Source organism: Malania oleifera, chromosome 2 (genome assembly GCF_029873635.1).
Source record: "Malania oleifera isolate guangnan ecotype guangnan chromosome 2, ASM2987363v1, whole genome shotgun sequence".
Classification (NCBI taxonomy): Eukaryota; Viridiplantae; Streptophyta; class Magnoliopsida; order Santalales; family Ximeniaceae; genus Malania; species Malania oleifera.
The window spans coordinates 73,668,261-73,740,349 of NC_080418.1; the positions used below are offsets into that span (position 1 = coordinate 73,668,261).

A 72,089-nucleotide genomic window follows, 5' to 3' on the forward strand; every position below is an offset into this window, starting at 1 on the left:
AGGAATAATGGTGTTTTAAATAATAAAGAAAAGGGTAAAATGGAAATCGAACAGAAGGAGACAGCAGCCTTCATCGATGACATGGCAGTATAGGCTCGTCGATGAAGGTGTGCCTCATCGACAAGAAGATACTGAGAGATTGTTTTAGGCGACTCTGAATTTCATCGACAAAAGAGAGAGTTCATCGACGAATTCCCTCTTGACCTCGTCGATGAGGTGACGTTGCTCGTCGACGAAGCCCCTTATATAAAAAGCCTAAAACTCGAATTTAAATGCAGGAAAATCTCTCTCTCTCTCTCTCTCTCTCTCTCCTCCCTATGGTTTCTCTCTCCTCTCTCTTCGATTTCGGCTCCGTCGTTCGCCGGATCAACAATCTGAGGTCACCACGACACTCTTGGGGAAGTTCTCTCCAAATTTGCCGGAGCGGATCATTGGTGGAAGCAAATTGAAATTCATCCCTGAGTTGAGGTAAAGATTTTTATGTCAAATTTGGTCTTTTTGTAGTTATAGGAAATGATATTCACATGAAAATACTGAAATTTAGTTTTAGGAGTTGTTGAATTCAGGGTGTTGAACGGGGAGCCCTGCGGGTGCAGGACGAGTGGACTTTAGGGGGGTTTCTTTCCAGTGTCAGTTAAGGGAATAAATTAAAGCAGTTATTTTCCATGCAAACTATTATTATTTATCAGCAATTAATTTTCATGAAAGCATGTATTACATTTGAATATTATTGAGAAAAATGCATATTTGGAAAATACTGCTATTATACATAAAATGTGATTTTAGAAAGAAATGTACGAATTTACTCAGCTTTGTGTGGCATGAATATTATTTTTCATAAAAAGTATTATGATATGGCAATTTTTTGAGTAAAGCATGTTTTTAGGGATTATGAAATAATACAGTACATTATGATTTTGAAAAATACATGATAATTGATTTATTTATTCAAAATGATATGTATGAGATATTCGGTACAAGGTCGTGATTCATAGCCAGCGCAAGGCCGTGTATGATATATGATTTTGGTGCAAGGCTGTATTTATGAAATGTTCGGCGCAAGGTCGTATTTATGAAATTATAGAAAATGCTATCAATCCATTTATGTTAAACGTCATATTATCATGTATTATATGTTATCAAAACCCGGATGTTAGCTTAGTTCAGTTTTAGGAGCACGGTACTATAACTATATAGATCAGATATCTATGTTCAGATTGGTGCTAACCACCCCACGAGGGGGTCGGAGATGGATAGTCGATGTGGCTTTCAGTGTAGAGTTGTAGACGTCCAACTAGCAGTCCGAAGTAGGGTGTGGCGGGCCCATCGTACTTATAAATATTTTTGACTCTGCAGTGGTCGGCCAGCCATTGTTGGGTTCCGCCTTCAGGCTGTAAAACCCATCATGGGGGGTAATACATGACATCAGCTAGCTATTCATCCTGGGTATGTTTTCAGTATTATTAGCTATACCAGATAGTTATGATTAGTATTATTATTAAAATATGAAGGTATACGTTTATGCAATTATTAAATGATTAATGTTTTCTGGTATGGAAAATGTATTGTATATCTATATTATCATTAAATATTCATGTTGTCACGCAACTGTATTTAGTTTATTTTCCCTTACTGAGAAGTGTCTCACCCCCGAACATTAAATGATTTTCAGGAAACCCAGAAAGACCGGTGGAGCGTGATCACCATTGAGTCGATTGTACTACCCTGTTAGGAGGGTAAGTTTGGGCTAGGGTTAGGAGATTTTTGTTGTGCGATCCTAGTTGTATTTTTGATATTTTGAGGTTGTATATGAATACAGCATTACTGTGGATTGTAGTTAGCTCTAATATTTTATATTTTATGGTTATGAGAATGTGATTTACATTTACTGCTGCCTAGGTTTCCGTTGTGTATGACAAGTGTCCCCGCTACTTTTGGGTTCGGGTTGACTATTTTATTTATCATGTTTTATTATATGATAATATAAGCAGGTCATTACAAATTCAACCCAAAATCTTAGAGAGAAGGGGGAAAGGACGAACATGAGAGAGAGAGAGAGAGAGAAGGGTTTTTGCATGAAAATTCTATAAAAAATTTGGGTTTAGGCTATTTATGCACTGGCCTTCGTCAACAAGACACGTCACTTCGTCGACGAGGTCAAGAAAAAAGTTTGTCGACGAACGCTTATTCCTCGTCATCGAAATTTAGAGTTGAGAAACAACCTCTCGGTATCTTCTCATCGACGAGACACGTGTCCTCGTCGACGGTCCCCTCAAGCGTGTTAGTCGATGAACATCTTGTATTCGTCGACAAGACCATGTATAAATTCCAACTTTAATTCCTTTTCTCTCCTCCTCCTATTATTAAATTATGATAATTTTTCGAGTCTCTACACTCTCTTTAGCCTATACTTTGCTTTCAAAGATTAGCTTGTTAGAACCCTCTGCACATATTTGAGATTATACATCATTGAGTGTTGATTGCACACGTAGAGCACCAAGCTTATAGTTCTTACATCATTGAGGTGGATTGATTATATTGTGCGCAGTGGTACATATCTGCTTATGTAAGAAGTGTTTGTTTATATGTAAAATTTTACATCTGTTGTATTCCAAGCACGAGCCTAAAGAGGGAGACTAACCCTATTGAATAGTCTCAGATTGGCTTAGACTCGGTTAGGAAAGTTAGGTGCACCATCCTGGTAAGGTGTAGGTTGAGGTCAGTCCCGCTAATTGACCTGATTGTACGGTGCCGCTCCACCCGTTAAGTGAGTCGTAGGAATCCTTGTGCTAGTGTAGCCAAGGCGGGGACGTAGGTACAATTGGCCAAATCCTGATAACATATTGTGCGTGCTCTTTACATTTCCTTAATTTATTTACTGCATGTGTATGTTTTATTGTGAATGATTGGGTTTATTTTTGCATAGACAGACCCTAGGTTGCGTAATACTGTTAATCCAGTTTAACCTAGGCAAAATTTTTTAAATACCCAATTCACCCCCCACCCCCCTCTATTGGGAATACACCAAAGCTAACAGTGTCAGCATCAGCCCAATCAATGGTAAATTCCTTAAGCACAACTATGCCTAAGGTTCAACCCTTATGCCCAAAATACTTCTGGCCCGCAAAAGTATAAACTATGATTTTTTTTCAACCCTTATGCCCAAAATACTCCTGGCCTGCAAAAGTATAAACTATGAACGGCTAATAATAATAATAATAATAATAAATAATAAATAATAAATATTTAAAAAATCAAAAAGAAAAAAAAATACCATCATCAAAGGGGCAAGAAGATAAGTCACAGAGGTTCGCTCTTCCCAACTTTCCTCTTTGGTTGTTTCCTTGCTCGCTTCATTTGACTGAACATGATGCCAACTCACCCAACTCCCCAAGTTGCTGAAAGCAACGCTAGATCACCAAGCCACAGGTGGACGCCTAGAGAGGAGTAGCTGGAAATTCTAGAGGATGCCTTTCGCAGCAATGAAGGGGAACTCCCTTCTATGAAGCTAGACTCCTTACTCGTAGAACGACCCTGACAGTATGATTTGATCGAGCCAAAGAATGTAAGCTTCTGGTTCGAAAATCGTAGGTGTAAGCGGGGATCGGTTGAGAAGGTTGTCACTTCAACTATTACCCCACCAATCATTGATCTTACCTCTTCTACCACTGCCAACTCGAGTCGTGCACCTACTACTACCTCTACTTCTTGTGCCAGTACTGTCATCCCCATAAGCCATGCTTCGACTATAAATCTTACCACTGTTATCACTTTAATAGGTCATAGCCCTTGTAGTATCAGCATCGCAGTCACCACAGGGAAGATATCCGAAGATGCTAGTCCATTCACCCACTTCCAGTAGCTCCACTACGCGTTGAGACACACGTACTGGAACCCGATGGTCTGTTACGAGCATCCTCAACAGAGGCCACAAGGAGAAGAGGGCAGCCCTTCCTCATTGTCGAAGAAATGGGTGTTCTTCCCCTTTTTTTTGACCCATGTCGGTGACATTGCAAGAGTCCAATGCCGCCAAAAAAGATTCCGGACAGATAGCAGTGACATCACTAGCACTTCAATAAGTGTTAATGTTAACCTATGAATCTAACTTAAGCCACACATGTCCATTAAAATGGGAGAAGAAGGGCCGAATTTTTCCTGTAATTTACTCCTATAGGATATATACAAATATATTCATACATATATAAGAGGTACTGTAGCATTAAAAAACAGCCTCATAGGTGGAAATCATCGGTTGCAGCTCACTTACCCATAAAACAAGTCCAGGGCATGAGGCTACTTGGGCGAAGTGAGGGTGCTGAGACTCGAACCCGCGACCTCATGGATGCATGGTCGGCTCCTTACCACTAGGCCACCAACCCAAGTGGTGACCTAAGGGTGGGGTTAATTACAATTAAAGCATTGATGAAGCGGTAGGAGCATGAAGAGAGCCCCGACTCCCTCTTACGGTTCTATTTACGATAGAAGTTTTGTCACAGCCGTTACAGTTCTTAACATTGATTCTCCTACACAAGTGTAAAATAATGAAGCATGTTTAGCAGAAAAAATGCAAGTGTTGGCGCCTAACAGAAGTCCAGGTGCGAATTATAAACGAGATGTTTGCAAAAAATGGAGAACGGGTTCCTAGTTTGGCAGACGCCTTACAGGTTGTTGCTCATCTTTGGAAATTTGGTGAGATCAAGTCTTCAAATGTCTACTACTGGTTTAGGAACTATAAGGTTAGGCATAGGCATAACGTTGTTTGTGCTCCTCGTGACACTTGTCAAACTACTCGGCCTGACTCCAAGACCACTTGTTAGAAAGCTTCACACCAGGAGAGGGAGAAGAAAGCTCTTTCTCTCACCAATTGGTTAAGGAAACTCTTCCCTTTTTTTTGTTGCAAGGTGGCTACTTTGCCAAAGCTTGACATGCCAACTATGACAGTCATCCTATTGACGTTAGTGGAGGTACAGGATCTCCCACCATCTAACACCAAAAGCGAGGGAATCTTATCCCCATCGAAAATTGTATGTGGGGTATAAGGTCAACTTCAACTATTCGAAAGAGGCACTTCGTGTCGACTGAAAAGGGCGGAAGTCACCGTGCAGGCAACGACTTCTGAGACACATGTCCCTTTCTTGACTTCTGCGACATGCGTCACTTTCTTAACTTCTGCGACACGCGTCACTCTTTTGACTTTCGCTGAACATTCTCTCGACTTCTGCAACACGTGGTAGCCACCTACCATCATAACTCAGGTAGCAACAAGAGGCCCCTTCCCTATAAAAAAAGTTTGCCCTCCTCAAACTCTAGGTATCACGCCTTCACTTCTCAGCCTCCTTCCATCTTTGATCAACCGCATCTTGGTTAAAAAAAAATGGCTATTCAACCAAAATCTTTAAACTCAAAGTCCAGGCGTGTCTGTACCATGGGCAGAAGAAGCAGCTACAAGGATGTCGTCGTTGAGCTGGGAAAGGAGCGAGCCTCAAAAGGGCTTGACCTCGTCTACGGTGGAGAGAGTACCAAACTTCTTATTCTGGTAGCTCGGATCATCGGTAATGGTGGTGGCTATGTGCTCGGCTTTACCCTCAAAGCACTTTGAGGGAAAGAGATGATCGGGGAGTTAAGGATTGTACCCTACCTACATTAGAGGAAGGTTGAAATAGCCCGGTATGCTGATTGCTTCATCGCCTTGCCTGGAGGATGTGAAGCCATGGATGCTTTATTCGAAGCCCTAAGTCGGGCACAGTTAGGCATTCATGACAAGCCTATAGGTCTATTGAATTTCAATGGCTACTTCGATAACTTCCTTGCATTCATCAACAATGCCATCGAGTACGATTTCCTCAAATCATCCCAGAGGGCCTTAATTGTTCAAGGAACGAGCACAAATATGAAGCTTGAAGAGTACAAGACGATCCATGAAGGTGTCCTCCCTAAGAGCTTGTGGGAAGCTAGAGGGCCATCATCACATCAAAAGGATCTTCCATAAGGGAATAAGCCATAAGGCTCCGAAATCTAGAGAAGGAATGCAATACTACCACATCTCGAGCACCAAACTCTCTGCCAACAACACGAGAAATTCCACGCTGCCCAATCCAAAAGAGGTTACTTGCAAGGGTCTCTATGAACTTCAAGACTTGGCCAGGATCGCATCTTAAATCACGCATCACACCAAGCACTCAAACTAGATTAAGGAATTTCGCAAGAGGATGCCACCACCTAATTTTGAATGTTCTACATCAACCAGATTTCAAGACTTTCTTGCCGAAAGCCACTACTGGAGGAGGGAAAGTCATCAGATTTGTGCACCTTTGTCAAAAAGATGGCCGCCAAAGTTTTTGGCATAAACAGGACAACACCTCCGTCCATGGCAAATTGTCTCCATGAGTGTGTGTGTGTGTGTGTGTGTGTGTGTGTGTGTGTGTGTGTATGTGTGTGTGATAGTGATGTGTTAATAATAAACAAATAATAAAGGGAAGAAAAAGTAAAATATGATGTGAACAGTACCCCCAATTCAAAATTGTTGTTTATGGTGTCGCTTTTATACTTGGAGTTTCATAAACAAGGGAAGAAAGAAGAACATGGAGGGGTAGGCACTCGTTAACGAGTGCCCTGAGCTCGTCGATGAGTAGATATTGAGAGTCAAAATTTCTCAGAATTGAAGACTCGTCGACAAGAGTATGGACACGTCGATGAGTGGTCTTCTTCGTATCGTCGACGAATCCTTGTACTCTTCAATGAGCGTCGCCTGGGTCGTGAAGAGAAATTCAAAATTTGAATTTGGAAGTTATGGTAGTTGGGTATTTGGAGGGAAACCTCCGAGAAACTTCTATTTATGTATTTCTGAATGTATTTTGTTTATAGAGAACTTTGTAAGACTAATGTATTGTTGTTCTTCACATTATAGTGAATATTGAATGTCATTTGCTTTATTCTTATGTGATAAATTAGTGTTTCTCATCCACATTGGTTGTGTGTTGTTGAGGATTGGTGATTTGTTGCAAGTTTACATCTTCCATTGAGTGAGTGTGTATCCTATACTCAATTAAAATCATAACAAATTGGTATGAGAGCGATTGTTGTTATGGCATCGGGATCGTCTTCTGCAAGATTTGACGTTGTCAAATTTGATGGAATCAGAAACTTTTGTTTGAGGCAGAGGAGAGTAAAGGATATGCTTGTGCAACAGGGAATGACTAAGGCTCTACTTGGGGTTCAACTGGTTAGAATGGATGAGGCAACATGGAAAGAATTGGAAGTAAAGGTTATTTCTACAATACGCTTGTGTTTGGCCGATGAAATTCTCTATCATGTGATGGAAGAGGATTCTCCAGCGGCTGTGTGGCGAAAGCTTGAAAGCTGGTATATGTCTAAATCTTTGTAGAACAAACTTTTTCTTAAGCAAATATTTTATTGGCTTAAGATGGTTAAGGGTTCTGATTTGAACCAACATATCAACATTTTTAATCAAATTGTGAGTGATTTGGCACGTGTTGATGTAACATTAGAGGAGGAAGATAAAGCATTGATGCTATTAAATTCCCTTCCTATATCTCAAACTTATGAAAATTTGGTTACAACTTTTACATGGGCAAAGATAATCTGAATTTGGAAGAAGTGACAAGTGCATTGCTTGGTTTTCATCAAAGAATGGTGAATAGCAATGAAGTTTCACATGGTGAAGGACTTGTTGTAAAAGGTAATCAAGAACATAGGATATGTAAGTCCCAAAGTAAATCTCGGTTGCAGCCCGAGAAGAAGAACAAGGATGTGAAATGCTTTAAGTGCGATGAAATCAGGCACATAAGGTCGGAATGTTCGGAGTGGAAGAAAGGGAATTCTAAAAATCAGCAACGTTCATCAAAATCTACGTGTGTAGTGGAAGGAGATTCAGAATGCAGTGATGGAGATGTTGACTTTACGAGTCCAATCTTGTTTTGATAATGAAAAATCACTTGGTATTTGATCTGTGCATTGAGTTTGTGTACAGGACCTATATTAACCATGCACGGAAAGATAACAAGTTATGGATGCCTTCAAGTAAAGCCTACAAATCATGGAAAGCATCTTGGAACTTAAAGAGTACTTGAATCAAGATGTAAGCGACAAAGTTCAAGAAACTCTTGGGAATGGGTATTTAGAGCTTATGTATTTACATTGGCATATGATTTATTTTGAAGCTCATTATAACTTAGAATGGTTTTAGGATTCATGCATTTCATGTACATCATTAGGAAACTCTCATGGACCTTGAAATGCTTTCAAAATCATGAAAAATATATTTTATGAAAGATCCAGGAAAAGAAGTCAAGCAGATTTTTAGTTAGAAATAAAAATTTGAGAGAATGGGTAGTTCGGTCGCCTGAACTCAAATCTCAGTAGCATGAAGAATTTCTTCAGTTGCCTGAAGATTAAGTTCAGTCGCCTGAAGAATTAAATGAAGAAGATAAACCTGGCCGAGGCTCTTTAATCGCCTGACCTTGGAACCTCAGGCGGCCGAAGTTGACACTTCAGGAGCTTGAAGTCGAGTTCGGTTGCCTGAACTCGCGAGAAAGCCTAAAAATCAGCTCTTTATTAAAAAGACACGCGAAGTATCTTATTGATCCAACGGCTGAGATTAATTCTAAGGGTAATATAATATATATTATGAACATCTAAACCCGAGAATACATGCACAAGGACAAACCAAGAAAGATATACTTCTCATTGCAAGATTTGAACCCTAGAGCCGGTTTTTCTACACTTCAATCTTCTTCCATCTTCGTTTGGGAAAATCTCTACTGAAATCAAAAGAGCATTCATTCATCCAACTAAACTTTGATCTAATATTAAGGTTTGATCTGTCAAATTATCATTTTTCAAGAATCTCTCATCTCTTTACTTGTTTATCCTTAGAAAGAGGATTTGATCTTGAGTGTGTATTCACATATAAAAACTGAATTTCGGGAAGATCATGTTTTGAGAAAAACTTGTTAGCTTGGTTGATTGATTTGAACTTCAAGAAGTAGATAAACACATATTCATATATATTGTTCATTGGGCTTCTTATTGAAAAACCTACTTTGATTAAAATATTAGAACTTGAAGGAAAACTTTGTGATTTTTGATTTAGTTGTATTCAAGTCAAATTTTAATTAAATAACTCACTTCAAATATACTTAATCATCTTTACAAAGTAAATCAAGAACCCTAGTGGACTCCAAAGCATTCCAAATATATTTTCACTTGGAAATTTTTGATTAAATATGAATTTGTGTGTTGACATATATCATACATCAAACGATTGTATCATTTTTCATACATTCTTGAGCTTCAAGTTATATCATATGATAATGTACTAGGAAATTGAATTATATTCACAAGCTTTTTTTGGAAGCATTGTTTTGAGTGTTATTTCTCAAATTTCATTATAAACACGGTTCGGGTTGTGAACCGGGTGTGAGAAGGAAGTTGTACCTCTTGTGAGCAGCGGATAAGGAGGATGCTGTACCTCTTATAAGTAGTGGTTTGTAAGGGAAGCTCCGTCCCACTTTAAGGAGTAGGGTTATTAGTGAATCCTTGAGTGGTTGCTCAAGGCAAGGACATAGGCCAAGTCGACTGAATCTCATAAAATCGCGTTTGTCATCTCTCTTCCTTTTACTCTTTATTTTCCACGTTGTATTTAAATTGAGTATATTGCATGCATCGATAGGATTGCCACACTCACAGATAATTGAGCAACTAGAAGTAGTTGGTAAACTTATAAGAAGTGTGTAAAAGAAAATTAAGTGAATTAATTTTTTAATTTCCAATTCACCCCCCTTCTTGGGATTACACCTTAATCAACAGGAGATATGCTATGTATTTCATCAGGTTCGGAGTGCCTCAAAGAAGACTCTTGGATTCTAGATAGCAGATGCTCTTATCATATGACAGTAAATAGAAAATGGTTTGACACCTTCCAGTCAGTTAATACTAGTTGTGTTTTGATGGGAAATAATATTTCATGTAAAATACTTGGTATTGGAAATATAAAAACAAAAATGTATGATAGTGTTGTAAGAACTATATATGATGTAAGGCATGTGGAGGGTCTAGGAAAGAGTGTTATTTCGTTGGGTATTTTAGACTACAACGAGTATAGTTACAAGTCTGAAAAAGGAGAAATGAAGGTGTGTAAAGGCGATTCAATAGTGATGAAAGGTAAAAAGATAGAGGGAAATATCTATGCACTGCAGGGTGTTACGGTTGTAGGTGGAGATGCAGTCGTTGAATCTGAATCAGTTACTTCGTGGTATATGCAGTTGAAGCATTTGGGTGACTACATATATTCAGATGTTTGGGAATCGATAATGATAACATCAAAGGAGAAACATATATATTTTATGAATTTATCATGAAGGGTCTTGGTGTACTTCATGCAGTGGCTGAGGTGGAGAACCAGATCGGGAGAGAAATTCTTATGTTAGACATAGGGGACTAAGTACGTTGGTTTCGTTCAAGAAGTTTTGTGAGTAGGACAAGTTATAACAACGCTTGCAGGGTACTTCTTGGTGAAGTCAGTGAGTATGATGTGTTTCTCGAGTAATCAATCGCTAAAGGTATAGCTAGATGGGAAAGTTGCAAGTGAATTGTGGGCATGTTTTTGCGGTAGACTACTCGGTTGTTAGTGAATGTCCACTGGTGCACCATACTAGTGATGGAGGATCTAGGTTTGGTGTTTTGTCTGGACAGTACCTTTTTTTTTTCACTAAGAAATGAGGATGCAAGCTGGGTGATCCTGTGGCAAATAAAGGGGTGTTCGAGGACATGGCTTTTTGTTGATAAAGTCATGGAGAAGCGTACTCAGGTAAAGGAAGAGAAACAAAAATGCCAGAAAACTGCGGCAACAACAATCATGTTATTTAGGTAGAGTTAAAGACTCAGGGTAAAAATGCGGGGAGTTCTAACTCAGGTCAACAATATCACGGATCAAATGGGCTTGTGATGCAGGTGGAGTAACAGACTCACGGTAGAGATGGTATTGGTCATATTGCAGGGAGTTTCAGATCGAGAGATCTGTAGAATCATGGTAAGCTTATGTGCACTATCAAACCACCACTCAGGTGTGTGAGGTGGTGAGGCTTCCAATATGGAAGAGGGTGATAAGATGCAGTGGAGTGATATGTTTGGTATGTATGAATGACATGTTATTGGCTGGAAATGCTTTAACTAAGGCTTTAATTAGTTGGAAACTCTGTTGAAAGGTTTTGACATGAATGTGTTGGGTAAGGCCAAGATGGGTCTTGGTTTGTTGATTCACATGAACAAAGATGTAGGAAGATTGGTATTATCTCAAGGTGGCTTTGTGGACGGAACCGTAGGGAGACTTCTTTTGTCATCTCAAGGGGGTTCTGTGGAGAATCATTGTGAAATGTCTACCGCTCGGTATCCAAGGACGGGCTGTGATGTCGAAATATGTCAAAGGTCCTCCATGCTTGTGTAAATGGGGTGTTTCAGCAGGCAATAGAGTGGACCGTCAGTTGTGAGATTTGTTGAAAACTATGTCGGGGGTTTTGGTGATATAAGGCTTGCAGCAGTGTTTTTTTACTGTTGTTGGAAGGTTTTGTTGGAAGCCTAGGGTAAAGTCTTCGGGTGATGAATTTACAATTACATCAAGGTTGATGGTAGAAGATGAAGTTATCATCGGTAAGTTCAAGCAATGCACCTTGAACTTGATGATTTGTTATAAGTTTACATCTTTCGCTGTATGTGTATACTCAATTAAAATCACAACAAAAAACTACTCTTGTGATGATGTGGGGTAGTCGAAAATGACAAAAGACCTACTAAACATGCAAGTCAACAATGCCACGTGGACCACCAAAACACTCTAACATAGAGAACAATTAAAATCAGAAGCCACCTACGTGATGATGTGGGGTAGCCAAATTCCCACCTATCCAACAGTAGGAAGCTGTCAGACATGAAATTCTTCAAGTCGAATTTGAAATTTCAAACTGGTTGGAGGAATACCGATGACACGAAGCATACACCGAACAATTTTAACAACAGCTTAGAAAAGAACACACGGGCCACCGAAAGCATGCACAAAAGTGCCACGCGGACATCCCAATGCATGCAATAGATAAAAAATCACCAATTCCAATTAGACCACTGGAATTGATGCCCAGAACTTTGAAATTTTTTTTTAAAAAAAAAAACACCACACGGACCACCGAAGCACCCTCAAGCTTGAACATGTGACCGTATCCCGACAAAAAAATTCACATCAAGGGATGGAAACGGCGAGCTCCGAACTTGCCTATAAAAGCCCCATCCCCTTGTAGAACAAAAGGCAGGGAGCGATAGAGCCAAAGAGAAAAAAGAAAAAAAAAAATTCTCTCAAGCTAAAAACCAAACCTCCCACCAAATTACCCCTTTCAAATCAAATCTCCTCCCAAATTCATTCTCCAAGCTAAACACCTTCCTTGGCAGTCAAATCAAGCTTTGCCCAGGGTTGAGAAGTGATCATCTGGACAGACCGACACCGAGGTACCAGCTAGTTAGACAAGGAGGATTAATCAGAGTGTACACAAAGGTCATACCACAATTTGTTTTTTTTTCTTCCTTACTATAAATTTGTAGTTTGTTTCATTTGTTTAGAATTTTTTTGGCTTCCCTGCTAAGTCCTAGGGTGCGAAATTTGTTGTAAACATTCTATACGTAAACAATTCCCATATTTTAAAATTTATTGGATACAACATTTCAATTGTTTTTGGATGTGCAAATTTTCTAACAATCCTCTATATTAATTGGAATCATTCATTTGCATATTGGTTGGAAGGGATAGATTGCAGAATATCAAACCATGCATGCCATTACATACAAGAACAAACAACAGCCTTGATTTTCACACGCAAGCAACATCGAGTCTCTCAAGGCTCAGGTTTGCTGGAAAATGGTGAAGGCTGAAGGTGAGACAAGCAAAACCATGTAGACCCACAAACCGTACGAGGAGTGTAGTCAATTATTAGCACGTGCCCATCGGTTGGCAGATGACTTCTTTCAGAGCTGACACATGAAATTGATGTGATCTCATCCACCCACTCAAAGAGAAAAATAGTAGGACAGACGTCTTAAAAAACATTTCTTTGTAGATCCATTAGTTCAGGATCCACCACTTCAACTTCTTTTTTGGCTTCAGTCGTTCCGAAGAGAGGAGCATCAAGCTGAGGGGGGTTCTGCACATTGGGCTGCATGTGTTAGTCATTGATATAGCAATACGTAAAATGGTAAATAGAGAAGAAAAACTGAGGTATTCATTAATGCTAGGAGTTTAGGAATATCTATATTTCTATCTATATTTCTAAGAAACAAATTTGCACTTTTAAGTAGAGTTTAATCAATTTCAAGGGTACGAGAATTTTTAATTTTTATTGCTTGTTTGGTCACTTTTAAACTATATGATGTTTATAAAGTCCTCCGGTATACTAGGACGAAAACTCTCTCATAGTATATTGATGGGTTTAAAATCAAAATTAATGGTGGAACAACAATTATTGCAGCTACAAACTCGATGCGAAGCTGCAGCAGAACATATGTGCTGCGCAGGAGCTGATATAGGATAGGGCTACATATTCCCAAAAATTAGGTCACGAGTGTATGATTCTTTATCACAGAACATATGTACTGGAGCAGAAGCTGCCCCTTGCAAGTGCTGTGTGTACGGAGCAGGTAAATCCAATTAAATTCATTCTAGGTCCAATTTGAGAATTTATCTACGACGTTCAACAGAGTGAATTTGAGTTGCAGATATCGCACAGCGCTTACACGTCAAACAGTGCATAGATCTATAACTCACCATGCAGCGCACCAGAGCCCAATTGATACCCCGGAAGAATGGATGTTGCTTAACTTCATTTGCCCCTTCCCGTGCACACAATCTATTTTTGGGATCTCTATGCAACAACTGGTACATCAACTGTTTTGCATGGAGACTTACCTGCACCACCGGATATACAAATAAACATATGTATGCATACATGCATGCTTGTCTAGTATTTAGTAGTACAATCAACAATATCAATTTTCTTTTACTCCATGTTTTGGGTTACAAGAGATTGAAGTGGTAATTATTATCACTAGTATTATTATCAATGTTATCCAGTTCCCATTCCACAGTATTCAGGAGTATTTATTTTCATACATCTCTCTCAAATACTGACCAAGAACCGAAGTGTAATAAGAACTATTTTTGTTTCAGCCTGCCCACCTTGAGAAATTGCCTACTGCCAATGTTAAGCCAGAGGAAACGAATTTTTCATACAAAAGGAGCCACAGCTTCACTAATGGAATAGTGGTTCAGTGATAACCACAAGCACTACCTATGAGGCACTTTCCATTTCGGCTTGTGAGACCTAGTAACAGTGTTTACCTTTGCCCATTTGAAGTCTCGACTAGCTAGTACTACCCAAACTAAAAAGGGCTGCAGCATTAAGACATTCTGTCTATATTGCATGAAGGATTTTAATATAGCTTCAAGTTAAACTGGTATGCATATTTTGCAATAGACCTCTGAGACTTGAATAAGATTGCTAGGCAAGATAACTTTATGAGGACTAAGTATGACCCTTAAACATTCATGGCCAATATACTGAAGTTATGAATGTTTAAAATATATATAGAAACAATTATAATTTTTCACTTTTTCTTTAAAGACTTCATGATTATAAAAGGGAACAACTATATAAAAAAAAAATCTCTTTAGTGAGGGTTGTAGCTTGTGATCATTTCAGTGCTCTGCTCATATATCTTATGTACTACCTGTGTACCTTTGATTTAATTGTTCTCGTGACCCTTTTTCTGTCCTATTTTATAAATTATTTATATCACTTTTAGATGCAAGGGAGTATATAGGATTCGTAGAAAGAGTCTCCAGGACAGTTGAAAAGGTGTACAGCAGAAAAGGTGCATTTTATTGCCAAACCAGACCAAACTGAAAACTTATACAGAAACTGAACTACTGATCTAATACAGAAACTGAACTGAATCAAGCAAGAATATTTCGGTTCAATTTGGTTTACTTTTCAGTTTAGCTAAAAATCTAAAATAATAATATCATTATTAATAAGGTGTAGTTTATGAACCATTTCTGTATAATTCAGTTTTCAGTCAGGTTCTGTTTAATGAGTAATCAAATTGTGCTTTTCTGCTGGCTGCTGTAATCTCACAGTGCAAAAATCAAAAACAATAATAATAATAATAACAACAACAACAACTTAATCCCAAATATCTGGTTGGCCACATGAATGCTTTAATTGATTCATCTTGAATTGGTTTCTTCTGTTGAATTTACTTCAGAAAGGAAAACATTTCCATGTTTATTTCATTTAATATGTTGGAGGTATTTTTCTTCCTAAAAAGAATCTTACAGCGCCTTTCTTCTGCTACTCCAACAAGAAGTATTCAAGTAGCATGCCATTAGTGCTTTCAATGATTCATATGCCGAGCTTCAACTGCTTATATACTTATAAATCACTTCCAAACCACATTAAAAGGAAAGATCAAAATTCAATGATGTTCACATGAGAATTTTTATGTAAGAGAAAAAGTTGCAGGATAGAAAATCTCACTGGTCTGTTTCCTGGGAATTTAAGATCCTTATGTAGAATATTGGCAAATGTCTTTTGCCTCGTCTTTCCCCTAAATGGTGTATATCCATAAAGCATTTCATACAGGAGAATGCCTATCAGGAAAACCAAGCAATCAGTAAGAAAATGTATAGGCAAAGAGTTCCTACATATTATGAGCAAATAAATACTGAAACTTTGCAGTCCATTTGATAGTTTGATGCATAAACATCCGATATCAAGATTAATTTCTCAATAGCTAAAAGTGCCCCCAAGACTAAAATATCAATATGGCTCTTTCATATTTTTATGCACATTATGTGCACAAGTTAAAATATTAAGTTTTCTACCTCCCATGGATCAATGAAAACAAATTTAATATAAAAAAAAAAAAAAAGCAAGTTTTCAATTTCTTGTAACAGGTTGTTCATAATTAGAAAAGTTCTTTATTATTTATTATTTTGGAAGAAAGGTGGGGGGAGTGTCTAAGGTTCATTGAATTCCCCTCATCAAACACTAAAGTGCAATGTCACTTCAGCAATGAGTCCTAGAAAGCCAGACATAGATTCACAGTAAGCAAAACTAAAATCATCCAACAGTAAACCTGTTTTGTACTAATCAAGGTGTCAGTAAACTGGACAAATCAGCCAAACAGCATAAGGAGTTTATATGTTATCATGAAAGGATTCATCTTCCATGACAAAAGACTAATTTTTTTCATTATTTATTCTCATAATTTTCTTTTATGCAGGCAAAATTTTGAACATACCAATTTGAGTATGAAAAAATGCTTTTCAAAGAAAGTATATACACTTATGGTGCTTGATTTGATTAATAGAATACAAAATTACCAAGAGCCCACCAGTCCACTGCACTAGAATGGCCTGCCCCAGTAATAATTTCCTGCCAAGATGGGAGATGAAGAAACCAATCAATTTCTGGTAACTACAAAAGATGAGAGAAGACAGTAAGAAATTCTAAATCTCAATTCTTCCACTATTTACCCAGCATTTAAGGTTCTAAATGAAATCCAACTTTAAAACTTCCCACGCCTATGCTCTTCTAGTGGGGCTCAGAAATTGACAGATAAAGACCTTTAGCAAGTTTGTGTAAATATCATTGGTGGTGTATGTTAACTTAATATCATTGACGATAGTCAGTGTCCATTATTTTGTCCGACCTCATGGCCACTTTATTTACTCTGCCAACATGAAAGGCTTTTGCATGCCTTCTAGCCTTGGGATGCGCTTGGACGACCTTAGTGAATTCTCACCCCACCCCCCCAAAAAGAAGTACTGTGAGGACACACCTCAACTACCATCATTAGTCACAGTCATTAGGGTTTCACATTTTCTGAATCTTCTCAAGAAGAGCATGTAAGAATGCTTAATGCCCTAATCTGAGTTGGATGCCTAGGGAAGAAAAAGAGTAGTGCATACATGAAGGAACGAGAGCAATACCTCTAAACATAGTAAGAGGGCGTTATAACAATCCACCCATCTTTAGTAATTTCATTTTGGAGGTTTTTTCCTAGTCAGTTAGATGTGTTGCTTCAATTGAATGCTCATTTTTTTTTTCCTCCTGTTGGTTATGTGAGTGCCATATTATTGGAATGACTGCTCCTTGTTATTTGATTATTAAGTGAGTGCACTATGCTTTGATTTTAATTACGTTTTTTTTTTTTCTAATGTACTTAACTCACATGGGGGGGGGGGTGCCATGAAGGAAGTCTTTACTGTAGAGTCATAGACTATAATCATGGGATTTGCATCACTACATTACAAAAGAAAATATATTATCTGTGAGAAGTTGACTACTTTGATTTGTGTAGCACTGACCGTATGTCCCTTTTGGTTATAGATGGCATGGTAGAGGGTTTGTCCCATGGTGGTTTCGGTACCTACTTGGACCTTGTTTGGGAGAGGTTTTAAACAAATGGACTTGGATAAGGATGTAATGGAACCAATGCAACACATTCCCATGGATAGGGTACTAAGGATATACTTGTATCATAGAACCACTGAGGATGTGACAGAATATTTTAGGTTCATTTAATAGTATAAATAGTGAAAGGGAGCTTAGGCACAACAGTAAGGTTGTTGCCGTGTGACCTGAAAGGTTACGGGTTCAAGGCATGAAAATAGCCTCTTACAAAAATGCAAGGTAAGGCTACGTACTATAGACTCATTGTGGTCCGCCCCTTTCTCAAATCCCGCATACGCGGGAGCTTTGTTTTTTGGGAGGCCTTTAAATTTTGTCTGTTGTTTCTCTCATTGATTGTCTTGTAACCACGGTATTCCTCCGTCAAAAGTGAGGGCTTATCAATAAATAATTGGTGGTGCCGCCCTTCTTTAATAAAAAAAAAAAAATGTGTCAAGTTGCTTATTGAATTCTTGGGTAATGAAAAAGATAGGAGGTTGGGTTCACTAACACTAAGAATGCCAGCAATAGTGGGTGGATTGATCAATGGAGTTGTACAATTGTGTTGGTATGGATGAGAGAAATGAGGGACCAGATCATATAGTTGAAGATGTAAGAGTAATAGGAAGAGGATGGCATGGGTATCAGTGAGGAGGATGATGTAGTTGAAGGGGAGAAACATCAGCATCATAATGATTTTTATCATGAGGAATATGATCTTGAAGAGGATGGTTTGTTTTATATACCTGTGGACCCTTTCATTAAGAGGGATACTAATGAAAAGGCTTGGGAGAGCATTGGGGCAGAAATTTTCTTTTTCCTTTGGGCAGATGGCGGGGAGAGGAAGTGGCTTGGTTAAGGGAGAGGACTCTGATTGTACCCCCATCAGGACACTTGAGTTTGACTTTAGACATGAAGTAAGGTTAGGTACCTTACCCACACTCCTATCATCCCTTTGGCTTCCAAACTATTATCAGCCTTCCATGAGTCCCCATCATCCCCTTTCATTATTCTTACATTTTTCAACTACATGAATTGGAATCTCATTTCTCTCATCCATACCAACACCATCATGCCACTTCATGTATCTAAGTATCCCCACAGCTATTGGTATTTATAGTCTTAATGAGCCCAAGATCCTTCTCTCTTATCATTTTTTCCATCATCATCCTTCTCTTCATCATCCAAGGGTTTAATAACTACACTAAACCCATGATATCTATCAACAATAAACCCAAGTTCTGCTTCAACGTTCTCAGTGGTCCTATTATGCAGATAAATAACTATTGCACTATTTGTGGAAATGTGTTTCACCATCCCCATTACATCCTTGTTCAAATCAATTTGTTTTAATCCTTCATTTTAACGCCTCAAGAAAGAGTCCAAGTAGGTAATAAAACAACCATGGCCCAAACACTTTACCATTTCTTTTGTACTCAAAAGGGGCATACAATATATGATCAGCACAACAACAAAGTGGTCAATCTAATTATAACATATCGTGTTGTTTCGTAATACAATGATGCAACCTCCATACCATATTCTATATTAAATAATTATTCATTGTTCACCCCGTGAATCAAGTACATTAAAAAAACAGTCAAAGAACACTCAATAATAAAATAACAAAAATAGTCACTTAATAAACAAATAACACAAAGCATTCACTCAAATAACACGGCCTTGATTTTTTATTTTAATAAGAATTGAGTTCTCAATCGAAGCAGTATATCTAAAGCACAAAGAACAATCCCTAACACAAAACTGCCATAGATAGGTTGATTTTCAATATGCTCAAAGGCATCACTCTTGTTCCTTCAGGGTTACACAACTCTTTTTCAACAAATGCCTAACTGTTATGACTGCAGTAAACCCTTCTTCCTTTTGTTCCATTGTCAACTAACTAAAATTGGGTCATGAACCCTCCTCCCTCTTCTTAGATATGATTAGGAAAATGAGAAACCCTAGCAAGGTTAGTTAATGGTCCTATTTAAGGCACGTCCTTTGCATGTGGTTGTTTTTTAGGGGGTGGGGGGAATGCACCAAGATATGCATAGGTGGGTCCCAGGGTTCCTTCTACATCATAAAGGATAATGACATAGCAGGTTGGATAAAAAAGGGATGAAAATTGACACAGTTTTTGAAGTATAGTGACCACAATAAAACATTTTAAAGTTGTCATTTCAATGAAATTATGTAAAAAGTTGAGTAATTGCCAGTGAAATTCAGCTTGAAGGAATTGGGAATGTGAAAGGGAGAAGACAAGAGTCCCCCTCTCACAATCCTCAGCATGTGCCTTTATTCGGAAGGAAGGCACCAAGGTGGGTCCTAGGGCTGCCACATGCACAAAAAGTCATTTCATGCTGGGAAGGTTAACAAAGTTGCCTTGGGGTTGAGCGGAATTGTGAACATTGACACACCTTTTAAAGTATAGTGTGCGAAATGACATTTTAAAGTTGAATGATTTCAATGAAATAAGTTAAACTTTGAGTGACAACTGGTGAAATTTACCCAGTAAGTCCTAAAGCTTTTCTAAAACATTTTAATATCCAAGAATAGAACTACAATGGAGACGAAAGACGTCATGGATAATTCAATAAACATACTTTAGCTTCCTTGTCTTTGAGCCACATAAACATGAAATTAAAATATTTACTAATTTGCATACAAGAATACAAGAGTACAACTACTTTGTTTTACATAAGCATTTTTGTTCCATGACCATGAGTGCTCCACTTGAAGATAGACAAAAGGCAACATGCTTAACAAGCAATCCAACATCAATTTGACACTTGTAAAATTGTTGAGAAGTGCACATACCGGAGCTATATACTCTTCAGTCCCAACAAAAGAGTTGGATGCTCGCATAGGTTCAGCCATAAATATTGGTGACAGTTGACCTTTCTGTGACTTCTTCTTTTCATTTATGTTCAGAATCAAAAGCTGCAAAGAGCATAACCATGGCATAATATACAAAAGAGAAATTTAAGCTTGTATAAAGTTAAGAATGTTAGATCAATGAAAAACCTGTGGTTTGCAAGGTGTCAAACATGATAAATCAAAATCCGTCAAGGACACATGCCCACTTCTCTGGAGCAAAATATTTTCCGGCTTTAAATCCCTGTAAATTATGCCTACAAGGAAAATAACAGAAAGTTTAATATGCAGTAAACTTCAGTGCCCGCTAAGAAGGTGTGCCTAGGGTCATATTCACTTGTGCAGATTCCAAGCAAAAGATTTACATATAGAAGTTTCTTTTCTTCTTTTTCAGTGCTCCAAATCATTACATTACTATGGCAATATTACAAGTTGTTAGTTTTATGCTTGATCATTATGAGTCATTAGTTTTATGCTTTGATAGTGCAACAAAATGAAGAGTTACTACTAAAGCTAAATACCAAGCATTGCAAACAACCAGCAGTAACACTATGAGCGTACAAGTAGAGAAAAAATAGTTCAGAAGAGATAAGAGTGAGAATCAACTCACATGATGCTTACTGGATGTCACACAGAAGCTAGAATGATTTTACCAAAAGCAAAAGATAGCAGAACAATAAAACCTTGGAAGTTGGCATAAATTTGGGAGAATAGTATAATACAAGTCATCTTGTGTAGGAAAAGACTTCCCCAATTGATTAATTGTTCATGAATATATGAATATAGATTTGCATTATCAATGAGAACAAAACACACATGCTAACATGCGTGATGACATGAGTTCTACCTTGACAGTGAAGGTACTCCAAAGCAACAACTACCTCTGCAGCATAGAACCTACATTTTTGAACAAAAAATTGTCATTCTACTTTAGTCTTTAGTCAGCACCTATCAAGGTTGCAAGAATAATTAGGTTCACATAGTTTGCACTTTGCCAAAAAATTTTGAAATGCTAATGACAGAATTAGAGATCCCCACAAGTAGAGCGTACCATTTATATTTTGCAACGAAATTTAAAGGTGTTGAGAATTATGTAATGCATCAGAACAATCACTGACAGCTCACTACAAAACCATGGATGATCAAAATGCTTTTAAGTTTTTATCAACAAGAACCAAAAACAGTCAAACTTGAAGGTCACATTATCAAAATAAAACCATGTTTCATATATGTTCTCCATGCTAAAAAAGAAAGCATAAAAAATTCACTTAGAAACAATGCCCTCGCATAATGGATAAAAATGAGGTTCAATTGGATAAAACTGTAAATTGATTATAGAGGTAGGATATGATTGTAAAATTGATTATAGAGGTAAGATATGCTGGCAGATGCTTGACCCCTGAATACAGAAAGTAATTTGATGAAATTTGTGAGATGAATAAAATAAATCCTAATGTCCATGGTCAAAATAATTGTCAGCCATCTACAAGTTATGCATTGCTTTTTCTTCCAACATAATATTTATATGATAAACCTCACCTTACAGCATCTTCCTTGAGGACCTTCATGGGTTGTTTGTCCAAAAGCAAGAACAACTCTCCACCAGGGCAGTAATCAGTTATTAGACAAATATGCGTTCTGGTCTGCAAAGTATTTCAATATAAGAAGTCTAAAATATCTAGAAAAAAAGTAATGGCACACAATTAAGCATGCATATCTTCATTAACATCAGCTACCAACTCGAGTAGAATTTGAAACATGGAAATGAAGGCAGACATCAAAGAAGTAAAAGAGATGTATATAATGAATTTTCATAAAAAGAAAAAAGTCTATCTCTAACATGGTAAGTATCTGAGTTTTATAATTATAATTCATACACAGATTCCCTGTAAAGGAATTAATTTACAAATAATTAGCTTCTGCATTTTATTTGAGGTCCCCACATTTACTATTGCATAAAATTGTCTAATATACATCGATTGTCAAACCTGAAATGAAGCATACAATGCAGGAAGGAAAGGGTGGTCCAACATGTCAAGTATTTCTCTTTCTGCACAAACTCTATGCACCTGTAGCAAAAGAAAGAAAGGGATCTAATAAACAGGAATAGAAGAACCTCAGTAGCTAACATACAAAACCACAAAAACCAAATTCATATCAAGAAACATGAAAATAGATATAAAGAAACTGAGTAACATCCAAATTTTATGCTCATCATATTTGTTAGCCCTCGTGGCTAAGGTTCTTCATTCCAACTTGATTTGATGATAACAACCCATTAATGGTTCTTAGGTTAGCTAATACTTTTTCCTCAAGTTCAGTTTAGATAAACAGGACAACACCAAAGCAAGCAGAGGGTCATAACCAAAAGCACATACATGGAACACCCAAAGCACAACCAACCGCAGCATATATGAAAGCTTGTATTCTTTACATGTTTGTTGGGTTGTGTGTGAGGTAGGAATTATGTTGTAACTCTTGTGCGTATGATGTGTATGAGAATATCTTGCAAGAGCTAAGCAATTGCATATGCATTTAATTCATATTAAGTTAAAACATTAAAACCGAGTTTACACATGCATATCGAGTCACCTAATTGCATAAGATGTCAAAACGAGTTTTCAAACATGGTTTATCAATCAAGACATCTTATACTTGGTCAAAATTACTTTTGGACAAGGTTGGATTTTTATTAGAACAATCACACTTTATTTGAACTTGTCCTAATACATTTAGAGACATTTTTGAGTAGTAAAACAAAGGGACTCGTCGACGAGAATAGGGGACTCGCCGACTAGTATATGAAGGGGACTTGTCGACTAGTGCAAGACACTTGTTGATGAAGAGATCCCGAGACTACCTGAGATTGCATAGGTGACTCATCGAAGAGAACAGGGGACTCGTCGACTAGTGTATGAAGGTGACTCGTTGACTAGAACGGGGGACTCGTCGACGAAGAGATACCGAGACTTGTCTAAAATCTGTAGAGAAGACTCGTCGACGAGAACAAGGCACTTGTCGATTAATGCATGTGTATGACTCGTCGACTAGTCCAAGGACTTGTCGACGAGTGGCCTCGAGTGGCCTCGAGCAGACTGTAATGAATGCGTGATAATGACTAGTTTTTGCCTTGTCTCTTCTCCATTAATGCCGAACGGCTAGCCAGCGACATGCTCGTCTTCTTGGCTATAAATACCTCATTAGCATCCATTAGGTAGATTGATTAAGCTTTGGTTGTTGAGTATATTCATTGTGCATTCATTTTAGGTCTCATTTTGCTTTCAAGCTCTCTTGCTCCTTATTCTTATTTATACATCATATGCAACAGAGAGTAGTGTGAGGTTTACACTTGTAATATCAGCTCAAGAAGGAGCATTTCATATTGTATCTACTTGCTTTTGAACTATTGTATATGGAGGTTCATGGTGAACCGTTGGACGGTGATTCTTGGTGAACAACTTGGTGAAGCTCTTGGTGAGCAGCTGGGATTTGTTCCCTCATTGTAAAGGCTTCTTTGGCTTAAAAGGAGATTGTTTAGTGGATTTGGGAATCCTTGACTTGGGGCTAAGGCATGGACGTAGGCTTGGAGCCGAACCACGTTAAATCATTGTGTTGAGCTTCTCTCTCCCTCATCTCTTTATTTGTTTTTGTTTAATTGCTTTGGAATAATTGTGATATATTTCACTTGCTTCTTGCCTAGTTATTTTATTTTGTAGAAAATTTATATATCCGCAAAAGACATCTATTCACCCCCCCACTTTTAAACGCACCAATATTCTTTATACAATTCCATTTAAAGAAATTTTTTTTTCAAGATGAAAATTTATTGATTATCTAGGAAGTAGAATATGTGAGGGTGGACCTTGCATCAACGATAAGGTTGTTCCTTTGTAACCGGTTGGCCATGGGTTTGAGTCCAGGAAATAGACTTTTTGCATAAAAAGCAGGGATAAGGCTGCCTAATTGTGACAACCCTCACCCTACCCTTGCTAAGCAAAGAGCCTTGCGGCCCAAAGACACCTTTTTTTTTCTAGGAAGTGGAATATGTAGTAAAGAGACCAGAGACATCTATAGCTTGCAACCCCAAAAAAGAAAACATCATGAACCTTGCCTATTGAGATAAAAAAACACGCACTTTGTCCAAAAGAAGCAGTCCCTTTATGTTCACAGGATGGATAGAAATTTGCCAAAAGGTTATACTAAAATAAAATGCCACTCATAACCCTGTGGTTGAGGATGAAGCATTCAACCTCATACTAGCCATTAGATTACAAGATGATGCCATACACAAGGCAATCTCATTATTGGCACAAAATAAAAGTATATGAAATTAGAAAATACAGTTTCGTATGAAATAAAAAGCATCACTTTTTGAAAGCAGCAGTGGTGTAGCTACAGAAGTACTTCCATGCTCAACAGTGTGAACTATTTGCCTTTTTTCAGGATGCTAAGTGAACAGAAAATTAAAATCTATATTTAAATTTGCATTTTCCTACCTTGTTGCGGTTGAGCATAACACTCTTATCCATCGTTTTCATGGCGAAATACTCTCCAGTTCCACACAGTTCAACTAAATGCACACTGTCATGACAGTCAAAAAGTTGTCTGAATTTTCTAAGATAGTAAGGTTCAAATCAAGTAAAGGAGGCAAAAGGAACAAGGTTATAGCCCGAAAGTCAGAATCTCAACAACATGATACAAAAAGTCATGTCAATAAGGTTAAAGCAAGAATTAGAAGTTCCATATTCCCAAATGAAAAAGAAAAAAAAAATTAAAGCCTAACCTGCCAGTGTCACCAAATCCCAAAGGCTTTACTGGCCTAAAATGTTTTAGACCTATTTGTTCTCCACTATCTTGAATCTGCAATCAGGAATCACACAAGAAATAAGAAAACACAAGTTGATATCCAAATCAATCATTGGAAGAAAATTGGGATTTTCACATCATGAGAAGGAACTTTAAATAATTTCCATATGTATATTTTACTAAATAAATCTAGGCTAAGCATATCAGATTCAACTATGCCATCTAGATTACACTTTCCAACAACTTGCTGACAATCTTTTTAAAAAAATTAATTTTAAACTTTTAATTAGGAAGATGAAAAATCACAATATAAGCAAAAAATGAAAATAAAAAGCAGCATGTGTTTTCTTTCTTCAACTCTCCATCAGAATAGCTTCTGCACCTCATTTTTAAAAATAAGAACTGGATTGTCAAAATCTTATTATGTCTTAACCAATCCTCATATATCTTAAATTATTATACCTTTTGGATGGCTCTCCATGAAGGGTTGTCCTTCCTATGCGGCTTTGGAAGAACCACCTTTGAATGATTAATCCACAGATCCTCTGGTTTCTGCAAGTTGCAAAATGAAATAGATGTTTTCATAATTGCACCCATAGAAATTTAACAAAAATGTGGCTTGATATTTAAACATTACCAAATTAGCATCAGGAAGTTCTCTGACTGCTTCATCAACATTCTCTGCTGTTTTTTTCACCTGAAGTGGAACTTTGTCAAACTTAATAAAATAGACTAATAAGAATTTAATAAATTTTTCTGACCAAAAAACTTGTCAAAAGAAAACTGAAACAATCTCTAGGCAGAAATAAAAGTAACTTTAGCTAGCATAAAATTTTCAGATGTGCAAGAGTCTAATAAAAAAAATATAATCAGCTGACACTGACAAGAAATTTGAAAGTAGATTCAAAAAATATGAGTGAATCATTTATAGATAGTTCAGACCAATTTTGAGCTTTCATTTGCAGCAGACTCTGGAATACAGTTTTGAAGTGGCTCAACATGCTCACTACCATCTAGTTGTACCCCAATAAAATACTGCACATCTCCCTGTTAACAAACAAACAATTTTGTAGGCAATTGACTAGTTACAGGGCTAACGTAAAAGAAATATTGCTAACCAAAGCATCACACAGGCTCCTGATGATTTTTCAGAAAATTGTACCTTTTGATCACGCATAGGCTGCAGATGAAATAGATTCCAAAATTTTTTACCTGAATTAGTTCAAATGATTCAGATGATTGTAAGAGGAATAGCAGAGAAAAAAGGATCAAGTTTCAATTTTTTTTATCATTCTGCCATCATCCCACAGTTAGAAAGAAACTAAGAACAGATATTTCTTACCATATTATATACTATTTTTTTCCATTTCTTAGCTGAATTGTAATAAATAATATACATAAATATTATTCTATGATGCTTTAAAAAACTTCCTATATAATATTTTTAATATTGGCGGGAGTTCTTTAATCAGAGGCTGATTGTTATTACAAGTCACAGTAATTTATTGATTTCACTTTGAACAATAAGATAATTTATGTATACTTCCCCTCACTTTGGTTCTTGGAATTAATGAGAGAAAAAAAAAAGGGAATCTATTGGTGCACTGTCCTTTATTTCAATCGTTCATTCCGAAAACCAAATTGAACCCAAAAAAAAAAAATCACAGAGATCTGCTCTAGAATGAGCCAGCAGTCCACTTTAAATCTGGACAAGGAAAAAGACATAAGAAAGGATTCATACCACTTTTTGTGTAATTTATAAGCTGTACAGTGACATCTGTTTGATTATCAATTGCGTCCCGTATTTTTCTCACTGTTGCAGGATCAGTTTCAGGACCTTGGAGAAACCTATGAAAGTCCAAAGAGCACAGTAAATTATATTTAGTCTGACAAGTATTAATATTTCTATACTGCTAGCATTTTTAGTGAACAAATTTGCCCTTGTAAAATTTTTCAATAAAATGCAAGAATAATTATTAAATATGCTATGAATTATTTTTTTTCTTTTTGGATAGAAAAAGAAGACAAATTTATTAAACCTGAAAAATGGGATAGATGATTGGAGGACAAGGAGTCCTGCTCAACCAACTAGAAAAGCTGAAAAATCCAAAGATAGAGAAAACAAATTACAATCCAAAACTCCACTATAAGAGCGCAGCCTTCCAATCTCTAGTAAGCTCAAACAGCAGAAGAACTTTAAAGAAACCCAAACTGTGCACCCACAAGGAGGCAAGGAAAATCACCCTATCCCACAAAAAAATTGCCCTATGAACTACAAATACAATTCTCATGATCTGATGCTGATGGAGAGGCCACGTGCAACAAAAACTTGAGCATATGGCTGTATTGCTCCTCCTCTAGGCTTAGGTCCACGATCTTAATGGGTCCAGGGATATGTAAATCTTTTAATCTCTAGTTATGGTTCATATTCACAATTTTACATTTCAGGTTTCAGCCTTTCAGCACTTCAGGATTTGTCATCTATTGCTAAACCAAAGTTTGAAGTTTTATCTCGATGTTGTATTATCTGCTTTTAAATATACAACACTAAACGCTGTTAGGTTCCTTGCAGACAGCTGTGAAGGTGAAAAAATCAGATCATATAGTGCCAGAAAATCAGATTAAAAACATGGACTATTTGATAGATCCTGAATTCTCAATTATAAACCAAGTGACTGTCAGGGAAGGCCTCAACCAGACCAGCTACAGGTGAAAAAGTGAATCTGATTCAGAAACCCAAAAAGTCTAGCTGGATTTTGAAGAGCTAGCACACCATGCAACAAAGATGAATATATCATTGGCCAAAAATCTGAATCATGTGATTATCAAAAGAAAAGGAAATGTATTTACATCCCATGCTCAAAATGAGTGAAAAATTTTGAGACATCAATTAAAAAGAAATGTACATTTACATCCTATGGTTAAAACCCAAGGACAGTTATGAACACGTGCCATCACATGTATGAATACAATTTTTGCTGCTTAAACCAAGCATCAAGCTATGTAACATTTTCAAGAAATAAATTTCTCATGTATGAACAGAGACTTAGAAAAAATTAGATATAATAGAACAGCATAAGGCATGTTAAAATTCAACTTAGGTCATTAAGAAGTGGTTTGCACTTTATGCAGGCTTAACTTTGATCATAATCATATGTATTGATATCATTGTATACCTGCAGTTTCTTCCCAAGATCTCCTCTCGGCTGTATTCTGTAAGCTCCAAGAAGCTATCAGATGCAAAAATCTGAAAATCGGAACCCTTAAATAAGCATCTTGCACATTTATTCCATATCAATAACCTCAAAATGAATTAAAAGCAAGAGAGACATTGTCAAAGCAGAAATCAATAATGTGAACTAAAAATTTGAAGTGGGAATCTCACAATGGGATTATCAGGAAGCCTTGGATCAGTAATGACAAAGTTTTTCTCTATACGTTCAAGCGTGGTAGCAAGGTCAATACCCTTTCTCATTTCCTTCTGCCTTACTTTGTCATCGACACTGTCAGGCATCTCATCATCACTCCCATCATCATCTAAAACAACTCCATGATCAAAGTTTTCCTTTTCAATATTGGATTGATTCTTCCTTATAAGCCTGAAGCAATAATATAAGATCTATTTGGTGTAACAGGAGCATAAATGGAGTATATAGTCAAAAGTTGAAAAAGTAAAAAGTTTATCATAAAAGAGAAGAAAGAGCACCCCATTAAAGAGCGGCGGCCAGGTTTTCTCTGTTTCTTTTCAGGCAACTCACTGATGCGCTGCATTGCAATTCTAGCATTGTTCCCATATGACTTCGGTCCAGGAGGAGCCATGTTCTCTGATTTTCGCCTTGTTAGAGCTTCTGGTCTCTCTTGTTCCCTACCTTCTTCTGATTTCCTTAAGAAGGGACGATTTGTTGACTCACTGAGCGACCGGGGTTTGTTTACTGCCTGCACAAGCTCAGATACAGAGCTAGCAGCCATCTCCTTCTGACGAGCTGCAAAAACAGCTTAGTAGTGTAAATCAATTGAATCTTTATGAAGACAAAAAGGATTTATATTTGATACTCATAAAAAGGTAATCATACTTCAGAAAAATCTGTTCAGTTATTTGCAAATTGCTCAAAAACCTTAAGACCTTACTTGCTGATATACATCTGATACCAATCTCAAGAAGCAAGAGCAGCTGTGAATTGTTGGGGTGAATTTGCCATTACCCTTAGTTCCCCACACCCCCCCCCCCCCCCCCCCCCCCGGGGGATGATAATGCTTTACCGATGAACAATGTTTGACAGCCAGAAATTCTGCTCAGTACAGGAGAGTTGATGCCACATGAAGGAAAAGATTCTACAAAAAATAGAGAACTGCCATATTCGCGGCATTGCTCGAGGGAAAATAAACAACCGCACGATAAAATTTATACAAGAAAGAAATTCCAGTTCTTCCCCAGTTAAGGGAACAAACTTCCCAGCTCCAATTCATTTCCTTCCCCAAGAATTTATTTTCAATTGTAGCAAGTTAATTGTGGGATTGGAAATTTGTCCATTCAAAACGAGCTTGGTGGACTTATCTTTCGTTTTCTGAAAAACCACTTGCTTTCTCATTGATGATCTTCCTGTCAAAATTCAAAACAACCAAAGGTTGGAAGTGGAACATAGACATGCAACGTGCATCTCCCTCAAAACCTCATTGTGAAATTGACTCTTCATCTGTTCTGTTCACTGACGTTTTCCCCGCCTTTTCATTTTCTTTCTTTTTTCCCCCCTTCCCCTTTTTAGTTTAGGCAGCCGGGCTTCAACTTTGTAATTAACAAACTTATGGCTACAATCAACCGCCAGACTTGGGAAAGAATTGAAAAACAAAAAAAAATTGTTTGCTATGTATTTTAAGAAGGAACTGTCAATAACAATGCCAATTGCCGCATATTTAAAAAGGACATGTGGCAGAAAAAAACTGACATTGGTCTCTTTTATCTTGGTTAAAGATTATTATTATTTTTTTTTTTGGAATACACATCGGGTATTCACGCGTCCGTTTTACGGTCCACGTGACTAATCCTGCGCCCCTTGAAGTTGACCCCACAACTCCAAAGGGAGGGTAAATTCAGGAGGTCAGGGGCGGAAACGAGTTCGGGAGGGTTTGAACACCTGACCTCGTGAGAGGCACTCCCGTAGCCCGCACTACCACCTGAACCACACCCTGAGGGTGGTTAAAGATTAATTTTTTGTAGTATAGTTAGAAGCTTAGAGCAATTAAAGATAATTGTCTTCGCAACTTTGCATAACTCTAAAAATTTAGGAAACATTCTAGTGTAGGCAAAATACACTCACATGACTTTTGGTAGTACGAATTTTGAATTTAAAATTTTGATTTGAATGAATTTGAATAAATTTTAATATAATTTTATATTACATCTTATCTAAATTCAAATTCAAAATCTCTTTAAATATAAGGCGAAGATTTTCTATTGAGACTTCAAGACATTTCATAAGTGATTTATGTTATGACTATTGCTATAAATTATATATTCTCTTTCTTATTCTTTGTGTGTGTGAAAAATTTAACTTTTGTCAAATCAAGTGTCACCCAACATGCTCAAAGAACCTTTCCACTTTACCAAACCTGTTTTGACACTAACGCATTATATTTTTTTTTTTCCTCTTTTAGAACCTAAAATATCCCTTGATACCCACTTGTGTGCTTAGCTTCTGCAATTGATCTCTTGGGTATATATAGACCAAACTAACTTCTAGAAACTCAACTCTAAATTAAATCCTTGCTTGATTATCATTTCTCAAAGTTTCATTGTATCTTCTAGGGTTGAGGAAGTCCTTATGATGGGTTTGATATATATGGGTGAGCACCTACTGGACCAAAAAGTTTAAGTTATTAGGTTTTGGGACACCTATGTTTATAAGCGCCCATCATCCACTCTATTTTTTCAATATGACATCCGTTATCTACATAGGATGTCAAAATTAGGGCACTTAAGGAAAATAAGACTCGGACTCTCACTAACCTACTGGCAGTAAAGACTCCCATAGGATGAAAGTGGGTTCATAAAGTGAAGCATAAGGCTGATGGAAGCATTGAGCGATATAAGACTCGTCTAGTCACAAAGGACTATACACAGTGTGAGGGTATTGATTATCAAGAAACTTTTCACCTTTTGTGAAGATGAACACAATGAGATCAATCTTGGCTTTGCTAGCTATTCATAACTGGTACTTACATCCGTTGGACGTAAATAACGCCTTTTTACATAGGGACCTTGAAAAAAAAGTATACATGACTATTCCTCCAGGTTATCATACTTCATCACAATCACAAGTTTTGCATTTAAATCTCTTTATGGATTAAAACAGACCTCAAGGCAATGGTTCTCCAAGCTCTCCAATACTCTGATTTTATTGCTCTATTGGTTTATGTGGATGATATTGTGCTTGTTTCTAATGATGCATCACCAATTCCAAAATTTACATCATTCTTAAATACTCGCTTCAAATTAAGGGACTTAGGTCCTTTAAAATATTTCCTTGGCTCGGAGATCTCTTGAGCAAAACAAGGTATTTCGGTGTGCCAACGAAAATATGCACTTGATTTGTTAGAAGATGTTGGAATGTTAGCAGCTAAGCTAGCAAACTTTCCGATGGATCCTCATTTAAAACTCTCTTGATATGAAGGTGATTTATTGACTGATGTTACACATTATAGGAGATTAATTGGTCGATTACTTTATCTCAGTTACAAGGCCTGATGTCTCTTACTCAGTACAAGTTCTCAACCAATTCTTGACTGAACCTAGAAAACCACATCTTGGTGCTGCTATACGTGTCTTGAGATACATTAAAGGTGCACCATCACAAGGATTGTTCAACTCCAGTTCTTCTTTAACACATCTAAAAGTTTTTTTAGACTCTGATTGGGCCGATTGTGTTGACACTAGACGCTCAGTAACAGGGATTTATGTTATCATTGGTGATTCTCTTGTGGCTTGGAAATCTAAGAAACAAACCGTCGTTTCTCGTTCCTCTACAGAATCAGAATATCTATGGGTACTGCAGCATCAGAATTAGTTTGGATGTTGCAATTATTCCGTGAGCTTGACATTCCACATTCACAGGCTGCCTCGCTATTTTGTGCCAACAAAGTAGCCATCCACATTGCTGCTAACCTAGTATATCATGAGCGAACAAAACATATCGAGGTGGATTTTCATTTTATTTGGCAACTTATTCAACAAGGTGCCATCAAAACTATGTATGTCAAAACAGATTGTCAACCGGGTGATAGTTTTACAAAGACACGGGGTTCTCGAGCTTTCAGTAATATTTTGTCCAAGATGGGTATTCACAATATTCATACTCCATCTCGAGGGGGCATGTAAAAAATATGATTAGAATTCTATTAGCTTCTCTGTTATCTGGTTTCTCCTTAGCAGTATGACAACCATCAGCAACTGCACTTCTGCACCAGCCACTGCACTTCTGCTCCAACAATTTCCCGCTCTGTTATTGTTAAAACTCAGTTATGTTTTATTGTTATTTTCATTCCGTTATTTGTTATTCAATTATAAGTAATCTGTTATTCTATTGATTGTTATTCAGTTGTATGTGTATATATATCCCTTTTGGGTTCAACAGGCTGAATAAGAAAAATGAGCAGCATTCACTCATCTTTCTGCATTCAACATTCGCTTTGCAATCATAAAACTTACATTTCAAGTTGCTAATTAATTGCTATCTAGAAGCAACTCGTGCTCATGTTTGAAATGATATGGAAAATCTCTAATAATAAAACACTCCCATGTAGGTGGATGCTTTCCTCATAATATTTTCTATTAATATATGTAGACACGTATAACAAATTCTTTTGGCTAACAAATTCTTCTCCCTGTTTTCCCCGCAAGTTTTTTTGTTATCTTTCCCACAAAGCTAAGCTATAGTTTTGAACAAATGAAGAAGTACTCCAATGATAAATGAAAGTTAATATATAAAAGAAATGAAGCAAGATGGTATGAAGGCTTGTGTGCGAGGAGTACCATCGTATCGAATGAGTGACTCCGGCTGCCCATTGGGCCGGACCATCTTATCCTTCGCCCCCTCCGTGTGCTTGCTCACTTCCACTTGCATTCTGCCCAATCAATACCAATATTCAAACTTCACATTATATATATACATATAGCCCCTACAGCCAATTATAATTTTTCTAGGGGTGTCACGCCCCATTCATAATCAAATGAAATGGCATGAATATAATTTCAATTCATTTAAAAAAAAAATACAAAAAAAAAATCACATTATATGTCTTGCGAACACTTAAACTAATAACGTAAAATAGAATAGCGTTTTAAGTTTTGAGGACATATTAGTTTTTTTTTTCACTATTAGTTTTTTTGTATCTCGATCCTTAACTTGAGGAAATTATATAGGGCACTTGTCCATTCATATGTTCATATGGCTATTTTTTTAATTGAAATGAATCATGCCGGGGTAATTTTCACTTTTATTAGAATTAAATGTATGTTGAGCGGAACCCATTTGGCATATGTTTCACATCCAAAAAAATTAATCTTAACTTCATTTATTTATTTTGATAGGTATGAGTAATGGCACTATATATGATATATTTTAATTTAGTTTGATTATAATGCTTTTGTTTCATTCATTTGTAAAAATAAATCAATTCTTTACTTTTTTATTTGGATATGTTTATCTCTTTTTAATTTTTTATTTCAATTAGAAAATATTTTATAATAATATCAATGTAATATTATGAAGTAAAACATTAGATAATCATTAATTAATTATAAGTTATTTATAAATATTAATGCATTGACTATAAATTAATTATAAATGAAAATTATTTTATTTATTAGTATTTAATAAAAATGTATAAAAATTAAAATATGAAAAAAATGGAGAAACTTACCTTTTATATAACATATATATATATATACATGTGTACTATTAAGGGAAGGAACCTTACATAATTTTGTCATTTTTAAAAATTTAATCATCCTTCCAAAAAGGTCATTGGTTTACTAGTTTTTTTTAATTGAAATATTTAGAAATAATATTTATATCTATATATATATATATATATATATATATATATCTGTGTGTGTGTGTGTAAATAATTTAATAAATTACAATTTATTTTAAAATTAAAAAAAATTAAGTTTATATGATCTTCTTAACTCCCTATTTTTCTTGAACTGTTTTACCTTTCATATTTTCATAAAAATCTTTCAATATGCCTGCACTATAAATTTTTTCTTAAAAAATAACATGTAATATTGCAGTTTATAAAATAATTTCTGAAAAATTCAATTATCTGATTTTTGATAGAGCATAACAAGACACATGGAAGTGTTTAAAAATGTAATATCATTTAAAATTGAAATTTTTTATGAAATCTAATTCTGGTGGCAATACACCTACAGCCTACAGGGAGCATGCATAAAGGATGTCGTCTCAATCACCAACCGTTGCTATGTTGGTGGTGTCAATGAAGGGGTGGACCCACAAACGTCCGGAGTGATACCGAGCTCCGGCCAATCTGCAGCCAGAAAGCTCCATCATCTTAAAGGCTCGAGTGTAGGGCAGGGACGAGGAAAACTAAGGGCAGCCCAATAGGTTAGGTTAGGCCCAGGAAATTCTTATTTTGAAGCTCCGATCTAATGGCCATTTTCGGTGATTGGGATATATACAATTAAGGTGTGGACAGCGTTAATGGACCACTGCACTACGAGCTCATTATTTTACTGCCCAATGAATTGAAATTTTGTTTGGTCCCATACCATATGGTTGCCAGTGCTAATGAGAAGGCAGGGCAATTTGGCAGCAACACGACAACACCCACAGGGACAGAACCTGCAGTGCTCTCTCTCTCTCTCTCTCTCTCTCAGATTATATTCACGAAGAAATGAATTGCTTCTATATATCAAAATTCAAAAATAAAATGCCCAGTGATCTGTTGTAATCTAAATAGAATCTGCCATGTTCCATCTTAATTTATTGGATGTGACACGTGCATTATCTTAATTGAATGGCCAACAGATCTTCACAAGATTAGATGTTTTCTAACATATGGTTGCCGGCGCCCTTGAATTTCTCTTTAGGAAATTGTCCATATGTAACATATGATTGTGCAAGCATATTTTTTGAAGTCTCCAATTTAAATTTATGTAAATTAACTAGAGACTTGATTTTTTATTAAAAAAAAAAAAAAAAAGTATTGCATTGCCATTTCCCTCCAAATTCAACTTTTATATTCATGTCCATTGTAGGCTATAAAGTCATAATTATTACTAATTTTTTAAAATGACCATTTATCTATTGAAAATTCATCCAATCAATTAGCAAGAAATAATCCTAAACATGAGGTCCATAAATGGTTTTCACAAGGGTTACATGCGCGCACGCACATATACATAGACACACATATTTATATATAGAAAAATATAAAAATATATTTCAAATAAAAAATATATATACACTATATGTTTTTTAAGAACATGAAAATATGTATGTATATGTTTATTTAAGTTCTTAAGACAAGACTAGGCCTGGATAGATCACAAAAAAATAAAAAATCATAATTTTTTTTTTAAATCAAAAATTAAATAAATGTAAATATTAAAATTTTAAAAGGCAGATGCTCGCAATTTATCCAAATAAATAAAAACGACAGGGCATATATCCTCATAGTGACAGGTACCATAATAACCATAAAATTCAGGATTAAAGCACCAAGGTTATATACTGATTAACAAAATAATTTTAAATTTTATCAATTAATAATGAGAGGGAGAGGGTCGCCACTTACCCAATAAATTTGAGAACATTTCCATCGTCATCCTTGATTGGTGCAATTGTGAGAAGGTTCCAAAATGGCGTCCCGTCCTTCTTGTAATTCAGCAACCTCCCACAGTAACTCTTCCCCGCCCCTAACGATTCCCTTATCTGCGCCACATCTTTCGGGTCTGTTCCAGCCCCTTGTAGAAACCGGCTGATCCATTCGATCAGACCAATTGCCCGTTAATTAATTATTTCATTAGGTATACATTAAATTGATGACAATTTTATGAAATATAACTTTAAACAACCAAGTATCTATCTATTGTTACAGTACCAATTCCTCCCTATGACCTCTTTCGAAGTGTAACCCGTCATCTTGAAAAACCCGGCGCTCGCATAAAGTATCGGGTAATCGGGTTTGGTCGCGTCCGACACCACGAACGTCTGTTGAAACGTGGACAATGCCTCCTTTACGTCCTCCGACACTCTCAACCCTTTCCCCTTCCCCGTTCCGTCGTCGGACAATTCGCCAGAGCTCCGAAGCGAGTTCCCTGAGAGCCTGGCGGAGGATCCCGGCGGTTTGTTCGTCTCGTCACCGCCGGAAGTCCTCACCGCCACCCCTTGCGGCTTCCCTGTCTCGGTGTCCGTCTTTAGCACCAGCCCCCATTCTGCCGCTCTCTGGGCTGCCTCCCCCACTTCGCCGGGCAATTTTGAAGGCTGTGCAGGAGATATTTGCCCGCCGTCGAGACCTTTGTGGCCGGCAGCTGCGGTGATAGTCTTGAGGGCCTCCGGCGGTGAAGTGGTGCCCTTGATGGCCATCCATGAGGCGACCTCGCCGGTCCTCCCAGGCGCGTCGGAGAGCTTGGGCGGGACGGGTTCAGGGCTGCCATGTGGGTCTACCCAGCTTTGCCGCGTGGGTGGGGAGGAGAAGGCTGGGTTGGTGGGTCTGGAAGAGTAGGTTGACGGGTTGAAGACCTCGAGCGAGCCACGCGCGTCTCGAGGCAGCGGTGGTAAGAGAAATGATGGATTTGGAGAAGATTGATCAGACCTCTCCATTTCTTTCTGCATGAAAAATTGAAATTAATTATAAAGAGGGTGTAAACAAAGTAGCCAAGCTCACAGTACGGAACTCCTCGTCATATCAGATGGAGATGAAATAAACAGTGTAGATATTTTAGGTGTATTGTGTCTGATACTGTTTAGATGCATCATATCTTTATGTTGACAAGTTGGCCGGGTTAGAGGCTGATGGATATATGTGAGCTGGGGCCGGAGAAAGTGGAGAGTGATGTTTTGAAAGCTGCATGTGAGTCGTTAAGAGAGAGAGAGCGAGAGGTAGTTCAATTGTTTCAACCTTTTTAATGGAAACACAAGGACGACGAGGGTGGTTTAGGTAATTTCATTTTGCTCCTGTTTAAGTAACTTGTGTTGGATGTGGCTTTCTGAGGTTGAAGAGCTTCCACCACCTCACGTTTTTTGGGGGTGTTATGGTCAAGACGGAAGCGGCTGGTTAGGCCGTCGAGTGCCATGAGATGCTCTACATTAGTCACAGGTTATTAATTTTAAAATTTTTTTTTTTTAACAGTTAACCAGTGATTTCTGGTATCCTTTGACCCCAGCAAATTTACATAACTTTTTAAGTAGGTCTTACTTTTTGCTCTGTAAATGAATATGTATGAAATTTGAATTCCTATTCAATAACAAGTGTTATATATTAATATAAAAAAATAAATTAAGATATAATATTTCAAATAATAATTATAAACTTGTTATTAAACATGACAAATAAGAAAATAGGCATTTTAATCCAAATAAATTTTTAATTTAGTGATTGATGGTAATAAGTTTTATAATTAATTAATAATTCTAAGAAAAACTCAAAAATAATGTCTAAACATTTTCTAAGATATAAAAAATAGAAAATCATTATTTGATGGGTGTGGATGAATTTTACCTAATAAAAAATTGATCACTCAATGAATGTTAATGAACTCTACCTTCTGAAAATAATTAAGCTATATTTGATTCTGATTTTTTAAAATTATTATATATAGCTCTGCACAATTTGCCATGATCTAGTTCATTCTATCTCAAATTTAGAATAAATATTAAGCTAAACAGAACCTTGATCACGACAATACACTGTGTAGCTGACAGTGCTACCTACTAAAATGAAATAATCAATTAACTGCACAACCCAAAAAGAGAAAAAGGAAAAAAGGGAGGGGGGCACGCACCTGAAGCCAGGGGCAGACGCTGCAAGGTAGCTCGACCAGAGGGATGCCTCTGGGGCCTTTCGTTCTCAGAGAACAAACTTGAACAATCTGACGGGCTCAAACTGTGAGATGAATGGAAAGAGAGGAGCAAGGAGACGGGGGCAGGATGGGGCAGCAGATCAGAAATGATCCCTCTGCGCGCAGTTAAAAGTTCAGAAAGGAGAGTTGCATGAGAATGATTGTCGAAAACAAATAATTGGGGACTCGCCCATACCTTGTATTGCTCCGTAAGACCTAATAATTTCACATGGCTCTGCACGTACGTACGCACATATATATATATATATATATATATATATATATATATATATATATATGCCATCGGTGATACAAGGTGTTACTGCTTTGGCGTGGGAGCCCGGAAACCAGGTCCCCATTTGACGTGTCGTTTTTCCCTTCTTCTGAACTTTCCTGTGCGAGTTTACAGGGTGGATTGGGTTGGCAACAAATACAGACACACCCGCCAAACTAATATTGCATCGGCCCAAAAGGAGGAAAATAAAAGAGTAAGAGTGAGATGTCGTTTAATATTATTGTGAAAAATTATAAAAATAAAAATAAGAAATAAAAATTAAAATTCAAAAATCGAAAAACTAGTTGCCTGTTTTATTGATAGTTTTAGTAGTAAAATAAATTAAGAACTTGATTAAACACATACTCATTTTTATTCTTCAATCAAATAAAACAATAAAAGTACAAAGTAATAAATAAGAAATATTATAATAAAATTGAAAAGTACAATAATTATTTTACTCAATTATTTTATTTCAAAATTCACTTTAGGAGAACAATCTTATTGTATATGATAATTGAAATATAGTAAAAATAGTATGTAAATGACTTATTATTTTTCAATTTTTTTTTAAAAAAAAAATTATTGAAATTTCTATTTTAATTATATTTTAAATTCATATGACAATTTTATTTTATTTTTAAGTAAAAAGTATGAAAAAAATGAATAATTTATTCCAAAAAAAAAAAAGTTATTTGTAGATATTAGAGTATTCTAACATGTTGTCAAAACAATTAAAAATTATAAAATTTGATTTTTAATTTTTTCGCAAACAATTGAAAATTGTCAACCGAATGGGATCAGTGTTGGAATTCATGGTACTCAAACTCTCTTCGATTTGAAAGTTAGATATTTAAAACCAAATTAATTTTCATAATTAAAGTACTTAGTTTATTTTGAAACTCAAGTATCTAATCACACATATGAGGTCCAAATTGAACAAGATAAATTATGTCACGTTCTTGAGGTCGTAGTGAAAGTGTTGGAGTTGATGGTGCCCCATAACTCTTCTCGATTTGAAAGTTAGACACTTAAAACAAAATTAGTTTTCATAATTTAAGTACTTAGTTTTGGGTCAAAATCGAGCAATATCACTTTTCACATGTTCATGAGGTTGAGGTTGAAGTGGAAGTGTTGATCATGGTGCCCCAAAAATATTCTCAATTTGAAAGTAAGAAACTTAGAATCAAATTAGTTTTCATATTCTAATTACTTAGTTAATTTTGAAGCTCAATTGTTCAAATTGGGTATATCAGGTCTAAATCGAGTAAGATCAGATCCTACACATGCATCAAATCGAAGTGGAAATGTTGGTGCTCATAATGCTCTAAAATTCTTCCCGATTTGAAAGTTATAAAATTATAACCTAAATAGTTTTCATAATTTAATTATTTAGTTCATTTCATAACTCAAGTATCCAAATCGAACATATGAGATCCAAATTGAGTGAGATTAGTTCCAACACATCCTATGATTGGAATATGTTGGAGCTTATGGTACCCCAAAACTCCTCTTTATTTGAAAGATAGATAGATATAAATAAATTAGCTTTCATAGTTCAACTATAAGTGTTATTATTAGTAACGGTTTGAAAATCATCACTAACAGTGCCACTATTAGTGACGGTTTCAAAACCGTCACTAATACTTACTGTTGTTACTATTAGTGACGGTTTTCAAACCATTACTAATAATTGGGCTTATAGTGACTGTTTGCATATCCGTTACTAATAGTCTAACGTGATATTTTTAATGACAGTTTGAAAACCATCACTATAACTAATTAATTTTTTTTTGAAATCATTCATTAATTTTTGTAAAAACTTGTAATTACATTTCAACATACATAATATTGGTCCATAATTATTGAAAAATTCATAAATTGTTCAAAATTCAAATACAAGTTCAAATACAAATTGTTCTAAATTAAAATATAGATTATTCATAAACAAGAATACATGATTTGTTCATATATAAAAAAAAAAAATCTGCATCCGACTGTAGTGCTCAGCATCGTCCTCATCTTCTTGTGACAGCCCAAATATCCTACAAAGTAATAATTATACAAAAAAAATTAGTATACAATTTTTGAATATATATGTATGTACTATAAGTAAAAATAATTTGATAGCAAAATGATCAAACATAGTTAAAAAAAAAAATGATACAACTTTAAATAGCTAAGTTTGATCAGTCAAAATTGACTCCACTCGGTTTGGACCTCGTATGCTTGGCTTGGACACCTAAGTGCTAAAATCTAATAAGTTTGCTAAGTTTGTTTATATTCTAACTTTACTTCTAAGAGCACAAAAAGCTCTTAGGGATGAGTTTTTGGGGACCATTAGCTATGGCATGTCCAGCTCAATGTGATGGACGTGTTGGGACATACCCCACTCGATATGGACCTCATATGCCCTACCTGGACACTTGAGTTCTAAAATCCATTAAGTTTGCTGAGTTTGTTTGTATTCTAACTTTACTTTTAAGTGTGCAAAAAGCTTCTGAGAAGGAGTTTTTAGGCAACATAACCTCTGGCACGTCCAACTCAATGTAACGAATGTGTCGAGACTGACTCCACTCGGTTTGGACCTCGTGTGCCCGGAACTTATGTGCTTGGTCTAAGAGTTACCGGCACAACATGCACAAACATTTCAAGAAGATGGGAGATGAAGCTAAACGACACTCGTTCGATAAGATCTCCCATGAAGTTTGGGAGCTAGTGTGTCGATATTTTTGTGATCCTCACTACGAGGTAATGTGTTTAAATTAGTACTACTTTTTGGTATCAAAGTGGATTATGATCTCATTAAATCTATTATGTAGGAATTATATAGAATAAATGCTGAAAACCGAAGCAGATTAGATGCGATGCATTTTAGTGGGTCAAGGTCATTTGTGCATCATTAAGGGGTAATTTCAATCAAAATAGCATAATATTACATTAGAAATGTTATGTTTACACATACAAAGTTGTTAATATAAGGTTTAATATGATAATGTAGCATCATTACAAAAAATAAGGTTATTAGTGAAGGATCAAAACTGTCACTAATAATCACAAAACCGTCACTAATAGTATTAGTGACAGTTTTAGAAGTATTAGTGATGGTTTTGAATTAGTAGCTAGACCTACCGTTACTAATAATTATTAGTGAAGAATTTTAAAAGCATCACTGATAATAGAGCATTAGTGAATGATTACCATCATTATAGATTCTACATTGGCTCCGCTCAACATCGTCACTAATAGTAGAGTATTGGTGACGAATTTCAAAACCGTCACTAATAGTAGAGTATTAGTGAATGTAACGACCTGATTTTACATATCATATATATATATAACTGTAAAATTCCATTGCTCTGATACCTTTTAATTTCAAACAATCCAACATCATGGTCCAGGTAGGTCTCGTGGAATCTGAGACACAAAAAGCTACCTAAGTAGCTGGAAGCAAGATACATACAACCATAACCATATATACAATACCAGAGTGACAGAATTCTTCCCAAAATATACATACATAACCATTTTCAAAATATCCTCATCTAAACCCAGGGACTACTCAAAAATGACTACCCAAAATACTTACCCTACAATCAGGGCAGTAATGTAATCCCCTCTACCTGTGAGCTTGATCTGCTCGCCTAGTTAGATCATAAGAAAAATGTTAAATCACTAGGATGAGATAATGTTCAGTAATACGAAATATGTTATTACTAGTGTGTGGCAGGTGAGTTTACATATTTGTAAAAATTGATTTAGAAATACCATAAATAACTGAGTTTGAGAAAACAAGTATAAGTATTACAATATAGCTCATACTTAAGTTGCTTAACATAAACTGTTTTTCTAAATATTCTATTCATAATACTTCCAGTATTTATAAGTATGTCTACGGTTTCTATAAATCTGAATATATATATATATATATATATATATATATATAAAATAACTGAGAAAATTTACTTGGATGGATAACTGAAAGTCATGATTTAACCTCTCATGACAGGGTTGTGCTGCTCGAAGACAGGGCCTATCCTGGCTAGTCGACCAGGATAAGTCAATTGAACTCTAAAAGTCAGATCGACCTCCTTAACCCTAACTAACGGGGAGCCTGTCCACAACGTAGGCACGATCGATTGCTGAAAATCCACATACTATCTAAGTTATATGGTTGCACTCTGAATTGAATATAGCTACAGTACCGTGCTCTGCTGACTGAATCTGGTTAATTAGGGTCTGATACTATGTATGTAACTGAAATATCTATATTACTATTTTATCATGATTTTAAAACAACCATAACACTGTCAAACTGATCTAAATATCTAAAAATTTGAATATCTGACTGAATATTTAATATCTGTATAACTGAATATCAATCTGAATATATGAGTATTTGGGTGTTATGGTTATGAAATCATAGTATTCTAAAAACGCTGAAAATATATGTTTCGTTACATAAATTGTAAATCATGTTTCTAAATGTACTATGTAATTTCTATCTGTTATATATATATATATATATTCCATGGTATTTCTACTAATATACTGTAAAACTTGGTATTTGTAGCTGCATAAATATACTGTGCTAATTTTCTATAAGCTTATGCCACACGTTTTAAATAGATAAATACACATGTTCTAAAATCTATATTTTCTGCTATAAATATTTTATAATCTGAATAATAATAATAATATGGTAAAACATGTAATTTATGTTGATAATCATACTAAAATTCCTAGCATAACATATTTCCCTTAGCTAACTATCTGAACACAAACTGCTATTTACAGTCTCACATGTGCGGCATTTATAATTCCAACATTCTGAGATAATACACGTATAATTCCCTATGAAACAACTAAATTCACCTAAATAATCATCACATACATATTTTCCCAAATCCACATATGCACAATTCCTAAACTATAATCCATATATCATTTTACCTGTGTTCCTAAAATACCACCCACTGGGGTCCTCAACCCTCGCCTGCAGGATCCCAAAACACCCTATTCCTAAAAATATAATACCCTGATTTTACTTCACAAAACCCTAGTATATTCTCATATAATACAAAATCTGGGTTCAAATGAACTTGGTAAAACTAACTATATTCAAATATTCTACTTACCTTGGTTTTGGGATGGTTCCCAAACTTCTCAAACCAACATTTTGCTCTAGTTATGTTGTAGAGAATCTCCTCAGGATCACCGTGGTGGCTTTTGATCGTCGAACCGGGGAGAGACAGAGCCGGATTTCTGGAGAGAAGTCAGAGGAACCATGTAAAGAGAGAGAGAGAGAGAGAGAGAGAGAGAGAGAGAGAGAAATGTAAAAAAAAAAATGATTTTCTATCATCAAAATTCGCTTTAAATCTATATGTAAAATGTTGTCCACGTGGCCTCATCGACGAGCCACGTCACCTCATCGACGAGTCAAAGCAGTAGTCTCATCGACAAACGCCTACTCCTTGTTGACGAGATTCAGGCGCTGTAAATGACCTTCTTGGTAATTTCTCGTCAATGAGACGAATGTCCCTGTCGACGAACCCAATAAGGATGCTCATCGTTGAAAGCCCTATGTTCGTCGACGAGACCCTATGTTGACTCTCTGAGTCCAATCCTGTTTTGATAATGACAAATCACTTGGTATTTGATCTGTGCATTGAGATTGTGAACAGGAACAATATTTAGCATGCACAGAAGGATAATAAGTCATGGAAGTCATGAAGATTAGAGAATATACATCTTGGCACAATCCATTGAACTAAAAGAGTTGAAGAATGAAGATGCAAACAGCAAGTTCAAGATTGTCATGAGAATGGGTATTTAGAATTAATGTATTCACATATTTCATATGATTTAATTTAAGTCTCAAAATATACCCTAAACTGACCTTAGGACCCATGCATCTCATGAACACCTTTAGGGGATATTTATGCACTTAGAGATTGTTTTTGAAACCTCAAAAAATATTTTATAAAAGAGCGAAGAAAGAGAGCAAAGTAGATTTTTGAAACTAAAAAGGAAAAATCCAAAAAATAATCAGTTCAGAAGACCAAACTCCACGTTCAGTCGTCTGAAGATTTAACTTCAGAAGACCGAAGTTAAGCCTAGTCGTCTGAAAAATTTCTTTAGAAGATCGAAGATTAAGTTTAGCCGTCTAAAGAATTAATGGTGAAACAAAGAACCTGGAAAAAGCACATTAGAAGATTGAACTCAGACTTTAATCGTCCGAACCCGAAACTTCAGAAGACTGAACCCCAACTTCAATCGTCTAACCCTGTGTCCAGCTTAATTTTTTGAAGCTCTAAGGAACTTCAGTCGTCTGAGCTCTAACCCTCTGTCATCCGAACTTACGGGAAGATTAAAAATTTTGATTTTTAATGAGAGAACACGCGAGTTATTTTTTATCCAACAGTTAAGATTCATTCTAAGGGCAAGATTACCTATATAATCAACATCTAAACCCTAGTGCCCCACAAGAGAAACAAGAAGTAAAGAGAGAACGAACCATTGGCATACGGTTGAGCATATTGTAAGATTAGCACAACTTTGGGAAACACACTGCTGAAACTTTTGCTTGGGATTTCAAAGTTTATACGTCGAATCTGAGCTAAAGCTATCTCGATTTTCAAAAGGCAATCTAGCAACCATTGTGCTTTCATTTTGGTATTGAGGTTTGGTAAATCGATCTGCTCGTTAATATTTATTCTCACAGAGTTTTTCATCTAAACTGATTTGCTTGTTGATATTTATTTTTCAAAGAGTTTTTCATCTCAAAATCTATTATTGAATATTTGTTGAGAGGTTGATCTTGAGTGTGCATATATTAAATCGTTTTGATAAGATCACTACTTGAGAAAAGTTTTTACCCTTGGTTAAATGGTTTTAATTCAAGTGTGTTTTCAGTTAAAGACTTGACATTTTTAATATTACAAACTCACTTGATTAAATATCCATAGTGTTCATAACTATATATATTATTGAGGGATATTTTCTGAAAAATATTATATTAGGTATTTGATTTTTGGAAATCATATCATGTATATATACTTGCATATTACAAAGATCATATTGTGGTTGAATATTTGAAAGAAAGCTTATTGATTTTGATCGTTATAATATTCAAGACAAATCTTTTGATAAGTTCACATATGATATTCATGCATTTAGCAAGTTGAGCTAGAACCCTAATTTCTCCAAAACTTTCATGTATATCATTACTTGTAAATTTGATAAAAGGGAAATTGGTTGAAGCATATCATTCATATAACGATTGTATCATTACATACATACTGAGCTTCAAGTTTCATCATATGGATATGTGTTAGGTTTCAATTGTACTCACTAGCTTTGTCAGAAGTGAATCTTGAGTTGTTTTGCAGATTTGACATTATATATTGTAATCATGATTCGGGTTGTGAACCAGGCGAGGAGGAAGTTGTGCCTCTTGTAAGCAGCGAATGTAAGGGAAGGTCCGTCCCAGTTAAAGGAGCAGGGATTTAATGGAATCCTTGAGTGGGTTGCTCAAGGCGAGGACGTAGGCCGGGTGGACCGAACCTCTTAAAAATTGTGTTTGCCTTCTCTCTTCCTTTACTCCCTTTATTTTCTGCAACACATTTCAATATCTATCTTGCACGTGTATGTTGAATAACCCCACACACACTTAACAATTAATTGGATGAAAAGAATTCATTGATATAATAATTTAAATCAGTCTTAAATCCTTGAAATTGATTTGTTAAATATAGAAATAGGGATTAAGTGGTAAATAATTTGAAAGAATTTAAAAATATCCAATTCATCCCCCCTCTTGGGATTACACCTGAATTAACATTTGGTATCAGAGCGAGTTTATATAGACTTAATTGATCATTTGTAAAAAGATCACGTGACACACATTGGTGTAACTCCATTTAGTGAGGGACACTCGTCCACCAGACCACCAATCTTCTGTGGTGTAAATTACACCTATTGGAAACATAGGATGAGCATATACCTATTAAATGTAGATTGGAAGGTATAAAAAATAGTTACTAAGGGAAATCATGATCCCATGAAAGTAATTGATAAGGTAAATGTACCTAAAATTGAAGATGAGTGTCACACCCCGAACCCGAAAATGGGACCCGGGGGTGAATTTAGTAACCTAACCTGTCTCTGTATCAATTTAAACATACATGATATCATACAAAAGGAGGGTCCGACCCTGTGGGGTGAACGGATGCCCACATACATACACATTACCATCCATACTCATCTAAAATAAGCAGTGAAATACGTTCTTTTATACACAACCAGTATCATACCAGAGTCTACACAAACTAGGATATACATTCCCATAATACAAAAACATACACCAGGTGTCTACAAAACCAACCCGACTACCTGGATACAAAACTCATACCTAATAGGTACTAGTAACAGCTATGACACCCTTACTTCCAGACGCTAGGATGCTACTTACGGTTACTCGAAGGACCTGAAAAACATTGTACGTACATTCAGAGTGAGACATCTCTCAGTAAGGAAGAAAACGGGTTATATCAGTGTGTGGCATACCAGTGTTAATTTACATCATAACACTATAAAATACGATACAGTTCAAAACAATTCCATATAGTTTCATACATATACATACAGTTCCCTACAGTTCCAGTATTTTCACAAAACCATTCCAGTACATACGATACCCAAACATACGGTCAGTGTCGTCACACTAGTTCGCAACTACACAAGGTCACCTCGTCTCACAGCGATTACATTGCTACACATGCAACTACGCTATGACGATTGAGGCCCAATAGTGATTACATTGCTCCATACGCAACTACACAAGGTCACCTAGTCTCACATTGATTATATTGCTACATATGCAACTATAATGCGATGACCCAGGCCCACATTGATTACATGGCTACATATAGTGTAGAACACACCCTTTGGTGACCAGCCAGAACATACTAGTGATATTTCACACCTCGGATATAAAGCCGACCACTCTCGCCCACGGTAGTTAACCGATACATGGCAGTTTTACAAATCCCTGAATCATTTGGAATTCACGTTCCTATACATTTCAGCGTACGGTAATTAGCCGCCACATAGCTGTTTTACAAATAGCTGGAACAAATACATACACCCATACATACCACACTTATTTGGTTTATGGCAAATCAATCCATTGCAATTTCAAGAATATAGTTTATGCAAATATGGATTACGGTCACCTCAACAGTACCATTTTAACAAAACCAACAGTTTCCAAAACAAAGTAGAGATGATACCCGAAATCCCCAATTTTTCCCAAAAACTGTAACCCGAAAATCCTGTATTTTTACTTGATAGATTTCCCTAAATAAGTTGCCAAAACATACATACAATCGTAGCCTACAAGCTTACCGATCTTGATTTCGAAAATAAACTGATATAAACAGAATCCCCTTACCTTAACCCAAATTCCACTACAAACTCTACAGTCCTCAAAACTATAAATCGAGACTCCAAAACCTACAAACCACAGTACAGTACACGCTTACAATCCATACTCCTACACATATACTGAATCAGAAACGAAAATCGAGCCGTACCTCGATTTTAGCCCGAAACCCGAAATCACTCGAAACGAGATTCCAATTCGCTAAAATCGTAGAGAATTCTTCACTGATCCTCGTAGTAACTTTGGATTTACAAACCGACAACGATCGGCAAAGAAAACTAGAGAGAGAGTGTGTAGGGAGAGTTCTAGAGAGAGAGAGAGAGAGAGAGAGAGAGAGAGAGAGAGAGAGTGTTTAGGAAACTTAGTCTCAAAGCAACCAAAATATCCTTTTATGGGACCTTTGACTCGGGTGGATTCGTCGACGAAATGGCCTCCTCGTTGACGAATTCTCCACTAGCCTCGTCGACGAGTCGGCGGCCTAGTCGACGATTCGGCAGCCTTGTCGATGAGCCAGATATTCCAATTTTCCTGAACCTCTCGGCATTCACTCGTTGACGAGCTTCTGAATTTCGTCGACGAGAAGCCTTCAACCTTCGTCGATGAATTATGGCCTCATCGACGAAGTCTGTACAATTCCATTTTTTTTCCCTCTTTTACATAATAAACCCATATATCATGGTTTGGGTTCTTACAACCTACCCTCCTTACAAAAATTTCGTCCTTCAAAATTTGCAATCTCTCATTACAACATATTCATACTACTACATACATACATACTCTGAGGTGAAACAACAGCCGTTTATATACGGCTCCTCTACGATACATACATACTCTAGAGAATACGGCAGCCCTTTATACACAACCCCATTAAGATACATACATTCACAATCTAGAGAATACGGCGGCCATTTATACGCAGCCCCGTTACGATACATACATACATTCCCTCACTTATGGTGGAGGAATACTGTGGTTACCTACATACACGGTCTCGGGAGCTTACAATATAATAGGATTCTCCCAGAGACTAACCACTAAATACAATACGATAACAGAGGTTTACATACATACATACATACTCATACCACCTTGCTATCCAAGTACTAACAACAACTGTGGATACTTCCAGCGTATTTCCGTTTCCAGTTCCCAAGAAGCTTCCTTAACCTCGTGGTTTTGCCACAGTATCTTCACCAACGGTATTTCTTTAGTACGAAGCTTCTAAACTTTATGGTCAAAAACCTGAATAGGTATCTCCTCATACGCTAAAGTATCCCCAATTTCTAACTCATCATAACTAATCACATGTGAAGGATCCAACACGTACCTCCTCAACATGGATACGTGAAACACATCATGGACCCTCAAAAGTGTTGGAAGTAACGCAACTCTATAGGATACCGGACCCACTCGCTTAAGTACCTCGAATGGTCCGATATACCTCGGGCTCAGCTTGTCCTTCCTCCCAAATCTCATCACCCCTTTCATCAGAGCGATACATAAAAATACCTTACCTCCCACTTTGAACTCTAACTCACGATGGCGAACATCTGCATAACTCTTTTGCTGACTCTAAGCTGATCTAATCCTCTCCCAGATCAAACCCACCTTCTCAGACGCCTACTGCACAAGTTCAGGTCCTAAAACCTGCCGTTCACCGACCTCATCCCAATACAAAGGAGATTGACATCTCGGACCATACAAAGCTTCGAACGGTGCCATCCCTATACTAGCTTGGAAGCTATTGTTATAGGCAAACTCCACTAGTGGCAGAAACTAAATCCAACCACCACCAAAGTCTAATACGCAGACCCGTAATATATCCTCCAAGATTTGCATCGTCCTCTCTAACTGTGCATCAGTCTGGGGGTGGAATGCTGTACTAAAAATAAGCTTCATCCCCAATACTTCCTGTAAGCTCTTCCAAAATCGAGAAGTAAACCTCGGATCCCGATTTGAAACAATGGACACTGGTACTCCATGCATTCTCACTATCTCATGTACATACAGGTCCACTAGCCTACTCAAAGGGTAGCCGACCTTCATCGTTACAAAATGAGCAGATTTCATTAACCTGTCCATGATTACCCAAATAGCATTCTGCCCGTGAAGCACTGGTGGAAATCCGGTAACAAAGTCCATGGAAATGTGCTCCCATTTCCACACCGAAATAGGCAAAGGCTGCAATGGCCCTACCGACCTCTAATATTTAGCTTTCACCTACTGACACATCAGACACTGCTACACGAACCGGTCAATATTCCTCTTCATACCACTCCACCAGAAAGACTCGCGCAAATACCGATACATCTTCGTACTACCTGGATGTACCATATACAGAGAACGATGCGCTTCCTCCAAAATTGTTCTTCTAATCTCCTCATTGCTTGAAACACATAGCCTGGTCTCAAATCTTAAGACACCTCAATCAAAGATGTTAAAACCCGCTGCCAAACCCTGCTGCACTTTCTCCACAATCCCAGCTAACTCCGCATCACTAGCATGTGCGGATTTAATACGCTCAAACAGGGTCGGCTGGATCACCAAGCTAGCAATGAAAGCCTGATGATCACCAGAGACTAACTCCACGACAAGGCTTTCCAGATCCCGTTTGATACGATGTTGAGCTATAACTGTAGTTACTACTGCATGCTCTGACTTCTAACTCAACACATCTGCTACCACATTAGCCTTTTTCAGGTGATAACTGATCGTAGAATCGTAGTCCTTAATCAACTCTAGTCACTGCCTCTGCCTCATATTCAACTCCTTCTACGTGAAAAAGTACCTGAGGCTTTTGTAGTTAGTGAAAATCTCACATTGAACATCGTACAGGTAGTGTCACCAGATCTTTATGGCATAAACAACATCAGCTAATTCTAGGTCATGCGTAGGGTAATTCTTGTCATACTCCTTAAGTTGCTGAGAAGTATAAGCTACCACCTTACCCTGTTGCATAAGAACACATCCCAAACTTTTTAGAGATGCGTCGCTATAGATCAAAAAACCCTCATTCCCTGAAGGAATGGTCAATACTAGAGAGGTAACCAGCCGGTGTTTAAACTCGAGGAAGCACTGCTCGCAATCACGAGTCCAGTCAAACTTCACCCCCTTCTTTGTCAATCATGTTAGAGGTCCAGATAATTTAGAGAAACCCTCTACGAACTAACGATAGTAACCCGCCAGTCCTAGAAAACTTCGAACCTCCTGCACATTCTTCGGCCTCACCCAATCGACCACAACTTGAATTTTGCTAGGATCAACTGATATACCATCACCAGTAACCACATGGCCTAAGAATGTAATATGACTTAACCAGAACTCACACTTCTTCAACTTAGCATACAACTTCTTCTTCCGTAGAATTTGTATTACCAACCTCAAATGGTACTTATGCTATTCCGAACTCTTCGAATATACCAGAATGTCATCAATGAACACCACTACGAATTGATCCAGGTACACATGAAACACCCGGTTCATCAGATCCATGAACACTGCCGGCGCATTGGTAAACCCAAATGGCATAACCAAGAATTCATAGTGGTCGTATCTGGTTCAGAAAGCAATCTTCGCTACATCCTCAGATCTAACCTTCACCTGATGATACGTTGACTGTAGATCAATCTTTGAAAAGACATGTGTTCCCTCCAATTGGTCAAAAAGATCATCTATACGAGGCAAAGGGTAACGGTTCTTCACCGTCTCTTTATTGATTTCACGGTAGTCAATGCACATACGCATTGACCCATCCTTCTTCTTCACGAACAATACTGGAGTTCCCCGGGGCGAAACACTAGGTTGAATGAATCCCCTGTCCAATAATTCCTGCAACTGCTCCTTCAATTCTTGAAGTTCTACTGGAGCCATCCGGTATGGAGCTTTAGAGATCGGTGCCTTACTAGGCTGCAACTCTATCGCAAACTCCACCTCCCGATCCAGAGGTAAGCCGGATAATTCTTTAGGAAACACATCCGAAAACTCGTTGACCACTCGAATATCCTCGAGCCTCAACTCATCCCGCTGCAGTTCCTGCACACAAGCTAGGTACCCCTGACACCAGTCTAAGAGTAACCTCCTCGCCTGTAGTGTCGATAGAATCTGTGGCATTAAATGCACACATGATCCCACGAACTCATACTTCTGCTCCCCAGGAGGTCTGAACACTACTACCTTCTTACGAAAATCAATCACTGCATAGCTGGAGAACAACCAATCCATTCCCAGTATGATGTCGAAACCTGACATGCCGTATACTACAAGATTTGCTGGTAGCAATCTCTCATGAATCACAACTAGGTAGTTTGCTAACATCTTACTACAAATTGTTACACTCCCAGTCGGCGTAGCCACCGCCAAACATTCATCCCAAAGTTGGGTTTCAACCCCACACAATTTCGTAAATCTAGCAGATATGAATGAATAGGTTGCCCCAGAATCAAATAAGACAACAACTCTTTTTGAAAGCAATAACATGGTACCTGTCACCACGTTCCCAGCGTGTTCCGAATTTGTTGGAGTAAGTGAATATACTCTCGTCGGAGCCGTGGTTGCCTGGAAATTCACCCAAGGCATCTGATTACTCTCATAGTTCTGACTTTGTGCAGGCATAATCCTCCTCTATTCTTGACAGCTCTTTGCCATGTGGCCCAACTTGCCGCAGTTGTAGCAGACACCCCAAAATGGCTGACATTCACCATCGTGCCATTTACGACACTTGGCGCATGGTGCGGAGGATGGATCCCCCTGAGAACTCGGCCGCTTGATGTTATACCGATAACCAGAGCTGTAATTCTTCTTCTTCTTCCACTGACTCTGCTGAGGACCACTCTGAGGACTAGAAGATATTGGCGTCTTCCCCTGAACCTGCACTACCTCATCTCCCTGAAAATCAGTCTCAACTATGGTGGCTTTATCCACTAGGATGGAGAACTCACGGATCTACAGCATCCCCACAAGACGGAGAATGTCTTTCGTCAGACCCCTCTCGAACCTCCAAGACTTCTCGTGCTCATTCGGAACCAAGTACGGCACGAATCGAGATAACTCAATAAATTTGGCAGCATACTTCTGCACCGTCAATGTTCCCTGTATTAGGCCTGAAAATTCATCAGCCTTCGCATCCCAAGTGGAAATCAAAAAATATCTCTCAAAAAATACCTCCTTAAAGCGGCCCCACGTTATACCAAATGGACCAGCTCTCTGCCTCTCCAGCAGGCTCAGTGCTGTCCACCATCGCCCTGCCTCCCTAGTTAGCTAGAAGGTAGCGTACAAGACATTTTTCTTCTTAGTGCAGTGAAGGACTTCCAAAATCCTCTCGGTCTTTTCGACCCAGTCCTTCGCCACTATCGGATCAGGTTCTCCCATAAATGTCGGAGGGTGCATGCGTGTGAACCTCTCGATGGTACACCCTGCATCAGTAGGAGAGCTTTTGCGTCTCCTAACACTTCGCCCAATCTCACGGATCACCTGTCTCGCTAAACCATGAGATATAGAAGGAGACTCATCACTTGGCGTCTCCTCAGAGCCACTCCCCAAGTTATTATCCTTTGGCTCGATTCTGAAAATATGATTGGAATCGGTTAGAATCCCTATATCGTACACAGTTAACATAATCATAGACCTAATCATGTCAACTATTACTCTCACAAGTATAAGCCTGTCCCTTCACACCAACATGAAAAATGTCAATGGTCTGCCCTGCCTTTACTGGAATCATCATTCTAGGAAAAACACGGAATACCGCTGACACATCCCAATCTAGTAACCGAACAACCCTAGACCAACACTACCCATTCCCTACATCCTATACTCTGGTATGTACACATCGATACTCCTAACCAAGTCTATAAGACCTAACAACCTCGTTAGCTCTAATACCAAGCTATCACACCTTGAACCCAAAAATGGGACCCGGGGGTGAATTTAGTAACCTAACATGTCTCTGTATCAATTTAAACATACATGATATCATACAAAAGGAGGGTCCGACCCCGTGGGGTGAACGGATGCCCACATACATACAAATTACCATCCATACTCATCTAAAATACGCAGCGAAATACGGTCTTTTATACACAATCAGTACCATACCAGAGTCTACACAAACTAGGATATACATTCCCATAATACAAAAACATACCCCAGGTGTCTACAAAACCAACCCGACCACTTGGATACCAAAACTCGTACCTAATAAGTACTAGCAGCAGCTACGACACCCTTACTTCCAGATGCTAGGATGCTACTTATGGCTACTCGAAGGATCGGAAAAACATTGTACGTACATTCAGAGTGAGACACCTCTCAGTAAGGAAGAAAGCAAGTTATATCAGTGTGTGGCATACAAGTGTTATTTTACATATTTCATAACACTATAAAATACGATACAGTTCAAAACAATTCCATACAGTTCCCTACAGTTCCAGTATTTTCACAAAACCATTCTAGTACATACGATACCCAAACATACGGTCAGTGTCATCGCACTAGTTGGCAACTACACAAGGTCACCACATCTCACAGTGATTACATTGCTACATACGCAACTACGCTGTGACGACCGAGGCCCAATAGTGATTACATTGCTCCATATGCAACTACACAAGGTCACCTAGTCTCACATCGATTACATTGCTACATACGCAACTACAATGCGACGGCTCAAGCCCACAGTGATTACATTGCTACATACGGTGTAGAACACACCCTTTGGTGACCAGCTGGAACATACTGGTGATATTTCACACCCCGGATATAGAGCCGGCCACTCTCGCCCACAGTAGTTGACCGATACATGGTAGTTTTACAAATCCCTGGAATCATTTGGAACTCACGTTCCTATACATTTCATCGTATGGTAATTAGCCGCCATATAACTGTTTTACAAATGCCTAGAACAAATACATACACCCATACATACCACACTTATTTGGTTTACGACAAATCCTATCCATTACAATTTCAAGTATACATTTTATGCAAATATGGATTATGGTCACCTTAACAGTACCATTTTAACATAACCAACAGTTTCCAAAACAAAGTAAAGATGATACCCGAAATCCCCAATTTTTCCCAAAAACTGTAACTCAAAAATCTCATATTTTTACCTGATAGATTTCCCCGAATAAGTTTCCAAAACATACATACGATTGTAGCTTACAAGCTTATCGATCCTGATTTAAAAAATAAACTGATATAAACATAATCCCCTTACCTTAACCTGAATTCTAACTACAAACTCTACGGTCCTCAAAACTACAAACCGAGACTCCAAAACCTACAAACGACGGCAGAGTACACGCTTACAATCCATACTCCTACACATATACTGAATCAGAAACGAAAATCGAGCGTTACCTCGATTTTAGCCCGAAACCTGAAATCACTCGAAACGAGATTCCGATCTGCTAGAAACCTAGAGAATCCTTCACTGATCCTCGCAATAACTTTGGATTTACAAACTGAGCAATGATCTTCAAAGAAAACTAGAGAGAGAGAGTGTGTGTAGGGAGAGTTCTAGAGAGAGAGAGTGTGTGTTTAGGAAACTTAGTCCCAAAGCAACCAAAATATCCTTTTATAGGACCTTTGACCCGGGTGGATTCATTGATGAAATGGCCTCCTTGTCGACGAATTCTTCACTAGCCTCGTCGATGAGTCGATGGCCTCGTTGACGAGTCAGATATTCCAATTTTCCTAAACCTCTTGGCATTCACTCGTCGACGAATTATGGCCTCGTTGACGAAGTCTATACAATTCCATTTTTTTTCTCTTTTACATAATAAACTCATATATCACAGTTCGGGTTCTTACAATGAGTATACAGACGAAGACTGGAAATCAGTACAAATAAATGCTACTGCGATGAACTTGCTTTTCTGTGCACTAGATGTAAATGAATTTAATAAGGTAATGGCATGTAACTCTGCTAAAGAGATTTGGGAAAAATTAGAAGTTACATATGAAGGTACTAAGGAAGTAAAAGATAGTAGGATAGACAGGCTCACTAGTGAGTATGAAGCATTTAAAATGACTGCTGATGAATCTATTCAATCCATGTACACTAGATTCACACACATCACAAATTCTTTAAATGCTCTTGGTAAATCTTACCCTACTTATAAGTTGATCATGAAAATACTCAGGGGACTACCTCCAGTTTGGGAAGCAAAAGCTACTACAATAGCAGAAGGGAGAAATCTCAAGGAGATGTCGGTTCACAAACTAATTGGATCGCTCTTCACCTATGAGCTTGCAATAAATGAGAGGAAGAATGAGCAAATTAAGGAAAAAAAAAACTACAGCACTTAAGGCATTATCCCATTGCTCCAGTGAGGGAAGTGATTCAGAATTGAATGATAACATGACACTCATCACCAAGAGATTTGGAGAGTTTATGAGAAAGAACAAGAAATACACAAGAAAATTTAAGGGCTCAAAAGCAGAAAAGGGAGAGTCAAACAGAACGAAGCAAAAAGATTATCCTCCTATGTGTTATAATTGTAGAGAATTCGGACACATCAAGCCGGAGTGTCCCCAACTGAAGAAAGGGTCTAAGAAGAAGAAGAAGAAGAAGAAGAAGAAGAAGGCTCTAAAAGTGGGCTTGGACACACACAGTACCAGTAGTTCGGAATCTGAATCCAATGATGACGAGATGGCGAATCTATATATGATGGCACTTGATGACCACGAGGTACGATTCTTTTGCTATGTTTCATCTTACTATTTGAGTGATTCAGAAAATGAAAATAGCATGCTTTCATATGATGAATTGCATCAGGAATATTTGTAAACTCTTAAAATGCTTGAGAAAATGAATAAGAAAAATACTGGTTTGAAATTTAAATTGAAAGAATTTTCAAAGTTAGTTGAACGTCAAAATGAATCTCATGCATCTCTCATGAAAGACAAGGATTTGAAAATTGAGGAGTCAAAAAAGAATTTGAAAGATAAAATTAAGATTATTTGTAAATTTACTGAAGGTCAAAATAATTTTGAAAAACTCCTAGGAGCTCAAAGAAATTCCTTAGAGAAGGAAGGTCTTGGTTTTAATGGGAAGGAGAATCTAAAACAGAAACATCTCTACATGGGATATTTTATAAGAGAGTCAAAAACGTATGTTCCAACTAAAGACTATCATAGAAATATTACATGTTTTAAATGTAAGAGGTTGGGTCACATAAAATTTGATTGTCCTTTCAAAAATAAAGATGTCAAAATTAAGAAAGTCTGGAAAGTCAAAGGAGAATCTAGTACTAACCCCCATGGACCTAAGAAAATCTGGGTACCAAAAGGAGTTAACATAATTCGAGGTGTGCATATAGTACTCATTTGCTTGTTGATATTTATTTTTCAAAGAGTTTTTCATCTCAAAATATATTATTGAATATTTGTTGAGAGGTTGATCTTGAGTGTGCATATATTAAATCGTTTTGATAAGATCACTACTTGAGAAAAGTTTTTGCCATTGGTTAAACGGTTTTAATTCAAGTGTGTTTTCAGTTAAAGACTCGAGATTTTCAATATTACAAAATCACTTGATTAAATATCCATAGTGTTCATAACTCTATATATTGTTGAGGGATATTTTCTGAAAAATATTATATTAGGTATTTGATCTTTGGAAATCATATCATATATATGTATATTTGCATATTACAAAGATCATATTGTGTTTGAATATATGGAAGAAAGCTTATTAATTTGATCGTTATAATATTCAAGACAAATCTTTTGATAAGTTCACATATGATATTCATGCATTTAGCAAGTTGAACTAGAACCCTAATTTCTCCAAAGCTTTTACATATATCATTACTTGGAGATTTGATAAAAGGGAAATTGGTTGAAGCATATCATTCATATAATGATTGTATCGTTACATACATACTGAACTTCAAGTTTCATCATATGGATATGTGTTAGGTTTCAATTGTACTTACTAGCTTTGTTAGAAGTGAATCTTGAGTTGTTTTGTAGATTTGACATTATATATTGTAATCACGGTTCGGGTTGTGAACCAGGTGAGGAGGAAGCTGTGCCTCTTGTAAGCAGCAGATGTAAGGGAAGTTTTATCCTGGTTAATGGAGTAGGGATTTAGTGGAATCCTTGAGTGGGTTGCTCAAGGCGAGGACGTAAGCCGGGTTGGCTGAACCTCGTAAAAATTGTGTTTGCCTTCTCTCTTCCTTTACTCCTTTTATTTTCCGCAACGCATTTCAATATCTATCTTGCATGTGTATGTTGAATAACCCCACACACCTTTAACAATTAATTGGGTGAAAATAATTCATTGATATAATAATTTAAATGAGTCTTAAATCCTTGCAATTGATTTGTTAAATATAGAAATAGGGATTAAGTAGTAAATAATTTGAAAGAATTTAAAAATATCCATTTCGTCCCCCTCTTGGGATTACACTCGAATTAACGCCCTGTGATTCCCTTTTAGAATTATCCTATTTCTCTCTTTTCTTTATTATTTAATTACTATAATTCTAAAGTCTCTACAATGAAGATTTCAAAATCATCACTAATAGTATAGTATTAGTGACGAATTTTAAAACCGTTACTAATAACATACTATTAGTAACACTTGTAAAATTCGTCACTAATACTATACTATTAGTGACAATTTTGAAACCTTCACTAATACAAACAACAATTATTAGTGATGGTTTTAAAATCGTCCCTAATAATTTAAAATAAATAATTTTTTTAATCATTAATTCCTGTAAAAATCTGTAATTACATTTTCGCATACATAACATTAAACCATAATTACTAAAAAATTTATAAATTATTCAAAATTCTAATTAAAATTAAAATACAAACACAAATACATTATACAAATTCCCTCTTGCACTTGATTGCTTAGTGACATTAACTTGAGTGTTATTACACATATATTTGCACCGAGCTTATAGTTCCTATCTGTTTGAGGTGCATTAATTATATTGTGCATAGTGGTACAAATCTGCTTGTGTAAGAAACATTTGTTTGTATGCAAAATTTTTTATTTGTTGTATTCCAGACATGGGCCTAAAAAAGGGAGACTAGTCCTGTTGCATAGTCCCAGATTGGCTTAGACCTGGTTAGGAAAGTTAGGTGCACCATCCTGGTAAGGTGCGGTAGTAGGTTGAGGTCAGCCTTGTTAATTGACTTGGTTGTAACTGGTGTCGCTCCACCCGTGAGGTGAGCCTTATAGTGGAATCTTTGTGCTTGTGAGCCAAGGTAGGGACGTAAGTAGTATTGGCCGAACCCCGATATCATATCTGGTGTCAGTTTTATTTATCTGCAATTTATTTTGAACATCTATATGATATTTTACATTACTCTGATTATACTATTTATATATTGATTTGGTATATGTTTAGAAAGACCTTAAGTTGTGTAATACTGATATCTGGTTTAACATAGGAAAAAAGTTTAAAATTCTAATTCACCCCCCTCCCTTTTGGGAATACACAAATTCCAACACTTTTAGTGACGATCCGTCTCTGTTACTAATAGTCCATTATTAGTGACTGTTTTTAAAATCGTCACTAATATTAAGTTTAGACGACCGTTATAGTCACCAATCAGTAAGCTTCACTAAACCATCACTAATAATTAATAGTAATAGTTTGCTATTATTAGTGATGGTTTTAAACCATCACTAAAAGTCTTCTTTTTTGTAGTGAAGGGATTTCAAGTTGGATGTTATGATTTCTGTTCAAAGAAATTAAAATCATCCAAATTCAAATGTTTTTCATTAAATACCCTAAAAAAGATTTTTAAAAATAAATTAAAAATATTTTTTGGGAACTACTGATGATTTGATTCCTCTTTCTTGGATATGCTAGCAGTCTACTTTATAGATCTAGTCATACCAGACTAAAACCTTAAATTTCTTCTTCTTTTCTTTATAGTTTATATAATTTATATGTGTTTTTGTATGATTTAATTTGATTAGGCATCAAAGTAGTCAGACTTTTAAGAGGTTTAGTCCTTTACATAATTCCTATATAAAAACCTTTTCAAAGGAGTAAGGATGGGATAACTTTTTGAAATGAACAAAGAATGGAAAAATGCAGAGTGCGGTCAACTAGCCTCTATAGCCATTTGAATGCCTAGTCCAAAAATGAATTTTATATTTTCCAAACTTCAAATATTTGCTTTTAGAAAATTATTTCAAAATGGGATGTACGAACACACACAAGGTATGCATGGTAACTATTCAAAGAATAAGTGATTTAGAGTGCTAACACTTTGAATTCTAACTAGAATGAACTTACAATGTTACTTCCCTATTTACAAATGTATTCCTAAACCTAATATCTTTAAAAAAACTTTTCCTTTATTTTTATTTTTTAAAGATTAAAATAAAGTGGGGACTCCATTTTCAATGATAAAAAGGATAAGTTAGATGAACAAACATTTTGTATTGTACATTTGTTTGATTATAAAACAATCACCAAACATTAGCAACCCAAATGGGTCCTGAAAACTTGATGTCAACACCACTTATCCACCTCAACATTTGCATTTACACAATTTTTACTTTTGGATATGTTGTTTCTTAGATGCCCAATATTCAGATCCATAGAACATGGCTAGTCTTATAGTCATCCTATATAACTTTCCTTTTTAATTTTAAGGGTATTTTATAAACAGACAACATGCCCTAATGTAGTCCTCCATTTTATCCCATCCGCTTTAACTCTATCGATTACATCTTCTTTAATTTCTCCTTGGCTTGCATAATAGATCCAAGATATTGAAATCTACTAGTCCTATAATTTTCTACTTTTCAATTTTAATCTTTTCTCTAGTACTCATACTTATGTGAATGAAATTACATTTAATATTATATCTTCTTTCTACTTATCCTAAAATCTATAGACTCTATAGTCGTTCTCCATAATTCTAGCATAGATTCTAACCTACTCGTACTTTCATCAATCAAAACAACATCATTTGAAAACAACTTATACTATGAGATCTCGATTTTGTATATTCCTATTGAGTTCATCAATCACTTGACTAGAAAAATAAGGGCTAAAAGGAGAATCTTAATGTACACCTATTGTGATTGGAAATTCTTTAGCTCTCCTTCTACAACCCTAATCCTAGTTGTTACTTTATTATATACATCCCTAAGGGCATTAGTATATTTATTACATCTCATTTTTTTTTTCTTTCTAAAACCCAATAAAAAATTTCCTTAGGTACATAGGCATTCTTTAGTTTAATAAAAACCATATGCAAATCCCTTTCTTTTTTCTAAACTTTTCCATTAACATTCTTAAAAGATAAATAGGTTTTGTTGTTAATCTCTCAAATATAAAACTGAATTGAATTTTTGAGAACCTTGTTTCTAATCTTATTATTATTCAATTACCCTTTCCCATAGTTTCATCAGACTACTCACATGTTTAAATTTGCGATAGTTATTATTATTTTGAATGTTATTATATATAGGTATTAACATAGTTTTCCTCTATTCCTACGACATTTTCTTGGTTTTATAATAATGCTTAGTAGATTAGTTAGCATGCATATACTTCCATCGTCCTCTAAACATTTCCAAAACTTCAATTAGGATGCTATCTACTCCTATAGATGTCCTTTTCATTATTTTTTAAAGCCATCTTAACTTTAGTGACTCTAATTAACCATATACTTCCATCATCCTCTAAACATTTCCAAAACTTTGATTGGGATGTTACTCGGTCTTGTAGATGTCCACCTTTTCATTTTTTCTTTATTTAAAAAGCCATATTAACTTTAGCGACTCTAATTTCATAAATACATATCGTATTTTTAATATTTTCCTCATTACAACTAAGTTCAAGATTTCAATTTGTTTTTCAATAAACAACTTATTAAAGTATCTACGCGACATCTCTTTTATGTCTTCTTATTTAACCAACACATTATCATTCTCATCCTTTATACATTACATTACCTAAATCTTCGCATTTTCTTTTTCTTTAACTCTAGCAAGTTTATATATGTTTCTTTCCATTTCTTTTTTTTAATATAATTTACATATAAATGATCATAAGCTCCATATTTGATTCACTAATAGTCATTTTATTGCATCTTCTTGCCCCTTTATATTTTCCAAGGTTTTCTATGTTTCTACAATTTTGCCATGTTTTATATCAAATTCATATTTGTTTTTATGGATTTTTGGACATCTTGGTCATCCCTCCAACTTTCTTCACTGCTCGTGAATACTCATATGGATTTCTTTAAAATCTCTTGTGCTATCTTTTTAATAGAACCGGCACCATATTCAACAATGTGCTCCCATCTACCATAGTTTGCTTGTATTTCTTGTCCAAATTGCTTCAACTAGCCTCTTAATTTGTTCTTCTATCCTCGGCCTTCGCAGCCCACTATTATTATTTTTTTCTTTTATACATACTCCAAATGAGTAGCAGTTTTGGTAACTTTAAGGATTTACAAGATTATTCTACGTTAATATAGTTAGAAGTTAGATCAATGAAATAAGGAAGGTCCTCATTCATATTGAAGCCTACGCATATTCTAGAAAATCTTAGGTTTTTGAATCAATATATAAAGTTAAGATTTCCTATTGCACTTGCAATGTAACTTCATCCGATTGTTACCTGATAAATAAGAGGTTTTTTGAAAAAATAAATTACTTATATTGGTGTCTTAACAAGTTTAGTTCTATAGAAGAGTCCCATTGCTAGAGAATTGGAATAGGGGATTGTTCCTTATGAACTAGGGACCACAATCCAAAATCCAATGGTTGTCTTCATGGCTAATAAATTTGAAACTAATATGAATAAAAAATAAGTAAAAATATTTCAACATGCTTAATTTTCCTATGAAAATTTTCATTCACTATACAAATATGGGTGTGTGCAAGGGGTTTGCCAAAAAAAATTATACTTTTTCTTAATCAAATGTGAAAACATCTGTTGTTAGGGGACCAACTAGATGCTTCCCACCGTAAGTATAAGAGGTTTGAAGTACTCTATTTGAAGTTAACAAATGGCGTGCGGTTCGAATAGCTTTTTTTTTTTTTTCCCCAATCCATTTTATGCCTTTTCTTTCGACTAATTTCTTACTAATCTTATATTTTCCTAACATGATATGATCATTGTTTGAGGTTACCATTAGTACACATTAATGCTTATGTAGGTCTTCGCTCCACTATCATATGCCTATAGATTTTGCGCCATTGCCGTTATTGAATTCAAGGGCAAGTTCAGTACCTAGTTGTAGAAAATCTTGATGAATGAGTTTCGGCAAATGGATTGTTGATTCGCACATGTTTGCACATAGCCACTAATGTGTGCACTGTGAGAAACGAATCTTCCTTTGAACTCTTTTAATTCTTGATATTAATATATAATAGCCTGTTACTATAAGAAATGAAAATTAATAAAATTTGATTAGCAGATTTTGTAGAATTGAAAATGAGAACTAAAGGCTAGTAAAATAAAAAGATGCATGCAATCACGATAACTAAATTATCTGTAGAAAATAAAAATATAAATGGTATCAAATATCTCCTCAATTTTAAATGGCCAGCACAGTTTTTTTTATTACAAATTCAGAAAATGTCTTCTTAAAATACTATTAGTTTGGGAAATTTTTTTTAAAAAAAAAAGGAAAATCAAAATCGCTTGGGCTTGCCATGAATTATCAGCTTGATATAGCTGTCAGGCTTACCTTTTAAAATAAATGGTGGCTACCCTACCTTACATGCGGCCATTAATTTAGACACTTGTAGAAAAAGAGGCAACAGAAAGGTGTGGAAGGGGTGTCCCGCGGCACGAGGTGGCCTGGGGTTATAGGCCACGACTGAGGCCACGTGAAGGGGTGGTGGCTTCGGCGATGGTGGATCATGGACAACTTATCTGTTCACGGCTTGCTGGGGGCAGCAGCGTCACTCCCTCATGCAAAAGATGGAACGACATTGACGGGGTCCTCCGCACGCAGGCACCCACTCCACTTGCTTTGCCTGCAGTTGAAGGGCAGCCAGCGACGCCACCATGTGTACCAAATTACAGTGACGCTTTGGATGGTTTGTCCTAACGTTGCGTTGGCTGCCTTTTTGGGAATATAAAGTTGGGGTCATGGATTTGTGTCAAACTAGATTTAAGAAAACCTGTAGGTTCGGTGGATAAAATTAAATAGAAACGTTATTTAGTGAACTAATTCATCGGATGATTGAATAACATCGAACTAAAATAAAGCAACCATTGAAAAGATGAGCGTATATCCACTTGTGTCCGATAGACATTGGGTGGTGCTTGATAATTAGGAATCAACAAAACGAGTTGGTGTCGAAATAGTTGATTCTTATTTTTAACATTTGTTTTATGCTAATCTTATTCCGATTCTCATTCCATGCATAAATGGTATTCTCCTTTTACCTGCATTTTGATTTCTAACTTTTACTCAGATTTCAAATCCTAATTCCTGGAGACACTTATAAAATGATAATTTAAATAATATAATATGTATTACTTACATTTAAAAATAAAATTGATATCGTTGTTAATATCCAAAATATAATTATATATTTAATATAAATATTAAACCGCCATTATTAATAGTTTTTATTATATATGATAACATTATAACACATAAAAATTAGTAGAACAATATTAGATGTTAAAATGTTACAATATACTTATGGTATGATTATTGATTTAGTACTATTCTTCATAATCTTAAAAATAAGATAAAATAAAATATTTATTATTATCAATGAATATAAATATAAAATAATACAATTTAATAATGATATAGTATAGAAAAAAATATAATACTATTGAATATTAAATATATGAAGACATATATATATTACAATATAATATTATATATAATATAACAAATAATATTAATATAATACTATATATAATATAATATAATATGTATTACATAAATCTAAAATTTAATACGACGTAACTGTGGTATGATTATTTATTTATTATATTATTATGTTAAGCCTTAAAATAAGATAAAATCAATGTTATTAATATCATTAATACAATTATATAATAGTAAATTTTACTAATTATATAATATACAAAAAGAATAAAATACTATTGTATGATAAAATATAATGCTATGGGGGTTATTTTATTATACTATTGTTTTATATTTAAATTATGTTATAGTGTTATAATATAGGATATTTTTATTTACATTTAATAAATTACATATTGAAATATAATACTTATAAAATATAAGATAAAATATAATATTAATAATATAGCTAATGCAAAATAATAATAATAAAATGCGAGTACATGACTGTCAAAATGATTTTATTGTAAAAAATCACGTCATATTAAATTAATTGAATAAATATTTTTAATACTAACAAGACTCATTTGTGACTCCTATAATTATATATACCAAACACTCTAATTTAATTTTGATTTTGATTCTATGTCAAATCAAATATTAGAGAGGAATCTAACATTCCATTTTCGATTCAAGTGAATTTTGATTCCGATTCTAACTTTGAATCAAATGCTACCTTAATGTATGTTTAATTAAGCGAACAAAAAAAATAACATAAATCTATCATGAATCTAAGTTCATGGATGTATTATTATTATTATTATTATTATTATTATTATTATTATTATTATTATGGCCAACTAGCTACAAAAATGTCCTATAAGACTGAATATTATTGCTATTATTGCATTCATGGCTAACTAGCTACAAAAATGTCCTATAAGACTAAATGGTTGGAAATACGCATGACAAACTATTTTCATCAAGGAGTAATTTAACAAAACATAAAGTCAAACAAAGACGGGTGTAGACACTCGATTTTAACCGAGCTCCTTCTTAGTGGGGCCTCTATTATTTATTCCCTCGTCTTATGGAAAATCTGTGGGGATCCTTTGTAACAACCTTGTAAATTTATCAAAAAATGGGATCATATTTATATTTTCATTTATTTTCCAATTTCCAGGAATTTAAGGGTCCATCGGAAAAAAATTTACTTCATTTTAATTTTAACTCGGTTCCTTATTAATAGAATTTTTTAAACTCAACTAGGTCCCTTTAGAATCCTTTAATTAAGTCTCATTCCTTTAGTTAAGTCCCTTTTTGAAAATCTCTTTGTATTTTGTCCAACCTGGTGCCCTGGTCATTACTACAATCAAGTATGTGGGAAAATTATTTTTTTTTCTTATTGATTGATTGTACAAATATACTGGAGTACAGGAAAATACAAATATAGGGAAATACAAATACAGGGAAATACACTCGAGGAAATCCTACATTAACATAAATATAGAGAAGCCGAAAAAGCATCTTGCGCACAAGAACATATATTTTAAGTATCTTTGGAAGGACCTTGCATAAAAAAGCAGAAGGTAGATCAAGCATGTAAAGGAAACAAAATTTGAAGCAATCATGCAATTAATTAGAGAAATTTCAAAGATTGAACTGTATATATCCCTCATATCTTCGACTGAAGACTCAAAAAGAAGGGGAGAATTGGCCAAATCACACATAGAGAGGGATTTCTTACTACAGGATGGGGGCACACACATGGAAAATCTACATAAGGAAAGGGTTGGAATGGAAGTTGGGTTTATTTGGCCGAGAACCCAAAACCTATAAATAAGGGGCCTCACCGAGAAAGAGAAGGAAACCAACACTCGGGGGGAAAAGAGAGAGATCAAAGAAAAAAAAAAGAGAATTGAAGGTTAGTGTGTAGTGTGAGAGCTGTAGTAAGAACTGCAGGGAGATTCCAACACAAATAGTGTGGGAATTTTGGGAGGAGTTCAGACAGAGGAGCACAAATTAGAGGCAGGTTCCCACACATTGACAAGAGGAGCTGGTCGGGAAGCAATTCAAACACACAAGCATACAAGTAGCAACATTTAAAAGTCACAACCCTCACCTAGAATGATAGATAACTTATAGGCCAGACCAAACAGAAGAGGACTCAAAGTTGGTGGAGTTAAAGATCAGAGGTAATTTTTCAAATCTAATTATGTTCTTTGTGCCTAAATTCATGTAAAAATAGACTGTATGTAGGATTTAATCCCCAGAACCATCCTATGGCCTAACCCATTTTAAGAGCCTTGTAACCCAAATCATTGGGTTGGGTTGACCCGTTTGACCTAACCTGCATGAAGACCAACCCCCAAGCCCTAACACTAAAGCCATACCTATAACCCAAATTGAAGACCAATCTCCCATCCCTAACACTGAAGTCGTACCTGCAGTTGAAACTGAAGACCAACCCCTAAGCCCAAACACTGAAGCTAAATCTGCAGCCCAAACTTAACGTCAACCCCCAAGCTCAGGTCTGTGAGGCCCATGTTTTAAAATAAAGACCCAGCCCAAGTTCAAAACCTAGAAGCCCAAACCTTTTTAAAATAAAATTGGCCCACCTTTTTAAAATAAATATGTCCCATGTTTTAAAATAAAGACCTTGCCTAAGTTCAAAATCCATAAGTTCAAGCCTTTTTAAACTAACCCACCTTTTTAAAATAAACCCGACATATGTTTTAAAATGAAACCCAACCCATGTTTTAAACTCGGCCCTTGTTTTTTTGAAATAGCCCATGGTCCTATTTGAATATATATATAAACGAAGCCCAAATTTTAAACGAAACCCAAGCCCAACCTATTGATGAAAATGCCCAGGTGAGTCGTCGACGAATGGATAGCATTCATCAACTAGTGAGGCTAACTCATCGACGAACGGGCTTGGCTCGTCAATGAAAAAATCTAGTAGCTAAATTCATTTTGTCGGCCCAGATGACTCATCAATGAAAGCAGGTGACTCGTCGACTAGTGAGTGTGACTCGTCGATGACTTGATGGCATTCGTTGACTACTGCCTGCGAGCAAACTCATGATAAATAAGCTTCAAACAACTATTTTTTGATTTGTCTTACATCAATAAATGCCCAATGACTAGCCAACGGCTAGCTTGTCCCATTGCCTATAAATATAACCGATTGGAATTTATTAAGAATATTGATTGAGCATTTGTTGTTGATTAAATTTGTTGAAGCAATCATTTTAGGGTTCATATTGCTCAAATCTCTTTTGCACCTTATTCTTGTTATTCATCACTTGCTGAAAGAGAGTAGTGTAAGGTTTTATTTGTATTATCAACCTAAAGAAGGAGCATCTTTTGTAATCTCTATTTGTTATTGATTTATTGGGAGTTTGAAGGTTCATGGTGAGCCATTGGTAAGGTGGTTCTTGGTGAACACTTTGGTGTCAGCTTTTGGTGAGCAGTTGGGATTGGTTACCTACTTGTTAAGGCTTGTCCAACTTGAAAGGAGATTGTTTAGTGTATTTTGCAATCGTTGAGTTGGTATTAAGGTGTGGACGTAGGCTAGGTGCCGAACCACGTTAATATCTTCGTGTTAAGCTTTTCTCCCTATCTCATTTACTTTACTTACTTGTGATTATTTACTTTGATATTTATTGTGATTTAAATCACTTGCTTCTTGCCAAGATATATATTGTTTTGTAGAAAATTACTGTTAGCTTTGGTGTATTCCCAAGAGGAGGGGGGGGGGGGGGAGGGGGTGAATTGGAATTTTAAAATTTATTCGTAGGTTTAGCTAATTCTAACAGAAGTGTATTTGCAACCTAGGTTTGTCTATGTAGTTCCAAATGCGCGTATAATTATAACGTGGGAAAATTAAATCATTCACGACATTCACAATATAGCATACACGTGCGATAAATAAATAACATAAAAAATTAAATGCACACACGATATGTTATCGGGGTTAAGCCAACTGCGCCTATATCCCCGCCTCTAGCTCGCAAGCCCGAGGATTCCACTAATGCTCACTTAACGAGTGGAGCGGCACCTAATACAACTAGGTCAATTAGCACAGGGCTGACCTCAACTTTTACAAATTCTCCTTGTGGGGTAGAGAAGGTCCTAGGTCAAATTCATAGGGCTGACCCCAACTTGATCCTTTAGGGCTAAATCAAGCCCTCTCAGGCCACGCCTGGAAATACAACAGTATTTTTCACAAAATAATCGGTACAATGATTATGCTTCTCAAGTAAAGCAGATATGTACCCAATACCCGCAGTATAATCAATGCACCTCAAGTATGTATGAACTATAAGCTCGGTGCTCTACGTGTGCAATCAACACTCAGAATAATGACTTTATCTAATCAAGAACAAGAGTGTATCACAAGATCATCTTTGAAACTAAGCAAAGTATATCAAATCCTAATATCAGATTATTGTTTCAAAGATGCTAGCAATAATATTCAAATGAACTCAAAAGTATTTTCTTAAATGTACTTAGCACAAGAGTTGTTTGAAATCTAACTTTGTAAAATATTTTGCACACACGAAACAAATAAATTTTTAAGGAATCTTGCAATGACAATGCTAAGATCCTCAAGCTAATGAGTTTTTCCCAACACAAGATTTATCAAGTAAAATCTGTGGGATAACTCTTTGCTTAACTCCCCAAAAGCAATATCAAATAAACAACCAAGCAAATGGGAGTATGAGCAAACTATATTGATCAATAACACAATATAACACTGTCACAAGGATATGATGTATCAAGGGAATGAAGGTTTGAGAGTAATGGAGTGGAATAGGAAAAAATAGGTTTTTGAGATTGAGAGGATTTTTTTCTAATTATGTTGTTTATCTCACCTTATTTTTGCAAATGAGCCCCTATATATAGAAGTTGGGCAAATTGTAGCCGTTAGGACATGTAGGGTATTATTAATATTATTTTTAAAACATTTTAACCAAATTAACCCTACTTTAATATTTTAACCGCGGTAAAATTAATGGGGCAACCCGAGAGCACCGGTCGACCGAAGGAAGTTCGGTTGACCGAGATGTGCATGGTTCGGTCGACTAGGAACAAATTGAACTACAAGTTTAGTCGATCGGACATGGAGGTCCAAGGGAAATTTTTTTCATTTAGTGTGGTTCGGTTGACCGAGAACATTTTGAGCTATCTAGTTCGATCGACTAGACCGTTGAGTTCCACGCGTGGGAACTTGGTCGACCAGGTAGTTGGTTTACATTTTGGGCTCAGTAGACCAAGTGGTCAAAAAGTTGACTCCTAGGGAGTTTGGTCGACAGGGTGATAATGAACTGTGTAAGTTCGGTCGACCAGGCTGGTAAATCTATTGACCCGGCACCTGTTCGGTCATTCGGAAGGATTTTGTACTCGAGAGTATGGTCGACCAAATGTGCACATTTAGTGCATTTCGGTCCTATTTAAGCATGCAATCACCTTATTCAAATGACCATACATATAAATGCATGAGTGAGTGTCCTAGGGTCATTATAGGTCTTCTTTAGGAAACTGAAAAAATTCAGTGTCCAAGAGTGTTCCCTAAGGTCTTTCTAAGGTCATGATTTTGTGTAGGGACATAGAGTCAATCTAAGGTCTTTGAGCTTGTAGTTCCTACATGCATGAAATGCAGATTATTACAAATAGAAATTACAACAAATAGATTACATCTAGGGTCTTTACGGTCTTCATTTTCCTCTGAGTCTCTGAGTGCCATCATATGATATAGCCAAGATAAACCTGCACATCAACTTAGTAAACATTAAATACCTGAGTATTTGTTATAATCAAAACAGGATATGACCCATAGGGTCAACAATTACAATATTCGTGAAAAGTATCTATTCACCCCCTTCTAAACGCACACTTGGGCTGACATATATATATAGCCACGTGCTGACACGTGGCTCTACTTCAATCACTCCCTCCCAAACTAGTTCACCCAATTCAGACTAATCAAATTGGTCCACTATTTTCTTATTTAGTTTTATTTATTTATGTTATTTACTTAATTTTTAAATTATTAAAAATAGGAAAATTATAGAAAAATCAAGAAAAATCAGAAAAAAAAATATTTTGAAGGTCAAAAAAATAAAAACAAATATTTTTGGGTCATTTTTTGCGAGAAAAATAAGGAAAAAATCTTTTAAAATCCTAGGAAATTTTGAAAATATGTTTAAAAATTTGAGAAAATATTCAAAAATATATATATAGGAATATTTTTATAAATATTTTGGTGATTTTCTCAATTTTTGAATGGGGTGTGTCCCTATGATTTTAAAAAGGGTAATGGGATATTTTTAGACCTCCTCTGTATCGGCTATAAGGGGGGTTTTTCTAACAATATCTCCTCTTTTGGAGGTGTTATTAGGCATTCCTAAGTCACACCTATTTTTTTTTTATCTCTTGTTAGTTTTGTACATCTATTCATTTATTTCTTTGAATGAATATTCTCATTCTCTGCTTCTAAAAGGTGTAATGTACACCACAAAAGATTGGAGGCCTTGTCGAGGATTGACCCACACCGAAAGGGGAAACACCTAGGTTTTCCATGTTATCTTTACACAAATATGGTTAGGTTTATTGTAACCTCCCTTTGATACCAAATGTCAATTGAGATGTAATCCCAAGAGGGAGTGACTTTGATATTTAAGAAATTTAAGCTAATGCTTAATTAATTTTTTCCTTGATTCAAAAAAAGTGATCTAAATATGCAAATGTTATCAATATTCATAATAAGTATATATGAATGTAAATGTGCTCAAATTAAAGAGTTGAAGGAAGAGATAATAAAATTGTATTTTTACAAGGTTCGGCTATTGGTGCCTATGTCCTTACCTTAAGTAACTCACTTGAGGATTCCACTAAACATTCCTTTAGTGGGTGGAGAAACCTCTCTCCTTCATTAGACGGAGATGCCTCTCTCCTTCAGTAGGCGGAGATGCCTTTACAAATTCTCAAGCGAAATACCCCTTTCTCTTGACACGATTCACTCCTGAATCGTTAATATACAATGTGGAATCGAAATAAGATAGTGTACAATGAATGCTCCTAAATTGAGCTGATAAGTACAATTACAAATGCAACTCTAGTACACTCCCAAATGAATACGAATGACGCTGAAAGGAGAAACAAGGGTTTTCTAAGATTTTGAATGAAATAAGCACTTTGAATGATGAACCAAAAATAATATCAATAATAATCACTGTATTAGAACAAGTTTTGAAGCTTGTATTTATAGGCCAAAATTTTGTTCTAGCCATTGGATGTATTTAATAACTT

The 72,089-nt window shown here is 36.1% G+C and overlaps 2 protein-coding genes and 1 long non-coding RNA gene across 5 annotated transcripts; 2 read left to right on the forward strand and 1 right to left on the reverse strand.

The window, feature by feature from the left end:
• The first annotated feature begins 5,425 nt into the window (after positions 1–5,425).
• Positions 5,426–5,989, forward strand: LOC131148246 (cytokinin riboside 5'-monophosphate phosphoribohydrolase LOG4-like). The gene is made up of 2 exons (XM_058097971.1): positions 5,426–5,536; positions 5,648–5,989. Exons 1-2 carry the CDS (start codon positions 5,426–5,428, stop codon positions 5,987–5,989), a joined length of 453 nt encoding a protein of 150 aa, XP_057953954.1.
• Positions 5,990–12,314: 6,325 nt separating this feature from the next.
• LOC131149018 (uncharacterized) lies at positions 12,315–14,144 on the forward strand. Its single transcript, XR_009135109.1, has 3 exons — positions 12,315–12,559; positions 13,527–13,695; positions 13,774–14,144. It is a non-coding gene; the product is annotated as an uncharacterized LOC131149018 (long non-coding RNA).
• Positions 12,750–38,505, reverse strand: LOC131149017 (phototropin-1). Of its 3 annotated transcripts, none has more exons than XM_058099053.1 (23): positions 38,218–38,505; positions 36,315–37,042; positions 36,009–36,191; positions 33,220–33,311; positions 28,900–29,176; positions 28,579–28,792; positions 28,370–28,440; positions 26,935–27,041; positions 26,356–26,405; positions 26,136–26,240; positions 25,831–25,890; positions 25,656–25,745; positions 25,171–25,247; positions 24,884–24,968; positions 22,376–22,456; positions 21,927–22,030; positions 21,235–21,284; positions 20,538–20,644; positions 20,331–20,453; positions 16,442–16,493; positions 15,594–15,706; positions 13,823–13,963; positions 12,750–13,202 (listed from the first exon to the last, which is right to left on the reverse strand). In XM_058099053.1, the coding sequence occupies exons 2-23, from the start codon at positions 37,034–37,036 to the stop codon at positions 13,098–13,100; spliced, it is 3,009 nt and encodes a 1,002-aa protein (XP_057955036.1). In that variant the 5' UTR covers positions 37,037–37,042; positions 38,218–38,505; the 3' UTR covers positions 12,750–13,097. The 3 variants fall into 3 exon arrangements, with proteins under 3 accessions (XP_057955036.1, XP_057955037.1, XP_057955035.1); XM_058099054.1 differs by having other exon boundaries at positions 36,315–37,038; positions 38,218–38,414; XM_058099052.1 differs by lacking the exon at positions 38,218–38,505 and having other exon boundaries at positions 36,315–37,310.
• Positions 38,506–72,089: the final 33,584 nt, after the last annotated feature.

Coding starts and splice junctions, on each gene's coding strand:
- LOC131149017 (XM_058099052.1), bottom strand. CDS start 37,048: ATGCAGAAAGAAATGGAGAGGTCTGATCAATCTTCTCCAAATCCATCA. Junction 29,177..33,219: donor GTCACTCATTCGATACGATG/GTACTCCTCGCA, acceptor CTGTTTTTGCAG/CTCGTCAGAAGGAGATGGCT. Junction 20,645..21,234: donor GGAGTACCTTCACTGTCAAG/GTAGAACTCATG, acceptor TTTTCCTTGTAG/GCATAATTTACAGGGATTTA.
- LOC131148246 (XM_058097971.1), top strand. CDS start 5,426: ATGGGCAGAAGAAGCAGCTACAAGGATGTCGTCGTTGAGCTGGGAAAG. Junction 5,537..5,647: donor GTACCAAACTTCTTATTCTG/GTAGCTCGGATC, acceptor TACCTACATTAG/AGGAAGGTTGAAATAGCCCG.